The sequence below is a fragment of the Vigna umbellata genome, chromosome 6 (assembly GCF_029865625.1).
Source record: "Vigna umbellata cultivar VRB3 chromosome 6, Vumbellata_1.0, whole genome shotgun sequence".
Lineage (NCBI taxonomy): Eukaryota > Viridiplantae > Streptophyta > Magnoliopsida > Fabales > Fabaceae > Vigna > Vigna umbellata.
Window position 1 is genome coordinate 7,977,970 of NC_142170.1, and position 72,089 is coordinate 8,050,058.

At 32.6% G+C, this 72,089-nt stretch overlaps 4 protein-coding genes and 1 long non-coding RNA gene across 14 annotated transcripts; 4 read left to right on the forward strand and 1 right to left on the reverse strand.

Annotated features, from left to right (window-relative positions):
- The first annotated feature begins 4,142 nt into the window (after positions 1-4,142).
- Positions 4,143-7,184, forward strand: LOC148196710 (large ribosomal subunit protein uL18-like). Of its 2 annotated transcripts, XM_088093096.1 has the most exons (9): positions 4,143-4,287; positions 4,539-4,608; positions 4,700-4,791; positions 4,918-5,044; positions 5,129-5,208; positions 5,285-5,401; positions 5,479-5,613; positions 5,720-5,889; positions 6,842-7,184. In XM_088093096.1, the coding sequence occupies exons 1-9, from the start codon at positions 4,285-4,287 to the stop codon at positions 6,945-6,947; spliced, it is 900 nt and encodes a 299-aa protein (XP_087949222.1). In that variant the 5' UTR covers positions 4,143-4,284; the 3' UTR covers positions 6,948-7,184. The 2 variants fall into 2 exon arrangements, with proteins under 2 accessions (XP_087949222.1, XP_087949221.1); XM_088093095.1 differs by lacking the exons at positions 4,143-4,287; positions 4,539-4,608; positions 4,700-4,791; ... (2 more) ...; positions 5,285-5,401; positions 5,479-5,613 and having other exon boundaries at positions 5,699-5,889.
- Positions 7,185-13,457: 6,273 nt separating this feature from the next.
- On the reverse strand, positions 13,458-13,766 carry LOC148196711 (uncharacterized). The gene has a single exon (XM_088092598.1). The coding sequence runs from the start codon at positions 13,752-13,754 to the stop codon at positions 13,524-13,526; it is 231 nt and encodes a 76-aa protein (XP_087948724.1). The 5' UTR covers positions 13,755-13,766; the 3' UTR covers positions 13,458-13,523.
- A 7,878-nt stretch (positions 13,767-21,644) lies between these two features.
- LOC148196712 (uncharacterized) lies at positions 21,645-25,212 on the forward strand. Of its 9 annotated transcripts, none has more exons than XR_015780159.1 (7): positions 21,645-21,970; positions 22,115-22,202; positions 22,331-22,427; positions 23,213-23,309; positions 23,504-23,605; positions 24,472-24,671; positions 24,875-25,212. It is a non-coding gene; the product is annotated as an uncharacterized LOC148196712 (long non-coding RNA). The 9 variants fall into 9 exon arrangements; XR_015780156.1 differs by lacking the exon at positions 22,115-22,202 and adding an exon at positions 23,792-23,851; XR_015780161.1 differs by lacking the exon at positions 22,115-22,202 and adding an exon at positions 23,792-23,851 and having other exon boundaries at positions 24,475-24,671.
- A 3,363-nt stretch (positions 25,213-28,575) lies between these two features.
- LOC148196713 (uncharacterized) lies at positions 28,576-31,630 on the forward strand. Its single transcript, XM_088093497.1, has 3 exons — positions 28,576-28,781; positions 28,955-29,262; positions 31,482-31,630. Exons 1-3 carry the CDS (start codon positions 28,576-28,578, stop codon positions 31,628-31,630), a joined length of 663 nt encoding a protein of 220 aa, XP_087949623.1.
- A 23,019-nt stretch (positions 31,631-54,649) lies between these two features.
- On the forward strand, positions 54,650-55,445 carry LOC148196714 (large ribosomal subunit protein eL37x-like). Its single transcript, XM_088092347.1, has 4 exons — positions 54,650-54,764; positions 54,845-54,980; positions 55,050-55,151; positions 55,231-55,445. The coding sequence occupies exons 1-4, from the start codon at positions 54,762-54,764 to the stop codon at positions 55,275-55,277; spliced, it is 288 nt and encodes a 95-aa protein (XP_087948473.1). The 5' UTR covers positions 54,650-54,761; the 3' UTR covers positions 55,278-55,445.
- Positions 55,446-72,089: the final 16,644 nt, after the last annotated feature.

The window sequence follows — 72,089 nt, forward strand, 5'->3', positions numbered from 1 at the left end:
CAAGATTTGGTAGAGAGAAGGCAGAGAAAGTTAGGGTTGAAGTTTTAGAGAGAGGATATGGCTTTTTAGAGAGGGAAAGTGGTTTTTTTTAGAAAAAATGAGATTCTCTCTCTAGGTCCTTACAATATGGCTTACGAAAAATAAATATAGACATTTTAATATTCATATTTTAATTTCTTTAAAATATTAAAAAAATTTAATGTCGTTTGATCTGCAGTGAATCGGGGTTTGGTGTGCAATGCAGATGAATACCTGCAGTTGGAAGAAGCTGAAACGTTTTTATTATTATTCTCAACCTTTATTCATTTTTGGGAAGATGAAAAGTAGCTTTTGAAAGGTGTAAAAAGTTTCTTGAAAAAGCTAAGTTAAAACACTACCACAGTTAAGGAAAATGACAACTGTTATTTTCGTTCATAGGCAGCGGTTCCTAAACCGAGACATATACAGACGAGATAAAAAGTCAACCCCTTTTTGCCTTGGTTGTGAACCGAGGCAATATCTCAGACTCTACTGCCTCAATTAGGACTTGAACCGAGGCAGTAGAGTGTTTTCCAAAAGCACAACAATACCACCCAAAGCTGCAATAATGCCAATGTAAGCATGTTTCCAGTCATTGTAGTGATCCCCTGCGGAAACCTCCAATGCCTCGAACCCTTTAAATATGTTGATGATACTGATGATTATGGTGGCGTATCCGATGGCATAGTGGTAGAAGTTCCAGTAGATTTTGATTTTGTGATCCTTGTTGGGCCTCAAAAGCATAGCAAAAACCTGTATTCAACGAAAGAGGTAGTTTCTTTGAGCCCCATAACATTCAAAAGAAGAGAGTTCGGAAACAAACAAACGAAGAACATCTCATAAATCATACCTGAAGGGTTCCAAGGCAGAGGAGGGTGATTCCAAGTGCTCTATGGGTGTCGTATGCAAGTGAAACAAAAGCAACAATTTTCTTCTACCACCACAACAACATTACAAATTCAACCGCACTTCCACACCGACAAGCTTCAATATTTCAACATCACAATTCCACAGAGTATGTTATCACTTCATCACATTCTCCTCCAACAAAAGCCCCAAAATCTAAAACAATTATCCAACTTTCTTAGCACCTAGTTAATTTTCCAAACCAGAAGCAGGAACTAAAATAAAACCCTAATTGAATAATTTCTTAAAGGATGGACTTCTCCATTCAAAACTAAGAAAAACAAACCTAACCCTAAGAATTCCCAGGTCCGCCGGACAACGAAGCCAACAAATTCAGATGTCTCGGAAGGTGATTCCCCACCCTAGCCGCCGACGCTTCTCCAATGGCCTACTGCTGCTGACATTGGTGATGAGCAAAGAACGACGCCTACTGTTGCGACACCGACACGACGGCGGGCTGCACGACTATTTCTGGAGTGGTGGCGAAGCTCCAAATTTGTCCGACATTGGCGCGAGCAGGTAGGGCCCACAGTCCGGGCGGGGTAGAGGGGCCCACGGAAACAACGTCGTCCTTGGAAGTGTCATCGTTGGTGTGTATGCGCTTGCTGAGGATGAAGGGCGTGGGAGCGAGGAGCTGCGACTTGTGGTCGGAGGCAGAGGAAGGCGAGGAGAGAGGCGCAAAGTTGGCCAGAAAAATAGGTACTTACATTTATTCTTCTTCGAAATGAACCCCCTGCTTGACTCACACCAGATTGGTTTATATTTTAAAATAGGTTTAATAATTTAGAACATTCCTATTTCTCTAGGGTTTTCTCAATTAGGTCTTCATATTGTAAAATCTCTCAATTAGGTTCTTGAATGTGAAAAATTGGATCAATTTAGGGCTTGCCGTTAATTTGGATGGACGACGTTAAAAAATGTTGTGCGTGGCAGGGTGATATTACTAAGTTTTACTGACGTGACACACATTGGTCAATGAGTTGGCTTTCTTTTATTTACATATTTAAAAAACTTGAATGAAATCAAAACGCAACGTTGCAAAAAAACGCAACACCCGTGGCATGGCCGCACCCATCAGCGCCACTCGCACAACCATCATCAACCACCGCGGGAACCCAAAACAGTCATCCTCAACCACCACGGGAACCCAGAACAGCGAGAAAGGACCCTCAATGCCAAAAAAAAAAACAATGCAGAAAGGAAGAACCCAAAACGAAACATCAAGAACACAAGAAATTCTCATAACTCAAACTCAGATTCCAATTTGAAACCCCCAAAATCATAGAACAAACAAAACCCTAAATCGCAGGATCCAAAACCCCAAATTCACAATTTCAGAAACCCTAACCCCAATGTTGCAAAAGAAGAACTCCAATTCGCGTTCCAATCTATTGAAAAGAAAGCAAAAGCAACCCCCAGATCACGAGCCCAAACACGTTCTCCCTTCGCCGCGAAGACGCTGGAGGGCAAGATCATGCGTCGCGAAATGTCGTGCTTGAGCCCCTTGAAACTCGTTTCTCCTTCCATGTGAGAAAATCCTAAACAGAACCCAGGACGGGGAAAAGAGAAAGAAAGGAACGAATAACGCGCCATCACGGTCTACCCGGAGAATACGAAGACGCTGTCGGGTCGCGCTCTCTCTACGCTGTCATCGTCACCGCCATTTGTCCCAACACGAAACGTAGAAGCCCTCTTCTCCTTGCAGGACGAACTAGAGTAGAGGAGAGAAAAGAAAACATTGCCTCCCTCTGTAAGACGAACAGAACGCAATGAAATAAAAACGTTACGTTTTGATTTTCATTGAAGTTTTTTAAATATGTAAATAAAAGAAAGTCAGCTTAGCCACCAATGTGTGCCACGTCAATAAGACTTGGTAATGTCACTCTGCCACGCATAACATTTTTTAACGCCGTCCACCCAAATTAACGACAAGCCCTAAATTGATCCAATTTTTCACATTCAGAAACCTAATTGAGAGATTTTACAATACGAGGACCTAATTGAGAAAACCCTACAAAAATAGGGATGTTTTAAATGATTAAACCTTTAAAATAAAATAAAAACAACAAGGTTTGTATATTGTTAATTCTAAATTTAATTTTAATAATTAAGTGACATCAATTAAAAATTCAACGCAGATTAAAAATATATTTTATTCCCAATCAATGTCGACATTTTGATCAGCAATGTTAAGAAGGCTTTTACTTCATGCAACCCCACAATTTCTTTGTGAACCTTCTCCAATTTTGGCCATTTTATCATCACTAAAATAATTTTGGATAATATGTTCTAGAATATTTTTGGAATTTCAAGAACAATATTTTCAAAACAAGAATTTTGGGAAGTATAAATTTAAAATAAGTTTTTTTGCCGAATGTAATTTAAAAAATAAACTTTTTGAAAGGCTTAGAACACAATGCTTTCTACATGATTTATTTGAAATATTCTTATATAAAATGTGTTTGAAAAGGAGTTTCTCAGAATATATAAAATATGTTGTAGAATATTTTTTTGCTGTATTTTCTTTTTTCTTCGAATTTGCTCTGTTGTGTTTTCAAAACACACTTATAGTTACTGATTTTGATGTTTTAAAATTAAGATAATTTTTTTTATAATTAACATTTATACATTTTTAATGTTCAACATTGGGACAGTACAAAATAAGTCAGTAAAAAATCTGAACTCCTTTTCTTCTTCCTTTATGACAGTAATGATAATAAAAGCGATAATAACAGTGGTAATGCTGATGTGATGTAGTATTGAAGGATATTTAAGTCTTTTCTTATAGTGAGAGCTGCATATAACAATTCTGAGAATGCAGATACTAGAGCAATAACCCCAAAAACAATTTTTTTTTTCACTAATTTGAAGCGAGCTAACTTCACAACAAATTTTTAACTAATTTTAATAAAATACCAGGTTTAAATTTTTAACTAATGTTACTTAGTCAAAGCTACAATAAACACGTAATCGAATTAATTCTATTATAAGTTTAATTAATTAGTTCATCTTCATGATGATAATATTAAATAAATTAAAATATTAAAATGGTGTGAATTAAAAGTCTCTAGTAAATATTATTTATTAGTTTCAGTAACAAATAACATGTACTAATACCCTTCAGGGGTTGAGATAGTAATTTTAGGAGTGGATGAAACAATAGATAGTTAAAAATACCTAAAAGCTAAGAAAAAAAAAATCAACTGCCCAAAAAAAAAATTGGGCCAATAAAGCCCTAAACCCATGAGGACCAGACCCCTTATATAAGCAAACCCTTATTCTACTGATCCGGCGGCTTCCGTCAATTTCATCCCCTACTTTGGTAGCCACTTTCGTTTGAAGGGAGCTTGCCTCACAGCAATGGTGAGTATCGTGCTTCATTATTTTGCAAACTCTGAATTTCGATTATACTTGTTTCGTTTCTGGTATGTTCTCATGTTATGCATCTATAGTTTGAGTTTCGCGGCAAGGCGAAGTTTTGATCTTCGTTACCGACTATGGTTTCTGTGTTGAGATTTTACGTTTGGGAGCTTAGCTTAAAATGGATCAGGTTTCATGCTCTTATGTTTTTTTATTACATAATCTGTATCAACATTTTTGGGTGCATGTTAAAGGCCTTTGTTAAGGCTCAGAAATCAAGGGCTTACTTCAAGAGATATCAAGTGAAGTTCAAGAGAAGAAGAGGTATTTTATTTGGTTGTTTAGCTTCATTGTATTCAATGTACTTCTTGTTCGTTGCAAATTTCGTTTGTAATTGTGATTTTCTTTACTGCAGAGGGAAAAACTGATTACCGTGCCAGGATTCGGTTGATTAACCAGGACAAGAACAAGTATAACACACCAAAATATCGCTTTGTGGTTCGATTTGTATCCTAGTGTTATGTTATCAAGAATTCGTTATATATGCTTGAATTGGTGTGTTTTATCATGTGAATAAATGAATTTCTTCTGAGTTGAGGATTTTTGTCGGCATAAACCTTAACCTTTTATTAGACTAACAAGGACATCATTGCCCAAATAACATCTGCTACAATTGCTGGTGATAATGTTCTTGCTGCAGCATATTCACATGAGCTGCCACGCTACGGTCTCGAAGTAGGCCTTACAAACTATGCAGCAGGTACTTTTCTGAGCAAATCTAACTCCCAACCATTATGTCACCCACGGTTTGTTCTATCTTTTCACTCTTTTTTTCTGTCATCAGCTTATTGTACTGGACTCTTGTTGGCCCGTCGAGTTCTTAAGAAGCTTGAAATGGATGAAGAGTATGAAGGAAATGTTGAGGTATCTACGAGTTTGCTATGCTCTGTGTTTTTTTTTTGTCACATGTTTTTATGTTATTTGGCTGTTCCCTTTTCAGGCCACCGGAGAGGATTATTCAGTGGAACCAGCTGACACTAGGAGACCATTCCGTGCTCTCCTTGATGTTGGTCTTATTAAGACCACAACAGGCAATCGTGTCTTTGGTGCCCTTAAGGTAATCTATTTCCATACAGTGCTATATTTAGTGTGATTTTTGTTTATTAATATACAATTGAATAATTGTGTTTACAGGGAGCTCTCGATGGGGGTTTGGATATCCCTCATAGTGATAAAAGGTTTGCTGGCTTTGATAAGGATAAGAAGGAGCTTGATGCTGAGGTTCACCGCAAATATGTCTTTGGTGGACATGTTGGTGCTTATATAAAGGTACGGACATAGATTTATTTTTAGTACCAGTTTGTTGAAATGTTTAGTACAATATTAATACTATTTAAGAAATGAGTTCTGACAAACTATTTTATCTGTTATGCAGACATTGATTGAAGATGAGCCAGAGAAATACCAGTCACACTTTAGTGCCTATATCAAGCAGGGAATAGAGCCTGATGGTCTGGAAGATCTGTATAAGAAGGTTCATGCTGCCATCCGAGCTGACCCTACTTTCAAGAAATCCGAGAAACAGGCACCAAAGGAGCACAAGAGGTAAGTGGCTGATATTTTTTGAATGCAAATAGATTCTAGAATTAGGGAAATGCATATATCTATTGTCATTTGAATTCCGGCAATTTGAATTGGAGCTGTTGTTGGATTGGCTGTATATTTAACTAATCCTGTGCTATTTATCTAGTTTCTGTTATTTATCTAGATTTTGGTCATATTATTTTTGCTACTAGTTATGTATGACTTTTAATAATTGATTTGGAAGTATGCAATTTCATGGTATATAGTTGTCATTTAACAATTGATTTTGGAAGTATGCAGTTTCATAGATATATAGTATGCATTTTATGGTTTAGTTTATTTTATGAGGCACATGTTCTCTTTATGTTAAAAAATGTGTACAAAAACATATATATATATATATATATATATATATATATATATATATATATATATATATATATATATAGTAAGATGACTTTTTATGTTAAAAATATGAATAAGTATGTCTGTTATAAAAGTTTGGGATTGTGAAATAAGAATCTCATCAGTCCCCTGTAATTATTTATTGTTGTATGAAGTAGATTTAAGTTAATTGACTTGGTTTTGTATAAAAATGGTCATACCCAAGTATAACACTCATGAATGTGATTAATTTATTGTTGTATGAAGTAGATTTAAGTTAATTGACTTGGTTTTGTATAAAAATGGTCATACCCAAGTATAACACTCATGAATGTGATTAATTTATATCAGGTTGGACTTACCATTTTATAGTATTCAATAACTTCATTAAAAAAAGGCTTCCATTGTACTAGTTAAATTATGATTAGCTGTGTATTATTATTGTCAAAACTTCATAAAAATTACACAATAATAATAGTTTGTTTGTATTTCACCTATGTACTCTGGCATGGTTGACATTTTGAACATTCATAAAAATTTAAGTTTTAGTATGGAAGAGGTTTCTGAGTATATTTGCATATTTGTGCAGGTACAATCTGAAGAAACTCACTTACGAGGAGAGAAAGGCTAAATTGGTTGCACGCTTGCAGGCTCTCAACTCTGCTGCTGGTGACGATGAAGATGATGATGAGTGAAAAGTTCATGATTGATGCTGTAATAGGAGTTGTCTTAACTTAGTTGAGTTAGCCTTTCCTTTTTGTATCGGGATTGATTGATGTGTTATACTTGTATTCATGGTTTATTTTCATTGTTTACAGATATGTTGGTAAAATCACACTTTGTGGTTTCAGAAAATGACAACCTATTTAAGATTTTAAATTTAAATTTAATATCTTGGAAATCAAATTTTGTGATCCAAGCTTATCTGATTAGATTTGTTTTTGTTAATCCAAACTGATCATTGGAAAGGTTGGTATGAACTCACTAATAACTTTTAGGTGGTTATTTAGTTAATGTTAATTAAAATAAAACAATTCAAAATAAAAGGATTAAAATCATATAAAGCAGTAATAATTACTCCAAAGATAACCAATTTCAAAAAGGAAAGAAAAGGGACTCGAGGAATGCATCACAGTGACATCTATTTTCCTAGAGAAATAGACTTCAACTATGAAGAATCAAAGAGAAAAATGAGAAGCTTGTAAGATCAATGATTTTGAAGAGAGTGGTTGGGATGTGCTAGCTTTAGAGTGTTTGTCCTTGGTGAAGTGTGACGCCACTTTTCAGCCATTCACGTATAGCATCAGCTTCATAAGTAAAACCATCTGCAGCCACTTGTGGATCTTGCATCACTTCCTGCAAAATATCCAAGGATTTGGAAAAACCTTTTAATGTGTCTCATGGATAGTCCATTGACATTTTTGTAAATAATTTATCAATTTTTTCGTCGGACTTGGTCCCGTAATAAAAATCTCAACGCATTTTCAAGTTGCATTTGCAAATCATGTAGTTCATCCTTGTACTTTTGAGACACCTCATCAGCAGATATATTCCTCTGCTCCAACTCCTTTATAATAAGTCCAGAGGATGCAATTCGATTCTCTAGAGATAATTTCTGATCTAAGGCAAGTTGAAGTTCCTCATTAACTATGTTTATCTGGCTCTTGTTCTTTTGTTATTTTCCATGAAGCAAAGCCTAAAGAGGGGAATAAAATCAAACAGGAAGAGGTGAAGATTAAACTCCATAACTAAGAATGTTGAGAAATGGTAATTAAAATCTGTGAAAAGCTCCAAATTTCAAACAGATAATTTGGTTAAAATAATGTGTAGTAGCTTCTTGAGGGATTTTAGCAGCCTACTTACCTAGCATGGTACTTATCAGATGATGCTCCCATTACAAGCCTCTGTATGCCATACTGGTGGATGAGCTCTACAATCCCTTTTTCTACACAATCCATTTCAATGAGTAGTTTCCCTGCCCTCACCTATATCAGAAAATTATTAGCAAAGAAAAAAGAAGTTTTGAAAACAAGATTCTCTAGAAAAATTACCCCCACTTTTTGACAGATATAAAGTTCTTCCTTTCCCTCATGATAATCTTGAACTTCCTGTTTTCTCAGTGCACTTGCAGGAAATTTAGCACCCACTATAAAAATAACCAAAATAAATCCAGTTCTTGAAATCTATCACAGGAAACGATAAAACATACACCATAAATCATAAGTCATAGCATGGTTTCTTAAATATTCTCTATACACTAGAACTCGAATAAAAGCTATTGATTATAATTAGAATTTCTGTAGAAGGACTCGTTATCTTCTGGGCCAATTTTAGTTTTAGTTCAAATCTCCTGATAATTTCAAAAATAATGGTGAACAACGCAATATATACTCACACCAAACGAGTAATAATGTTCTTAGGCTCAATCAATCAAAAGCCTATAACATTTGTTAACAGTAATAATAAGATTTGCACTCAAATTATAATAAAGTTATTTTTAGCCTTTGATTGATTTGATCATCCAAGATTAGACAGCTTCAGTCTATGTAAAAATTAAAAAAAGGAAAAATGGTTTAAGTTATCTAAAACCCATACAACACAGATGGTATCATTAACCATGCTTGGACTAGGCTCACTTATAATTTCTCTCCTACTAGTAATGATTCCAGGAACCCCAATATGACGAAGCTTATTCGTAGGATTGATCTGTGGTGGAGTTGCAGGCATCATGCTCATAGATGAAGGATGGTTGAACCTTTAAAAAGACCTTTTCTTTAACTTCTGAAGAGAATCACGATATCTTGTAACCCAGAAGTGCCGATTCAACTTTCTAGCCAAAGGAACATATAAAATAATTCAACTACTGGGAATTTTCTCTCTATCTGCACAAAAACGTTATATCTAGAAAATTTGATAAACCCAATTAACCCAAACCGAAAAAAGGAATAAATTAATAAATCAAATCTCTCAAAACTAACAAAAAAACTCTCTAGAACTGAATAAATTACTTCTTTAATCTCCCCCCTGAAATGGAATTCCAACTCAACAAAAATATTGAAGAACGAAAATATTCACTTTTTTTCTCAACCTAGAAGTAGCAAAGACCCAACCTATGATCACACTTGCAAAGACACGCAACACGTTTGTTGTCTGTCATCATATGAACAAAGTTCATAGGATGATGAAAAATCAGCTGTAAGGGAACCACATAAAGGAAAATCACATGCAAATCTACCTGAGGATGTTATTAAACAAAAATATGGAAATCGATTGGGTTATTAACATCCTCGGCCCAGATGAAAAAATATAACACCTACTTTTTTGTACAACATGTGTTGTCACCTTAAATCGTAGTCTCGTGATTGTTCGACGAATCGGAGTTAGACTTTCAATAACACATACTCTTCCAATGTTTAAAATTTTGTGTAACTCCATAGTCCAAAATTATAGTTATTCTACATAAATCTCAAAGTTGGTGATAATGACCATATTTCTAGTGAGGTAAAACCGATAAAGATCAGAATCAAACTTGCATGTTGGATTATACTATATAATCTACCATATGAAGATCGAAAGCTATTGTTTCAAAACCCTACTTAAAGACCTACAGTGTAACGAATCTAAAGGTTTAAACTCCATTATTAGACCTATGGCCGGATGTTAGGAATGCAAAAAGTTTAAATATGAATGACAAACTCCTATATTAGTTGCTTGTTAATATGTTGTCACATCTGAATACAAATTTTGTTAAACTAATTTATCAGAATGTATTGGTGTTTGAAAATATCATTGTCATCAACCGGTCATATTACATTATGTAGCACATGGTTAAATGGAGAAACAACATGTCTCTTCCATATACAATGTTGATTAATAGAATATTTGTTTTCTTTGAGGTAGACCTAAATTATGAGAGTCTCGTTAGATTGGAATAAAATCATTACTTTGATTAAAAAAAAAATACACTGTCCAAATTGGACATTGCTAATGTCAATGACATTTGGCAACATGGAAGGGTAAAGCATGAGGTCTAAATGATTACTATGAACATTGGACTACAACCCTAAATGCAACAAGGGGATGCAAAGAAAAGATGAGAAAAATTGATAAAATCCAAGATAACCTTTTCAATTTGACGTTAATTGTGAGGTAAGGATTCCATACCAACTACACAAGATTTAGAAGATAGAATTGATGGAGTGTATTAAATCATTTTCCATCATTTTAAGTTTAAGTGATTGGGTTTGTATTAATGAATAGTACTTTTGTGTTCAAGACTTATTTCAATTTAATTTATTATGAATGTGAACAATTTTTATTTACTATGTCAAATTTAATATACTTTTGGTTAACAATAATTTAGATAATAATATACAAATTATTATTTAAGAAAATGTTTTTGAAATTTATTCCTTAGAAATTCCTTTTATAAATTTTCCTTTTATTTTTGTAATTTTTTTTATCATTAACAATTTCAATTTCATTTAATATAACTTTCACTACTTTAATTTAAAATTATCAATTTCCTACACAAGAAAAAATTGGTAACCATCTATTTTTATCAATTAAACATTTTTTTTAATCTATCACATACATCACATCATTCACAAATTCTCACAAGCTTTTTTTTCAAGTCTCTTCATTCATCTCTTCAAATTTCTTAATGGAAACAATACCAAAATCTTTTCTCCATCTCCTGAAATTCATTCACTCAATTTCTCTTACTTCCACTTTTTAATCTAAACACTACCTAAGTTTTTTTATACGATTCTTTACTTCTATTTATCATAGGTAACATCATGATTTTAATTTAATTAGATTCTTTTGGAAATTGAGATGACATAATATAATTAAACATTAAAAAGATTAAACCAATATAAGAGATCACTCATTTGCTAAACCAAATAAATATTTGTGATAAGAACATACACTCTAACACACAAAGAGGGAAAATTCAAAAGCTAGAGACAAAAACAAAGATAAACATTGGGAGCATACTTGAATCAAGGATTACTTCCTCAACCAAGTGCTCATTTAGGACTTAAATTTTTCAACCAGAATCTCCATGAATAGCCAACTATTTTAAGCTTTTAAAACTTTCACCCTTCAAAAGTACAAGAGAACAAAAATAAATGAGAACCAAGAGGATAAGTGTAATAAAATAGAATAAAATAACTCAATTTGTCGGGAAATTTTTTGCTCAATTCACCAAAAGATTTATTGATAGAATTGACAGTTAGATACATTATCTTTAATAGTAATATAAATTTAAATTTGTTCACGAATTTATTATCTATAAAAATATCTTTTGATAATTTAAATTCTAAATTTGGTTTGTTTTGATAAATTTCTTTTTTCAATCAATTTGAATTTATCGACAATGTTTTTATTAATAAAAATTTATGATAAAAATATTCATTAATAATTAAAAAAAAATTATAATGTATTTACTAAATAATACGACAGGACTAGTTGATGTGAATAGGAAAGTGGGTTGAAAATATTAACAAGTTCCGAAAAAAATACTCAGTGAATTAGTTATATAAATATATTTTAAGCTTTAATTAATTAATTAATATTTTACATAGATAAATTAAAACAATTATCATAAGTAATAATTGTAAAAATATTAATTATTTAAATTAAAATATTATTAATATTTACACTCTATAAATAATACATTATAAAAAATTAATCTTGTAAGCTATTTTTATTTAACTTTTCATTAAAAAGCTCAGGTGGTAGGTAACTCAATCCGATCCGTCACTTTAACAAGTTAGATAAGACGAAACAGAAAGAACTGACATATTAACATTATCAACCCAAGCAGCAATATTTGACAAAGTGATAAAATAATTTGTGGACCTAAATTCACTTTATTTAAGTGGGCAACATACTATACGATGATAAGATATAAGGTAACATAATATATATATAAATATATGATGATAAGTGTTACTATCGTGGGTAGGCAACCGACCGTGGCTTGTGGTATTATCGAGAGTAGGCGATCGACCACAGATTGTGTTATTATCGAGGGTAGACAACAGACTGTGTCTTGAGTTACTACCGAAGGAAGGCAACCGGTCGGGTGTTTCATAAAACAACCGATCGGGTGAGCGCAAGTAAAGGAGAGGGCAGACAGCCGTTAAATGTCCATGAATGCGTGGTTAATGAGGTAACGGTCCTTGTCGAGTATTTAAAGTGAGTATTGAAAGCCATTAAAAGGTAAATTAATGAATAATATTCCGTGTAATTGTATAAATAGAAGTCAAAGGGAAAGGTAAATTCTCTGTTCAATTTGACAACTATAGACTTGCGAGAGTCCATTCTGACTTGAGCGTCGGAGTGTTTGCTGCAGGTCAACCCATTTGTACTGACACCGAGCGCAGAGGAGACCAGAAGAGGAAAACCGATCAGAGGAGGAGTGTTTCCGGACGGAGGTAGCAGGAGTGTTCCCCGGTCCCGTTCAGCAGAAACAATAAGATATAAGTTTCTTATAATATCTTTGTATTGTTGATGGTTTTAATTAAAAGTGTGAGAGAGAAAAAATTAGAATAAAACATATTCGGTTATTTCATTATAGTGCAAAAGTTGTTTAAATTTAAACTCGTAGCTGCGCCCACACCATGTGCTACAACACAGAAACTATTCTGAGCACATTGTGTTATGATTAATCAATGTGTGATAATCAGTTATCAACGCACATTATATGCATAATGTTTTATACTAATTATCACCCATGCATTACGAATTATTGACACATCCATGATTTAATATACACAAAATAATATTTTGTATAATCTATGGAGTGGTCCATCTGTTTAAACGTTTATACCATTCACATAATGTGTAAATATTGCAACGTTAAAAGAAGATAAAAACTTAATATATTTTTATTTTTTTAATTATTGAGTTTTGATATTACAACTTGTAGGTAAAATTAGATATTAATGGATAATGCTATAATTCAATAGAAAGTGAAATATTATGTCAAATAGATATTAAATATCGTTTGGACGAGCTCTTATATCAAATTAAGGATTAGACTTTAACTTAGAAAAACAATTTTTAAGATTAAGTTTGTATCTATTTTTATACTTTAATCGATGTAAAACTTTTAAGGTATGTCAAAAGGATAAAGAGTGATAACTTTCGATACGAGAAAAATTAAAACAAAACAGAATTATGTAACTAAAATAAAAGCTGACTGATTTTACAAAAATTAAAAAGAGGCTGAAGCTTAAATGTAAGAAAAAAGAAAAAGGAAGTCAATGATGTTTGGGGTCAGGTCCTCCGGGGCTTAGTCGTTTGGAGACAGAAGGATTTGTAAAAAATGGGTTCATAAGTTGTGGTTTTGTAATGAATTTTTGTGAAAAAGCTTGGAGTGGGGTTTTCTTCTTCTTCTTCTCCATGAATGCCTCAAGTGAACGACTTTCAAACTGCCCAAATAAAAGCAGAAACAGAATTAGGAACACTAATACTTCCTTTGAGTTCCTCATTTTCTCCCACCCTTCAACCTTCCTTAATGGATTCCCAATCACTATATCTACATGTCTTTATATAGTCTCTATACTCCATTCCCTTTTTAATATTTTAATCAAAACTCAATTTAAATCTTATATTTCTCTTCTTTTAGTTAATATATTATATGCCTTTATTTTATCTCAAATCAAGCAGGAAAAATCGGATGGAGATGATTCTTAGGTATTAAAGGTTACATTTTACGAGGGGCCATACAAGATTCAACATAAACAATTATAATTTTTTATTTTTATATCTATATATCATTCATTTTTATTCAAAGTTAAATTTTTAACCATCTTCTTTTTAGTGTTTCTTAAATATAAGTTTCTTCACATAAAATATCTTCTTCTAGGACGAGTATTTTAATTATGATCGTTCTTTTATATTATTATTCTTAAATGTGATATACTTATTTAAAATAAAAGACTTTCAATAAAAATATGATTCTTTAACTACTTTATATCTCATTAATACAATTGTGTAAACATAAATTCTTTATCTTCAAACATTAAGTAATAAAAAAAACGGAAATTTTGGAAAGACGTCCTAAAAGAAACATTATACTTTTTTTTATAACATAAGTAAACTTTAAGATAAGTTGTCTCCTCTGACAATATTATCGATACCCATTCCTATAATTAATTAGTTAAATATATAAAAATCAAGTTTTATTTTTGGTATGCCACGCAAAATTCGTACGAGTTAATGGGAATCGAGACCTAGTTCAAGACATGATAGAAGAATGAGGCGTAAGCATTAACATGTACAAACACGAAAAAGCATTGGAATAAAATGACGTATTGATCCAATGTATATGCATTCAAACTTGTCTTCTAGTACTTAGGATTCTGACATCAATTTCTATAACCCAATCTCTTTTCAAAATAAATGAACAATACGATGTTAATTTAGATTTGAGAGGTCCACTGAGAGAGCAACCACCATAGGACCCTTCAAAGTCTAGAAGGTTATATATTCGGACCAAACTTTTTCCTTATAGAGGTTCCAAAGGCCATTCCCAAACCCTCAATTTTATTTTTCTAATTTCTCAATAGCATAAATTTGCAAATTAAAAGATGCATACTATAAATAAAAGTATAAAGTCGTAGTCTCTAACAACAAAAAATTTATCTATACATAAATAAAAAGCCTCAAATCAACTCACATAAAAAAATCTTACACCACCTTCAATTCAACATAATCGAGTTTTTTTTTTAAATTTATGAGTTTTTTATTATATATTAGTCAACATTCTTTTATTTGTATTTAATGTTATTTATACACTCAAATATTCAATTCTACAAAATTGATTTTTAAAGTGAGATATATACTTATATATTGTGAATTGGTTTTATTTTTAATCGAGGTGAGACTTCAAACACACTCTCTCACGTGAAAGTATTTATGTTTCATGTGTGAGATTAGATAAAATATGATTTTATTTTTAATCAAGATCGAACAACAATAAATCACTTTAGGATAAACTCAAATCCATAACTCTAATATCATGTTAAAAAATAGACTTTAAGTCTAATTCAACCTCACAAAATTGATTTATAAGATTAAATTTACACCTATTTATATATTTGAATTAATTTTATACGTAATCAATATAAAATTTCCAACACTAAACACTGTGTATGAACTTTTTCTATAAAAAAAGTTTTACTTATGTTATATGGTAATTATCTCCAACACTAAACACTGTACGAACTTTTTCTATTAATATATTGTATTTATCTGAGTCAATTATGAAAATAGAATTTATCAAAAGAATATATAAAAAATTCTATATCAATAAACCATGAATTAATCCACGTAAACAACAATAATACTTCAAACCTAAAACTTTAAAAATAAAGAGTTTATAATAACATTTTACCTTTAAATTACTTTCACTACAAAATTAACGTATTTTAGAAGGGGTTTATTAACGGGGGTTTTGAAAACCTCTCTAAATTCCTACGGTTTTGTCGAAAACCGCAGATAAATTGTAATTTTTTTTAATAAAATAAATTCCACGGTTTAATAAGAGACTGCCAGTAAGGTAAAAGTATTTTTTCGTTTTATGGCGCTCATAAATTAGATTTCGTCTTTCTCGAAAATAACTTTCATTCTCACACCGTGCCCATGCTTCATCTTCTTCTTGACCAGAATCACTGCGAGCATGGTGGCGACGGTACTGGTGCGGCCAGCTCCACTCTCCACTCCTTCTTCTTCTTCTGCACCTTCGTCAAACGGTTGAAGCTGTCGTCATTCAGATCTCCGTCATCGACGACAGTAGTTGCTTCTGGCCTCACCGGCACCGTTGTGAGCTCCCTCCCTTTCTTCATTCGATTTTTTCATCTGGTGGGAGGGGTTTTGCTCTTCCTTCTTCATTCTTCCCAAATCTGGTTCCCTATGGAGGATCTAGCGAGGCGTGTCACCGCATTCGGTATCAGTCAGAGTAATCGTCGTGCGATGCAATATAGGGTTTTCATCCTCCCTTTCTTCTGCTAGTAAATTTAAATTTGATTTGAGTATAATGTGATGGTGAAAAGGATATAGATTTGGTAATGGAGACAGAGAGAAAAGAAAACCGTGTTCCTTTTGTGATATCCTCTGTCATGGCTTCCTTGGTTTTCTTGTTCAACATTCTAATTTTTTTTTAACATTCTTCCATATATTTTAAAGTATGAATGAATTCATAAACTTGGTTTTGTTTTTTGCAGCTCAACATCAATCACGGTATTGAATAATAATTCTTATTAGATAAAAAGAGCTAAGGTATTGAATAATAATGCTTATCAGATAAAAAGAGCTAAGGTATACTAATTATTATTATGCAAGACATATTGACAAACTGGTTGTGTTCAAACTATGTGGTTAATCTCATTTTACAATGGTAGTTTAAAAAAAGACTGGGAGTTTCTCCTAATGCCAGTGGGAAAGTGAAGATAAAGATATCAAAGAAGGAGTTGGCATAATGTGACATCCCAAAAATACAGTAAAAACCATATAATTAGAAAATCACAGTTAATAATAAAACAGTACAGTTTTCCAACTAAAATAAAACCAAACGAACACTCAATGACGAACGTCCTTGAATATAGTCTTACAACAATAAATAACGAACGCGCAAAACCGCACGTCCATACAATAGTCACGAATTACAATCGAACGTAAAAAATTAAAACCTGACCGAACGGTTCACACCGGAAAACACCGAACGGTCATACATAATAGAATTAAAGGATTGGCCGAACGTCTCACTGCTCAGTCTTCACTTCAACTTCAACCAAATTTTCTTCGTTCAGAACATCCTCCAAACGCTCGTCTCCCTCTGCTCACATCCACACGGATGATCATTGCAATGACAGGACGGACGTACAAAACGAGACAACACAAGGAAAACGCAAGGGTAAGCTTACGTAATTTAACTCATGCATCAACATGCAATTTCAGGTAAACAATTCAACATACATGCATATCTCAACATACACATTCATTACATAACAACCCACTTTAACGTATTCACAAATTAAAACTCAACACGACTGACTGTCCGGACTGTATGAACTCTGTGTAGCTTCGGTGTTCGTGCACCCGGGTGATGTAGTAACTGGAACTCTCATCAGCTGCCACCCGAGGTTAATCCTATCTGTCCAAATAATCACCAGGACTAGGACCTCCTGCCGTTCCCACACATGACGTACCCCCTCTACGTGAGGACTAGTACTCACGGAACATCAGGATGAACAACCGGCTAAGCTTACCACATTCATACATTACAAATCTTAATAATTAAGTTCTGAGTCGTTCCTCCCCGGAACGCTCTTTCAAAAGTCACAACTTTCCATTCATCTCATATACTCTTCATCATTTACTATTCATTATTTACCATTCATCATTTACTGTTCATCAAGTACTATTCATTAATACATAATCCTTTTCCACTATTCATAAGAAAACCACCAAGACCGAACGTTCTGTCCCCAAAGACCGAGGACGAACGCTATAAATGAGACCCAAAAGGACGCTCGTTCGAATCAAAGAACGAACGGTTTAAGTTCAGAAATTTCCAAATCTGGTACTGTTCATTGGACGAACGTTATTTACCTGGAAAATCAATTGAATGAACGAACGCTCGTGAATCAATAACCGAATGTGGTAAATCTGAAGTTGGACGTACGCTTTTTCAATAAAAACCGAACACCATTTTGAGCGAGCGCTCAGTGTAAGACCGAGCCCCATTTTTGGACGAACGCTCCTTTCAAAACCGAGCACCATTAGGACGAACGCGCAATTCAAAACCGAGCGCCATTTTGGACGAACGCTCAGTTAAAACCGAGCCATTTGGGACAAACGCTCAGTTCAAAACCGAGCGCCATTTTGAACGAACGCTAGGAACACTGTTTGGACGAACGCTAACTTTAGAACCGGGCACTATTAGGACGAACACTCAGTTTGAGACCGAGCACCACTAGAGCGAACGCTCAGTTCAAAACTGAGCACCAGAACGAACGTTCAGAGTGAGACCGAACGCTAGTAGCCTTAAAATAATGGACTTTAATTTCGGAGAAGGGTTTACGAACGGTAAAATACACTATTATGTATATATGCATATAACTGAAGGGAATTTTTATCAAAGAATACCAAACACAGTACTTGACCGAACGCTCAAATGAATCATTTTAACATGAGGACGCTCGTCCTTGACTAGGGATCATTCCAAATGAACGAATCCCATTTCTTGACTGTTAAATAGGGAGACCGAACGGTCAAAGACCGTCCAGTACGAACGTAAAAATCATAGGGGAAGTTCTTATTCAATAATCAATTGCATTTCCGGTTCATTCTTCATTACACAAAATCTCTTATTTTCATACGTTCATATCAATCATCAATTTCCACATTTCATACAGACCATCTCATGTAAATTCACACATCTCATTTCACCAAGAAAACGAACGTTCATGCAGTTCAGTAAATCAAATATCATGCATTATACTCATACCATCAAATAACGAACGTTCATACCATTCACTCATCATTCATCATGCATTATTTTCATACGGCTAAATAACGAACGTTCACACAACATACATTAGTTAAATTAAATAAGCTTCCCTTACTTGGAAAATGAACGAACGTCCACAGATGCGCAAATTACAATTCTCCACTACAATTTCTCCTACTGCCAACACTTGTTATCCACACAGCTTCACTAACCGAACGTTCTTCTCTGGAAGTCCTTGACGCTGAGCGTCCTTCAATGGTGCAGGAAATGCTAAACGGAGGAGGATAACGGTGGTTCTTAGAGAGAAGGTGCAGAGAAAAAATGAAGAGAGAAGGAGGAGAGACTTGGATGCTTAGGAATGAAAAAATGGTGTGCGTGCAGAGGGTGGAGAATATTTCAGAAATTCTCAGATTCGTTTTCCACTCTCGTCCAGCGCACTTCTCCACTCAGCCAACGCACATTCCCACTCAGCCACACTGGACGCACGTTCTGCACTCCAGATTCCCAACAGTCCATGCTGGACGTCCATTCAGCGGTCGCCACGTGGTTTCCACTTCCGGTTCCTGACTCAGCTCCACGTGAAACAGCTGGCGCTCGTTAGTGGTTGTCGGGCGCTCCTGTCGTCAAGTGCGTCGCTGAGGTGGCGCGCTCACCAACTGCCACGTTTTTTTTTTTTTTTTTTTTTTTTTTTTTTTTTTTTTCAAGGCCTGACACATAACTTTATGAGAAGCAACACCAGAGAGCTTCTGCAGAACAAGTTCTGCTTCGCTTGATAAAAGCCAGAAATGATGTTAAAGTAAAGGTCTTGTATAACGAGCTTAATCTTAAGGTTTGAACTTCATCTACATCTACCCCATTAATAATTCCATAGCCTTCTTTTCTTTGCATCACTTGGTTTCTGTCTTCTCAAAAGTTTATGTTAAAGAATATTTTTTTTTAACATCAGTCAGTATTTTATTTTAAAATGTACATTAATTATATCAATAATATGAACCTAAGGAACTAATTATTGAAATGTTAAATGTGCTTATGCCTTATGTTGAATTAAAGGGGCAAATTCCAGGTTATAAATTATTTTATAAATAGTGGTATGGGTGTAGATTTTATATATACCTAAGTATGTTTCTAGGATGCAATAGTCTCTGTTTGCATGTCTCTGATAGAGTGCAGATTCAATATTTTGATAAAGAAAGTAACAAAGAATGTATTGAAATATGTAGCATTTCTCTTTTTTATTAGGAACCCTTAAGTGAATAGTTTTTTTATTGGCCGGTTTCTTATGTAGTTAATGAGTTTATATCAACTTATCTTTCTCAAGTTTTAACAGAGATTATTGAGAATGTTGTCTTATACAGAGATTGAGCAGTTGAAGGTTGATTTGCAGAAGCAAGAATTTGCTGTTTCTGAATACAGGGATGAGATCAAATAGATTGTCCAGTGATGTGGAAAGCATCCCAAAGGTTGAGGCTGATCTTTTGGAAATGAAAAGGGAAGGGAATCAGTTAGAACAATTCTTAACTGAGAGCAATAACATGTTACAAAAATTTACAGTACATAATAACAAGCAAGAGAGATCAGAATTGCATGAAAAATTTAAATAAATTTATGATAAAAATGTTAATGATTGTTTAATCTGTCATAAACTTGAACACGAGAATATAACATCAGATCAAAACTCAAATACAACATTGTATATGTTATTAATAGTTGTTTACCTTTAAATTACTTTACTTTTTATGATATTTTGCTTAATTTTTTTCATAAATTTTAATTTATATTAATGTAATACTTAAACTCATTATTAATTTTCTCTAAAAGTATATATATGCGTACGTATTACCTAATTTTTAACTTTTAATAAATTATACACGTTATATCATACAGTATTTTTTTCTTTAGAATTAATTGCTTTACAGTATCGTTGTCTGAATATGAGAGGGCGAAAGCAGCAGAACGTGAAGCTCATCATACCAAATGTGGCGAACCGAAAAAGAGTGTTTGGTTGGACAATATCAGTGTCAATTGGATTTCCACATATAAACAAGTTCAAGATCTGTTAGGTCAAAAGTAACGAAAATTTGGAGTATTGTAGGAGAAAATATATATTCTGCAATAATTTGTTTGGTAAGGTAAAAAGATTAAATAAAAAATTAAACCATAATGGTTCCACGACGAAAAGAAAAAACTATTAAAAAATATATAGACTCGAATATAATAATGTCATTGATTACTTAAGATTAGTGGAAAGTGAGGCTAATAAATTTAATAACTACGTAGCTCACAAAGACTGTATATTCGATTTTCGTATACAGTATTAGCGACGTGTTTAAATATAATTATTGACTTCAATTTAATATTAGAGCATTGTTGATTGAAGTGTATTCCATGTGAAAAAAGCTATAAGATTAGAAGATAGTCATCTGAGTCGCTCGTTGATAAGTCAACATTTATTAAAGATATTTTTACACTTAAGCATTACTAATTTGATAAAAAAAAATGAAGATATATTTATTTTCGTCATGATATTAATTATATTGATAATGGTTTCAAATTAATTAAATTTCTCATCAATACAAGAAATTGTCAAATTACTGATACGATTTTAATTATTAACGAAAATATAAGTTAATAATGAATTTTACGTGTAATATAAGTAAAACTTGTCAATAAATTAAAAAATTTACAATTGATAAAAATATTTGTTCATAATTTGAAATATTAATATATACAGATATCACTACAAAAATAAGTAATTTTAAGAGGGGTTTGTTTCCGGCGGTTTGGAAAACCCCGAATAAGTTCCGCGGTTTATGCTTATAACCGCAGGTGGCTTTTTATTTTGAATAATTTTTCGGCCATCCTTATTGTTCACCTTCTTTTCCCGCACCTTCATTTCTAATTCCCTAAATCTAAACCCTAATTCCCTCCCTCCCTCTCCGCTGCCTTCATCAAAATCTTCCCCTACTACGTGTTCGTGGAGCATCTCTCCCCGCTGTCTTCATCAAATTTTCTGCCAAACCCCTTTCCTACATCACAATATTTCCCCTCTGCTTCGTGTTCGTTTCTGCTTTGTGCCTTCCCCTGCTTAGGCTGAGCGTCGACGTCGATGCGGCAAGGTCGAGGCAGCGAGGACTCTGTTGAGGCGATTTTTATCACTCCCGTTTCCAACCCCTCCAACTCAAATCCTCTCTGGTATGTTCATCTTATCTCTTCAATCTTCATCTTATCTCTTCAATTAGATTATTGTTTGTGTTCTTTTCCTCTTGCTTGAGCCTCCGATTCCTAATACTTAGTTCCTCTCCTTCCTCTTTTACTTCCCATTTCAATTCACACTAGGTATGTATTCATCTGTCTCTCTATCTATATCTTCATTTTTCACTCTAACCTAATATTATTCATCGTTTCTAAAGATCATCTCCTTCAGGTTTGTGATTTCTATGTTTATGCTCTTTTATTTTTGCAATTCGTATTATATCAAAAGCAATTTCGCAAAGATATTTTATGTACTTGATCTTTTTGGATAACAGTTATTTACTCCTTTGAACTTTGCAGGTCTTGCACGCTGGTGGAAAATTTGGTGGTGCCAACAGTGGGTACTCTGTCTCAGGAGGTTTGCACGGTGTATATTATGTTTTTATATTTTGACAAGGTATGGTAAGAAAAAACATTAGTTTTAATTTATAAAATATGTAAGCAATGGTACAAATGAATGTCTGAAACTTTTTATATGGTTTTTCCAACCATCTAAATCATGCATAGCCTTAACTTTACGCAACACTCATTCATTAAGATTTTCAAACCTAGAATAGATAAACTGGATTTTTAAAATTCTTAAATTCAGCAAGGAATGGGAATTTGGCATTAAAATTAGTTCTCTTCATTCATTTTGATAGCTTTGTTTTGAAATTTTCCAGAATTCGAATCTTTTTGTTGTAAATTTGAATTTTTTCTTTTACATCAGAGCACTTATATCATGTTTTTGTTTCTTTTCTTCTTTTCTTCAATTACATAGCTTCACCAATTTTAATTGTGTTCTTTTTATTCTTTTAAGAAAACTAAATTACCTCTAAATGATAACTTCATAGTGAGCACTGCATCAAAATAAGGCCATTTTTCCAGGTTATAAACTTCTTTGTTAAGTATAAGGCATTGATACTCTAGTATAAACTGGTTGATGTCCTAGCACGAATCCTTTGTGAAAACACATGTAAAGTATACATTATGAGATGTGTGAATAAAAAAGATGTGCCATTAACTGATAAACAAAAACAAACTGTGAAAACATATATCAGTTAAATGTCATTCTAATAAAACATCTTCTTAGTAGCTCTCTTTTAATATGCTTCAACATGGAAGCTCTCTTTTAAGCTTATTATTATTATTATTATTATTATTATTATTATTTCACTTAATTATATAATGTTTTTGCTGTAGGAAATGAAAGCTTAGAGAGAAAGGGTACTTGTTTTCTAGGGCACTTTTGTGGTCATCACATGCATGTCTGCTTTTCTTCTTCACTGTTCCTTTGAAGGTACCAAATTCCAGTAATCTTTTAATTCAATTTTGGTTGTTTTTTTACTCGAAAACTGATTCACACTTTGAACGCTACTTAAACACTCTTTGATTTTGGGGAATCGTAAATACATTATGCAAAGACATGCATTTTTAATATGCCTAATTGTGTGAATGTTGGATGGGATGATTCTTGCTGGCGACCACTTCAAGCTCCAATTGAATGTGTTCGCTTCCGTTGTCGTTGAAAGGTTAGGCAACGCTAAACAGCCCATCAGTGACTTCACTAGACGCCTCTTGCTTACTCTCATAGAGGTAATTACCTTCAATTCTTGGAATTGTTATTTATGTATAAGGATGTTAGTGAATCGTGAATGCAAAACCTCGAAAAGAATAGAGTTTGGTAACTAAGGTTTTTGCAAAAGTAGAGAATCTCAAATCAATTATAACGAAAGTGAAAGAAACACATTTTAGTGGATTTTCTCATATATGCTTCTGAAGGAAATGAAGCCGCCTGCAAATGAGCATATAAAGGTTCTCGTGATGGTTCAGTGCTAGAAGGTAAGATAATAAGTATGTGAAGTGTAGGTTTCATTGAATTTTATAATTTATATATCATTTTAATGATTCTAGGTGATGTAGTGAATTAAATTTTTGAGAAACAACTAGCTTGAGAATAAAAGAATGCGATAACAGTGATAATAATAATATAAGTAGGGTGATGGCTGAAGAATCCTCCTTTTGAAGAGTTGGAATAATTTGATTGAGTGGTTGTGAATGTTGAGATTTCTCTGACCATAAAACCCTATGTTATTCACACATTGGTGCTCTCATAATTTATTCATAATTAATGAAAAGTGTTTGAGTTTTTTCCCACTTTGGTAACTGCAACAACTCAAGCCTGGGTATACTACACCTCCACTGCCTACTCTATTGCATTTCACTCTCATTTTAGTTATCATCATATAAGTTGATTTCTCCATTAGTTGAAGTCTTATTTCATGTAAAAAGTGTTTAGAATATTGAAAGTATGGCAGGATATTCAGTGGTGTGCTACTTTTTGTAGGTGTGAAAGTTCTTAGTAACTAATGCTAAGTGACAATTTGAATGATAACACTATACTATTGATTGTTATTGGATTTTTTTGTTCTTATTTTTATTTTTTATTTCTTGTCATCCAGAAGAAGGATAGACATAATGGGAAGAGAGACAGCATGGAGGGATCACATAAGGTGAAATGAAAGGGTTCTTACACATAGTGTCTGAGTTTGTAGGATGTTAGTTTGTGATTTAAGGTAGTGTGGTGGAGTTTGGTAGAGATGCAGAACTTTGCGTCCATCTCCATTGCATCCACCTTTACAAATCTCTTCTCTCTGTTTTGGTATGTGTTCCTCATTTCCATTTTTCTCTTTTATTTTTGGCTTTTGTCATTTTCTCTAATTTTCACAACCATGGAAATCTAATATCGCTTTTGCATTGCAATTTGATGTGATGAATTTATGAACTTGTAATTGTTTGGAGAGTTGTCTGTTGTGGTAATTGAAGGGCTGCTAATTAATGAGTGATGTCGTTGACTTGTCACAGAAACTTATATTTGATGAAGCTAACTAATGAGTCATTGCCTTGTCCCAAGTCACCTTACAACCAAGAGTGATGTGTATAGCTATGGAGTGGTGCTGTTGGAATTGCTCATGGGAAGACGAGTTTCAAATAAGTTGAATGAGAAGCAAGATGATGTTTTCTAGTGGCTTTGTTTAGGTCATCAACATTAGTCCATGTGTTTTTACTTGGTCTAGTTGTTTTCTATCGTGTTAGACTTTTAGTCAATTTTGAATGTTCCTTAAACATTATGTATCTTTTACATTGTAATTGTCAATTGATGTACTTTATCTTAAATTATCAATAAAATTATTTTTGATTAATTTTGGTGTACTTTATAATTTTATATATGTAAAATGGAAAATAAACCTCAACTAAATAACAGTTTTTTTGTAGTGATAGCTTTACTCTTTTTTGTCGTTGTCATTAATTTTCTACATTTTTGTGATTGTGTTTGTTAGTGATAAAACACCCCTCAAGTTAGGATTTTAACGATTTGATGTAAATTTACTGGTAAAGGAAGATAGTTGATTCTCGTATTGCTCTAATATTATTAAAAACCTTGATGACTTCAATATATAATTCCAGGCTGTTAATATGGCTGCAAGGAAGCTTACTATCAACCAACAATGTGTAAGAAAACTTGAACCCTCACCAGTACCGGCGGTTTTCGTAAAACCCCTGCTAGTACCGGCGGTTTTGACAAAACCCCCGCTAGTACCGGCGGTTTTGACAAAACCCCCGCTAGTACCGGCGGTTTTGACAAAACCCCCGCTAGTACCGGCGGTTTTGAGAAAACCGCCGGTAATTACTTAGCGACGCAGCTTTTTCCGGCACTTTTCCTAACCGCGGGTAACCTATTTTTCGGGGGTTAAAACCGCCGGAAATGGAAAAAATAACCCCCAGTAAAAATGTAGATTTTTGTAGTGTATGTTGTCACTAAATTGACATCAAAGTTCTTGTTTTAGATTTTGATTATTTTGGAATAAAGTACGTTAGTAAATGATTTTTTTTGAAAATTCAATGATAAGTATGTTAATAATTAAATTTTTAATATATTTATCAGAAATTAGAGATGGATAAAAGAACATAAGAAAATTAGAAAAAAAAAGAAAAAAAGAATTAAATTATGATATTTACTAACAAATAATTATCAATTATTACAATTATAATATGTTAATAATCATCCTCAAATATTTCATATCCAGTCATTTATAACAATAAGAATCTTTTACTAATGAAAATTTTACCTTTGATAATCAATCAATAATTTAATTTTCAAAAATAGACTTTTATAATTATTGACGAATTTTGAGTTTTAACAAATCCGTTTTTTTAATGCATTACAAGATGAAAATACTCACCAAAATGACATTATTATGATTTAATATAACTATTATTAAGTTGAAATTTTACGTGAACATGTCTGATATTTAAAAAACAAAATGCATATATAATTTTAATATGTTATATGCAACTAATGTAACAATACGTTTAATTAAATAAATCAATTTATTAAATTTTAAAGAATTTATATATATCTTTGTTTTTTTAAAATAGATATGGATAGGGTTGAATTTAAGTATGGAAGAATTATTGACTAACTAGGTTACTTTTAATTGATATTTTAATACAAAAGAAATGAATAATTATTTTAAAATATTTTTTAGAACTATACTTTGATAAATTAGTAAAGAAAATGACGTTACCCATTACTGTAGCTGACGAGTTGTATATGTGGAGGTCATATAAAATTTGAAATTTGAATTAGAGTCAATGGAAGGTGGCAGTGATGTCATATTAAGCACTATGGATAATATTATTATCATTGACGAAATCATGATGTTGCTGAGTGACTGATAGTTGAGAACTATGTCAGCATCATTATATTAGTTTATAGGAAGAGAAAACCATGATGAAAAAGATGACAGAACTACGAGTTTGCATCACTATATACGTTAAGCCGCCAACACTTTTGCAATGAAAAAGCATGGCTCATTTAATATTCAATTCCCATTTGCCCATGCAAAGCGCAACGAAAATTTGATATCGGATAATGAATATGCCGCACTGCCTTTTTGCTGACTCATAAAGCTTTTTCTCTGCTTCATGGTTTCTGTATTGCAGAACCATGAATGAATAACCACTAGACAGTGGACTGTGATAAAGAAGAGGAAATAAATATGGTTGGTCTTTTGTTGATGCTGCCAGCGATGTAACAGATCCTCCGAGACTTACCTTCAGTGTATAATCACGACGTTTATACTTTACGACTAATTTATAATATATAACTAAATATAAATTTTATTTTATAAATTAATTTTATAAAATTAAATTAAATTTAAAGTTATTTTTTAACATAATATCATAACTAACATATATTTTAACAAAAAAATTTATTATTTATTAGACATATTATTTTACTCACACAGAACATATTGTTTTACTTACATTAGATTGATTTTATGAAATTAAACTAATCTTAAAATTTAGTTTGTGATATTCTGAGTTTTATGTTAAATATTTTTCATTAAGTGTAATGGTATAAGTATTGATGTTAAATACAATTTGATGTCAATTATGTTCTTAATTTGCCCACTTCCTTGGTGCAGATAAAAGTGGTAGCTGAACCTATCAGTTTGAATCTTTTTGCACTTATATGGAATCTTTGTATCTGTCACACTGTACATAGCTTATGCGGCTGATATATATATATTACTTAAGCTGCGAAAGTCAATGCATAATTGAAGACATATATTTATATGATTATCTTAGAGTGGAAAATACAGAGTGTCCACATATTAAGTTAATTTGGTTCGTGAATAGGGATGCATAATGATTTTAAAACCATTGAAATCCAATGAGTGTGAAATTTTTCTATCGCTTAAGATAGCTTCCGGGTCAAAAATATATTTGGTTTAGCGTTAATGGAGTGTGGTTATTGTTTGATTAACTAATTATCAGTCTTAATCTGCTTAGAATGTTACCGTATGTATTATTCATTGGATAGGAATAGGTGAATTCAGTAGAGTCAATGCATCTAAATCAACCCCAAATAAAAATAATCTGACACATCTTCGACGTGTCCCGTCTCTAAAATCTAGATAAACACGAACCAGCCATTGTCTCATCGACTAATGATATCATTCGCAGAACCGGAAAAGGTCATATGGCGCATTTGCTATTAAGGTGCAGAGTATAACAAGTAGCCACAACAAGGATTTGTTTTACGTGAACGGGGCAGCCTTAGTATTTTGAAGTTGGGAAAGAAATAGTTGATGGATAGAAAAAATGTAAAGATAGTTGAATGTAGAAGTAGTAGTTGGAAGAAGTGTTGTAGTTGTCTTTAGTTGTAGTAGATGTTCGTTCATACAAATGATAGATATTGGCTTCATACATCAAATGCTAGAGTTCATGTGTTAGAATCATTAAAAACGTACTCAAAAACCCTTTGAACGGATGCCAGGTGTCAAGCGGAGGTGATCCGGAAATCAGATAGTGGAATGCAGGTGTCAGCAGATGAGCGGACATTCGTTTTAAGCAAAACTGAGTTTTTTGAAAGTTTACGTCACACTCTCTGTATGCATCTTCTTCTCCAAAACTCTGATATTTCTCATTTCTCCTCCTTCTCACTAAAAGCTTTCCCTTCTCTCTACGAAATCTTACATTTTCTCTTCTCCGATCACATGGGCGTATGGGATGAAGTCTTACCTTTGGTTGAATTCACCTACAACAACAGTTTCCAGTCCAGCATCGGAATGGCTCCTTTTGAAGCTCTTTACGGGAGGAAGTGTCGAACGCCACTATGTTGGTTCCAGGAAGGAGAGAAGGTGTTGACTGGACCTGAACTTATTCAGCAGACAACTGAGAAGGTGAAGTTAATCCAAGAGAGGTTGAAAACGTCACGGAGCAGGCAGAAGTCCTATGCTGACAAGAGAAGAAGGCCTTTGGAGTTCGCTGCAGGAGATCATGTCTTTCTTAGACTGAATTCAACTACTGGAGTAGGCAGAGTCGTTTGTCCTAAGAAGCTGCTCCCAAATTCGTTGGGCCTTATCAAATCCTAAGGAGAATTGGACCAGTGGCGTATGAGTTGTCCTTGCCTCCTCAACTGTCCAATCTTCATCCAGTCTTCCACGTTTCTCAACTTCGGAAGTACATAGCCGATCCTTCTCATGTACTGGAGTTAGAAGACGTTCGTCTTCGTCAAGATCGAACGCTAGAGATGCAACCAGTTCGTGTTGAAGATAGCCGCACCAAGTACTACAAGAGAAAAGCCATCATATTGGTGAGAGTGGTCTGGGACGAGAAGACTGGCGACACTAAATGGGAAGTGGAGGATTCCATAAGAGACTTGTATCCCCATCTATTTTCGGGTAAGTCTTAATTTTCGAGGACGAAAATTTTTGTAGTTAGGGGAAATGTCAGAACCATTAAAAACGCACCCAAAAACCCTCTGAACGGACGCCAGGTGTCAAGTGGAGGTGATCCGGAAATCAGATAGTGGAATGCAGGTGTTAGTAGATGAGCGGACATTCGTTTTAAGCAAAAATGAGTTTTTTGAAAGTTTACGACACACTCTCTGCATGCATCTTCTTCTCCAAAACTCTGATATTTCTCATTTCTTCTCCTTCTCACTAAAAGCTCTCCCTTCTCTCTACGAAATCTTACTTTTTCTCTTCTCCGATCATCGTTCAGGCACCGTAGAAGCACTTACGGCGTCAAGAGCTTCAGATTGAACCGAACGGTTTCGAGTTCTGAACTGGTACGTTCTTCTTGTCCTTAGCCGTTCGTTCTCTGGTACATGCAAACCAAGTTCTGGTTGCATGATGTCGTCTTGTCTGAGCCATTGTTGGTTTTCTGTTGTTTGGTTTAGTTTAAAGAATTTTTGAACGTGAGGATAGAAGAAATTGTAGTCAGGCGAGCCTTAATTCTGCCTTTAGGACGTTCGTTCACGCTCAGAGGTAAGGGAAGCTTATCTAATTTAATTGTATGTTCGTTTGTACGTTCGTTGATAATGAATGCATGTTGCTGAGTGGTTGAATGTATATAAAGTATGAATGTTGATATGCTTGTTTATATGGAATATGATTATTTACTATGATATGGATTGTATGAAGTATGAAAATTGATTATGATATGAATTTATAAAGTTATGAAATTATGTCTTAAGACATGAGTTGAAGATAAATGAGTCCTCGATATGAAATTTCCTATGATAGTGTATGTTCGTCATTGAACGGTCATTGATCGTTCGGTAATACTAGTAACCTTGGTTAAAATTGGATCCTTTCATTTGGAAAGAATCCTAGTTGAGGACGAGCGTCTTCGTGTGGTAATACTATGCTTGCGCGTTCAGCCAAGCGTAGTTGTATCTGAATATTCTGTGATAAACTTAAATTTTGTAAATATATGTATTTGTATATTTTAGTTATTCTTAAACACTATTCGAATAGTATCTTATTATATTTATTAATCTTTCTATTATAAGTTTAGTAGTGCTTGGTCTCACACCAAGCGCTCGTACTGAGTATTGCTCGGTCTTACACCAAGCGCTCGTACTATTTTCTTTTATAATATATTTCGATGAAAATAACGTTCCTCCAACTTTCATAGATTTTTCTATCTACCGTGCTCAGTCATTGACTGTCATTTAGTTTTCGTGATGCTAAACTTAAATAAGCTAATTTTCCATAAGCGTTCGGGTCTTTAAGGTGAATCCTTCTAAGTATTATTCTCTGAATGTCTTGAAGTGTCTACACCCATTGATTCCCGCTTAGAGCCTTAGTACTTGACATGGTCCTTTTCGGTGTTCGGTTGGAACTCTCAAGAGTCAGTTCATCTAATTGGCTCACTTTGTATATAACGTTCGTTCTAGTCGTTCTTGTGATATATAGTTGTAGTCGGTTTCTTTCTCAAACCGACAGTGACCTCTTGGTCTTATCCTATTCTGGAACTAGAGACTTCACTGTCTCGTTCCCAGTGTTCGTCCTCGTTCTGAGTGAGGATTGAACGTTCAGTATCTGGTGTCCTTGAAAATCTTTAAACAAAGATGAAATTGAAATGATCGATAATGAAAGATGAAATTGAGATGATGGATAATGAAAGATGAAACTAAGATGATTGATAATGAAAGATGAAGGGAATATGATATGAATGAAATGTGTTGGATTATGAACGAGCGTTCCGGGGAGGAACGACTCATGAATGAATATTGGAATTTGTAAAGTATGAATGTGGTTATGCTAAGCTGGCGGTTCATCTTGATGTTCCGTGAGTACTCGTCCTCAGATAGAAATTGCATTATACTTGTGCGCAGTAGTTCAAATCTTGGTTGTGGTAATGCCTTCGTAAATATATATGCAGTTTGGTCTTCGTAAATATATATGCAGTCATATTTGTTTAGTTGTCTCTTCATCTCGAATGAAGTGATATTTAATGGCTATGTGTTTTGTTCTTAGACGATGGACTGGATTTTTTGCTATTGTTATTGCCGATTTGTTGTCGCAATAGATAATAGTTGGTCCAGCTTGTGGTTCACCCATTTCTTCAAGTATTCTTCGTAGCCATATTGCTTGACTTGTGGTTTCAACAGCTGCTACATACTCTGCTTCTGTTGTTGATTGTGCCACGGTTGCTTGCTTCTTTGATGCCCAAAATAAAATACTCGATCCTAATGAGAAAGCATATCCTGACGTACTTTTCATGTCGTCCATTGATCCTGCCCAATCACTATATGTGTAGCCAATCATCCTTGAGTTAGTCATGGTTTTGTACCATATATCAAACTCCTTTGTGCCTTGTAGATATCTTAAAATTATTTTTCCTACTCCATAATGAATCTGACTTGGCTTTTGCATGAATCTTGATAGAAGACTTGTAGCATACATAATATCTAGTCATGTGGCTGTGAGATACAAGAGACTTCCAATTAAACTCCTGTAGCGCGATGCATCTGCCTCTTGTGCTCCATCATCTTTTTGTAGTTTCTCGTTTACCACCAGCGGAGTAGTGACAGGTTTACAACCATTCATCTTGAACTTCTTTAATAGAGCTTCAATATATTTCTTTTGAGAGATAAATATACCTTCCTTTTCTTATTTCCCCTCTATACCGAGGAAATAATTCATCAAGCCAAGGTCGGTCATTTCAAATGTCTTCATCATGTCTTCTTTAAATTTTTCATCATCTCTATATTGTTTCCTGTATAGATAAAATCGTCGACATATATAGAGACAATGAGATGGTACTGACCTTGTGCCTTAATATATAGTGTTGGCTCACTCTTGCTCCTCCTGAATCCTTGATCGATGAAGTATTTATGAATCTTGATATACCATGCTCGAGGAGCTTGCTTCAGGCCATATAATGCTTTTTTAAGTCTTAGTACTTTGCCTTCATTGCCTTCGTTGATGAAGCCCTGTGGTTGTTCAACATAAATCTCTTCTTCGAGCACCCCATTTAGAAAGGCTGGCTTGACATCCAGTTGATAGGTGTTCCATCCGTTTTGTGCTGCAAGAGCTATTAAAACTCTAGTTGTATCTAAGCGAGCAACTGGAGCAAATGTCTCATTGTAGTCTATTCCTGGTTGCTGTGAATAGCCTTTGGCAACCAATCTTGCTTTATGCTTTTGTATAGTTCCATCAGGATTGAGCTTTGTTTTATATATCCATTTCACTCCTATGATGTCTTTTCCATGAGGGCAATTTACGAGTTCCCAAGTGTTATTCTTCTCAATCATTTTAATTTCCTCTTCCATAGCATTGACCCATACTTCTTGCTTTGATGCTTCTTCATAACAATTAGGCTCAATCATGGCCATATTGCAAGTTTCATATATGTCTACCAAAGATCTTACTCTTCTTGGTCTAGATTTAGGTGAAGAATCTTGTTGTGGAGGTGGAGAAAGCGTACCTAAATTTTCTGCCTCTTCTTGAGTTTCTTCTTGAGATTGTTGCACTGGAAGTAGAATGTTGCTTTTGACAACTTTTTCTTCTTCCCAATTCCAAGAAGCATTTTCATCAACTTCAACATCTCGACTAATGATGAGCTTTTTTGTTTGTAGGTTGTAAACTCGATAGCCTTTTGACTGTGTGCTATATCCCAAAAATACTCCTCGTATAGTCTTGTCTTCAAGCTTGTGCCTCTTTTGATCAGGAACATGTATGTAGCAGATAAATCCAAATACTCGTAGGTGTTTAGTTGATGGCTTTCTTCCACTCCAGGCTTCAATAGGAGTCTTGTCTTAGACTACCTTAGTTGGACATCTGTTTAGAATGTAAACTACAGTGTAGACTGCTTCAGCCCAAAAAATGTTAGGCATACTTTTCTCTTTTAGCATTGATCTTGCCATCTCCATAATTGTGCGATTCTTTCTCTCTGACACGCCATTTTGTTGTGAAGTATATGCGACTATAAGTTGTCGCTCTATGCCTTCATGTTCACAGAATTTGTCAAACTTGCGAGATGTGTACTCCTTGCCACGATCACTTCGAAGTACTTTTATCTGTTTTCCACTTTGCTTCTCAACAAGGGCCTTAAATTTCTTGAATACTCCAAAAACTTCTGACTTTGCCTTTAAGAAATAGACCCATGTCATTCTAGAGAAGTTATCAATGAAGAGGATGAAATACCTATTGTTATGATGTGAAAGTGTTCTCATCGGTCCGCAAACATCAGTATGAATCAACTCTAATAAGTCTTTTGCTCTCCATGCTTTGTTTGTCGAGAATGGTAATCGGTGTTGTTTTCCGAGGAGACATCCTTCGCATGATTCATTATTCTCTTTCAAGCATGGAAGATCTCTCATCATGTTTTTCTGATATAAAAGCTTTAAGGCATGTGTTTTGAAGTGGCCAAATCTTCTATGCCAAAGCCATGAGTCATCAACTTCTACCTTCATGGCAATATTAGTCCCAGGTTTGAAGCTTATAGGAAAGCTTCTATTTCTCTTCTCCATTTTTACTTGGCCAATTTCTATCATTTTACTATCATAAATTTTGCATGTATCTTTCTCAAAATGAAGAGAATATCCATTCTCCATCATTTGGCCAATACTTAAAAGATTCTCTTTAAGATTTGGAACTAGTAAAAATCCTTGATAAATTTCGTACCTTTTTTTGTCTCCACCATGACAGTTCCTTTACCTCGAGACTCCACTGTGGTGCCATTTCCTAGCCGAACTTTGACATTGACAGATTTATCAATGTCTTTGAAGATGCTTTGATCTTTCGTCATGTGATTGCTGCATCCACTATCCAAGTACCAACTTCCTTCTCTACCAGGAGATTCTTGATTGGCGTAGAATAAGAGTTTCTCCTGATTATTTTCTTCCGCAAAGTTTGCTTGATGCTTATTTTTATTACGAATATACTTTTCTACGTGACCAAATTTCTTGCAATAATGGCATTGAGGTTTTCCATGATGCCAATAATCTTTTTCCAAGTGACTTGTCTTTTTACATATGTCACATGGAGGATATTTTTCTTGACGAGTCATAGAGAAGCTTCTAGGATTTTCTTTATTTCTAGAAATTTCTTCTTTACTTTTATTTCCTTCATATTCTTTATTCTGATACCGTAATTTTAGTTTTGATTGAAAGACATTTTCAACCGAGTCTTCTTCATGCCTTTTCAATCTTTGTTCATAAGCTTCAAGAGAGCCCATTAGTTGTGTTACTGACAATGTAGTCAAATCTTTTGTTTGTTCAATCGCGGTTGCGATTGCATATATTTTTAGGGAATAGAAATTACAATTTTTTCAACGATCTTTTTGTCAAGAATATTTTCCCAATAGGCTCTCATTTGACTAACTATTTCTTTTATTCTAGAATAGTAGTCTTTAATGGTCTCAGATTCTTTCATTCTTAATAATTCAAACTCTCGTCTTAGAGAATGAAGTTTAACATTGCGTACCTCGTCACTTCCTTGAAACTCCTCTTGTATTGTGTTCCAAGCTTGTTTTGCACTTGTGGCACCAATTATCCTTGGAAAAATTGTGTCATCAACTGCTTGTTGAAGAACAAATAAAGCCCTTGAATCCTTTTGCTTGTTTTCTTTCAACTCCTTCTTTTGAGCTACAGTAAGAGTAGAGGTGTCTTCTGGAATAGTAATCCCTCTTCTATGATATCCCATAAATCTTGAGAGCAGAAGAATGTATTCATTTTGACACTCCAAAAATCATAATTTTCTCCTTTGAAAATAGGTACTGGAATTGATGATGTTTGATTAGTAGTAGCCATGTGTTGAGAATATATTTGGAAGTAGTAGAATGAGTTATAGTTTTGTTTAAGGTAGTTGAAAATTTTATCTACACCCAATAGATGATCAACCAGGCTCTGATACCACTTTTAGTATTTTGAGGTTGTGAAAGGAATAGTGGATGGGATAGAGAAAATGTAGAGATTGTTGAATGTAGAAGTAGTAGTTGGAAGAAGTGTTGTAGTTGTCTTTAGTTGTAGTAGATGTTGGTTCATACAAATAGTAGATATTGGCTTCATACATCAAATAGTAGAGTTCATGGGTATTTATAGACCCATAGATTATTCTAGAACACATTAGCCACAACTTATGTGGAACGTTCTAGATTTTTACCTATGTAGAATATTCTTGATTTTTCTTCCTATCTTAGGTTTTTCTAGAATATTCTAGAACTTCTATTACATTTCAATTCTTCTATCTAAGGAACTTCTATATTCTTCTAGAAATTGCATTATACTTTAATAGCCTTGCCCCTTAATTACCCAAATGGGTAGTTAACTAGAAAATTACGGAAATGGATAATTGGAAAATAACATGGGTCTGTGTGCATTCCAACTTTGGGCAGTGTTGTGGAATAAAGTTCCCACCAACATTCACTAAGGCGTATTTAAATTGGTTGTCTTCAGTCAAAATTCATGTTGTCCAGCTGCCTATTACGTACACCAATGCATCTGAAACCACAACTGTTAGGGTGCAGAGGAGGAATGTGAATTATTGTGTAGGAGCAAGTCTGAATAACAGTATTGCTCTCACTACTTCAATCATCAACGTGCATGTGAACATGATATTGTCCAGCTTTTGGCAGGAACGCGGTTGAAGCAAACTTGGCGCTTGTTAAACTTAGCGCTAAAGGACAAGTTCTTATGAGTCAGACAGGTTTACAATTGATACTCATGACAAATTCACTTCAATTTTGTTTTTAAGGAAATCGTTAGCGTAAGTAGGACTTTACCTCTTTCTAACTTCATGATGAGTGTATATTTATGCCCACATTTATGCTTTAAAATTAAATTTTTGATGAAATTCATGTGCTTGAATGATTGATTTAAAGAAGATTTGTGATGATTTGATATATTGTGTTTGGAATTAAAAGGGACTTAAAAAGTGATTTTAATTGCATAAGTTATTCTTAGAAATTCTTACGTTTATTTGTGCAGCCCAGACTTTACCCTTGCACCTCCTAAAATCCCTACATATACTCCTATTTCTGAAACATGCCAACAAACAAGCCCAAACACTAAGCTTTTTCTACTACACCTCCCTAAGTTTCCTGTTCCTATCTCTCCTAAGCCAAACTCCACCAGATTCTGCCACGTCATTAATCCTCTGCACACCAAATAGACCAACCACATGCTGCCACATCACCCCCCTCTGCCACATCATCATCTTCTCCCCCAGAAACCCTAATTCCCAAATCCAACCCTAGGCGCCGTCAGCCACCAGCAACCACCCTAGTCGACGCGGACGCGCCGTCAACTACCACCTTCGCCGCTTCACCCAGCACCATCCACAACCGCCGCTTCACCCAGCACCATCCACAACCGCCGCCGGTCACCATCGCGCAACCACCTTCGTCACTACCGTGTCGAATCAGCCGCGAGCTCCTTCACATTCCTCGCATACCATCCTTGCCAAAATCGCGAGGCCGCGACACCAACATCACGAGAGCCTCCTCCATGGCAGCCATCGCATGTTGCGCACCACCTTGTCGCGCCACCGTCCATCACACACGACCACCATCATCATCCTCACGCACAGCGCCGTCGCAAAGCAGTCGTGCTCATCTTCGCGTATCATCCGCGCCGCCACCATCTTCAACCTCCGCCACGACGCAGAATGCACCAGTGCCGCCACCGTGGAACCACGCCGCAGATCCAAACAACCACCAAAGCACGACCTTCTTGTCACCGTGAAACTCCATCCCGCGCCAACAATGTCATTGCTGCTTTAACCCAGCAACCTCCATAGCCACCATCAACACGCACCTGCATTCAGAAAACCCAGAAATAGAACGCAATCGCGACTTCTCCATCAACCAAGCCTTGTCGCCAACACTGAAATCCCCACCGCGCGAGCCAGATGCGTCGCCATGGCTGTCCACGCGAGTCCAGAGTCACCAGGAACAACCTTTAGGGCGCAGGAACAATGTTTTCCCTTTTCCCCAATTTACTGAAATCCTAATTTTGGGTGGAGAAGGAGATTGACACGTGGCGAGCATTCATTGGGCACAACTTTCTCTGGTCAAAGCTGGTCAACAAGGGTTCTGGTGTAATTTTAGAAAATTCAAAAGGGACTAAAGTGCAGATAGAAGAAATTTTAGGACATTTATGCAATTTTGGAAAGTCAGAAAAGCTAAAAGATAAAATTCAGTTGTTCAATTAATTTAATTTGGGAATATCAACAGAAAATATCTTCCAAATAATGTTATAATTATCTAAATCTTTTAGTTATTTGGAAGATATAAGATAAAAGATTCTGTCAATTGAATATTCAGAGTCCAAGCCCAATCAAGCCTTATATAAAGAGACCCAGGGGGGACTTCACTTCATTCATTCATTCACCACCTCTCTCTTATTTCATCTTGTTTTCAACTCCATTCATGGAGAGCTAAGTGTAACACCCGAATATTTTAAAGGGTATTACTGATAGTAGAGACTAAATTAATTTGATATCTCATATAAACAATCAAACTTTATTTCAATTACTTCAAAGTACAATACCAAACTTACAAACTTTAAACAATATAGTCTTCACCATTGAAATTTCAACTTATAAATTTTACACAACATAATCTTCCCAATACAAATTTATTCTTTTTACAAAAATCCCTGAAAGTTTTTCCCCGCATCTCTCTCATCTCTAAGCTTTTTCAACCGCATCTGCAACATTATCTAATCACATATAACATGAGTTATATGATCATAGTACAAACAAATAAGGGTAAGCCAACCATATCATAAAATCATTAAACTTGTAACAAAAATATTAAAATCAGGTATTTCTGCAATTGATAAAATATCATTATTCCGATGTCATTAATTCATCATTATCAAAATCATCTTTCTCATTTCCATAAATCTTACAAGTGTACCATGCTTACTCATGAAGCCTTATGGTCAGACCGCTCTCTGCCTGCTTCCTTAAGCCTCACTTACATACTATGTCTTACTTTATGAAGCCTTATGGTCAGACCCCTCTCTGCCTGCTTCCAAAAATCTCAGGTGTTACTTTGCTCATACCAAACTCTCATGGTATAACTCGAACATACTACTCCCGGTAGTAAACATCATTTCATAAGTAATGATTTCTCATATCCACTCCAACATTTCATAAAAACCAACAATTCATACCCTCTTATCCACCTAACTCAATCATGTTCATTCTTTAATCATGAATTCATAATAACCCGTTTTGGTATCGATAAATTAAACACATTGCCAGATATCATGCTTCATATTATAAACTCATTTTGCCCATAACGAGTATAACTCAACATATTTTCACCGAACAAAGATCATGGATCAACCAAAATACATCAACATATCTTAGGAACTACATATTAAAGTCTGGGCTCAATGTAATGATAAATAAAATATATATGAAATTTTTACCATGATAATATTATGCATCTACAATCAACTTGTTTTATTTTATTTTCATCCTAGTAGAGATTTTTCTTTACCCCAATTGGTCACCGGAGAGGACCCAGATGTCTGAACGCATCAAACTCACCTTCGACGCCAGCACATATGACTAGTCACAACTGACTGGACCAGGCCAGGGCTGCTCTATGATCAGGGATGTGCCAACTCAGGTTTTTAAGGTTCCTCTATCCTACCAACAAAGGGAGGCCTTCAATAATTAACAATTTATTTATTTAATTTATCTACCTTGTTTTCTTATGCTCTAAATCTTAAAATGCCTAATTTTACTTCCTCTCACAACAACCTCAAACACTGTATATATATTTAATACCAATATACAAGCTATTACAGAACCCTTATTCCAAACCTTCCAACAAGATTAATTTCAGCCAACAAACTCATTCAATAAAATCATTACAATAAACATCCATAATAGAATTCATACAAGATAATTATAAACAATTAACAATAATAAAACATTACTATAAATGGTCATAGAAGAATACAATATTTGACTATCATAACAATAATCTTAATATAAAAATTCATGGGGAAACAAGAAGTTGAATCTGGCAGAGCCGGTTAGACAACTTCTAATCCATCCATCAATACAATATAATTAAATAACAAGAACAATACATGTCTGGGGAAATAAGAAGTTGAATCTGGCAGAGCCGGTTAGACAACTTCTAATCCTTCCAAAAATGCAATAAAATAAATAAGTAAAGAAATAAATAGTTTGGGGAAACAAGAAGTTGAATCTGGCAGAGCCGGTTAGACAACTTCTAATCCTTCCAAAAATGTAATAAAATAAATACGGAAGGAAATAAAAAAATTTGGGGAATCAAGAAATTGAATCTGGCAGAGCCGGTTAGACAATTTCTAATCCTTCCAAAATACAATAAAAATAAATAAGGAAAACAATAAAATGTTTGGGGAAACAAGAAATTGAATCTGGCAGAGCCGGTTAGACAATTTCTAATCCTTCCAAAATAAAAAAATAAACCACTAATAACATACAATTGACATAACATAATCAATATCACATTTTAAAATTTTCACACTTGGATATTAACACACAAAAAAAACATATTCTCATTTAAAATTCAAAATCATACAGAAACAAAATACTCCATATTTAAGATTTAAAATCAGACAAAAGAAAAATATAGCATATTCAAGACTCAAGATAATACAAAAAGAAATACTCAAAGTTAGCTTCCCTTACCTCTATTCCAGACTTAGTTTCCTCTTCTCAAACCGTTCTCCGGAAACTTCCAGAATTTCCCCTCTTTAACTAGAATTTCCTCTAACTCTCTTCTCTCACAATTTCTCTAGAATTTTGGTGTAAATCTTCAGCCTCCCCCCCTTGGCTATTTATAGCCAAAAATTTTACTATTCATTTTTACTATTCATTTTTACTATTCACTTTTACTATTCATTTTTACTATTCAAAAATTATTTTTTTATTCACCATTCTTATCTCTAAATGATTACTTCTACGTGGAGTGTTCTCTTCCATAATTTATTTTAATATTTTTTTTTAACTATTCACTATTCACTATTCACTATTTACTATTTACTATTTACTATTCACTATTCACATTTCTAAAAAAAAAAAATCCTAAATAAGTTATCAAAAATTTGAAGCTCTCCCTCTAAAATTACTATAACTTTATATCCAAAAATTTACATTTTTCTATCCATTAAAATTATTATTACTAATAAAATGTTAAAATTTACTATTATAAATATTTTTTTTTTTCATGGATCTTACATTTTAACATACAAATATTTTCAAGGATCTTACACTAAGCAGCTAAGGTTATTATGCTGTAATTCCATTATGGATTCTGAGGTTAGATTGAGTTAATGCAATTGTTTTTTTGATTATTGATTTAAGTTGTTCTCTCTCTATGTCTTTCATCTCTCTATCAAATTAAAAGCAAAGATTTTTGCATCATAATGTGTTTGAATCTACATGCATATTGATTATATGAGTTTTAGGGTTTCTAGGTTTAATTGAGTATTTACTTTGATTTAATTTAGGAACTTTCATATGATTAAATGGTTTTTACTATCAATTGAGAATGTACTTTGATTGATAGTAATAATTTCAACTATAATCAATTGAGAATTTACTTTGATTGATTAGTTTTTAATTTGGTTAGGCGATTTAAGAATAGACATGATTAAACACAATAGGATTTGATTGAGAATGTACTTTGGTTGAATTCATTGTGAATAATCTAGAAAGGTTTTGCATTTGATTGAGAATTTACTTTGGTTAAATGCATGATCGCCCTCAAATTAATTAAGAATGTACTTTAATTATTTGAAAGTTAAATAATAATCAATTGAACAATTATCAGTGAATAACCGATGATGAATCTATCTTGGAAAAACAGTGAAATTAGCCTATTTCATCATAACTGTTTTTAAGTTTCTTATTTGTTCTTTAAACATTCTCCGAACATTACTTTTATTCTTGAGCATTGCATTGCATTCATAAGATTGAAATATTGAAAGGCAATTCCGTATTCATTGGGAGACGACTTAGGGTTACTTTAACCCTATATACTTTCTTGAATACTACTTGGAATTACTAAAGTTGCCTTGAAAAGTAGTATTAATTTGAGAGCTTCAACGACAGCCTATCACTTCATTACCATGATGGCATGGTCAAATAACTTTTATGGTTTATTTATCAAATTAGGCAAATTTGAGGTAAAAATTATGGATGTAAGTAAAAAGTTTCCAAAATAAGAAAATAGACAAGTCGTGGAGTCCAAACGACTTCAAATGAAGAAGTTGTGCTCTCATGCACGACTTCACTCGGTAGCTCTGATCAGGGGTGGGTAAAGTCGTGTATCCAAAAACGACTTTAGGTCGTTGTAATCGATTACCAAACATTGTAATCGATTAGAACTTGTTCAAGTTGTACCCCTACACGACTTCACTCTGAGTAGGAAAAAATGGCTCTGGTAATCGATTACATCATGTTTGTAATCGACTACCAGAGGCATTTTGGTGTTTGAATGAAATATATTTTTTGTTTTTTAACATTTTTGTTTTGTTGATTGTGTTACAGAAAAAAGAAATTGACATTATAATTTATTGAAAGGGAAACAAAATAAATAGGTAAAACAAAATTCATAAGATAATTAATACTAATTTATTAATTAGTGAAGGGATTACAAAATGGTAAGATTAATAAATAATTATTGACAAAATGGACATGCCCCCTATGATGATCTTCGTTGCGGGAATAAGAGCAGTTTTTCGACTGATCTGAAGTGGATTGATCCATCTCATTACGAATTCTATTTTGGTCTTTCAGATGCCTTGCGTCGCATTTGAGGATCTGGTATGAAGTTTGAACCAGTATACACAGACCAATAATCTTCATTTTGGATTTGGTGAAATTGTACTTTGTATGCCTTATAAATATTGTTAAGGCTGTAGACTGGATCGATATATTGGGTCAGTGGTATATAGGAATATGCACAAACGGCAATGCCATGATGACATGGGAGACAAGTATCTTGGAAGTGACCACAATCACACCACCATTCATATAGCCTGACCTTATAGGAAATTGGATGTGGACGATATTGGTGAGGTGTTGAAATTTCTTGAACATCAAATTCAGAATTTTCACGATTGTGGCGATGAATATGAAAAAATACGGATTGTTGTTGATTTTTCATAATATTGTCTGTGATTTCTTCAGGAAATTGGTGGCCTACTTATAGCATGTAGTATGCTTTTAATCCTCGTTCAACAAACCATTTTTGTGTCTTCTCAAATGTTGTTTTGATGAGAGCACAAATTGGTAATGAACGTGCTCCCTTTAAAACAGAGTTCATGCACTCAGCAAGATTAGTGGTCATATGTTCATATCTTCTCCCTCCATCAAAAGCTTGAGACCATTTTTTTAATAGAATTTTATCTATCCAAGCAACTTGTTGGGGGTATTGTTCTCTCAGTGCAGTAAGCTTTGTAGTCACAGCCGGTTGCTTGACCTCGTAAGCTGTAAGCACTTAATAAATTAAAATTTCAAAGAATTTTGTTAACAAAATATAAACTGTAAATTGGTAGTAAAAGTTTTTGTAGTAGTACCTAAATTGATGAATTGTTTTTTGAGTTCTTGACTTTTGAATTTGTTGTTGAAGTTGATGCTAGATGACGTATGCAATAAATAGAGTTCAAACCATCTTCTTCCCAACCAACCTCTTCTGATCTTAACGTAGATAGGATATCTTTCCCCTGTCAGTGATGATGCAAATATTTTGTTGAGGACTAACATGTTCTCGAAGTAGTTGAAAGAACCATATCATGGCCTCCTTTGAAAAAAGATTTATATTGTCATCCTAAGCGATTGTGGTGAGCAAAATTCCATGATATTTCCCCATTAGAAAGGTTCCATCCATTTGTAGAATAAATTTACAATATTTGAATCCTTATATACAAGGACCAAAAGATCAGAAAACTTTTTCCATAAGGTAACAATTAATGTCAGTTCGTCCATTAATCTCCACTGAAAAACCAGTGCATTACAAAATTGTACTAAGATTTTCATCGTTCATCATTGTAACCATCTGGGAGGTGAAATTATATTATTATAATATAAAAAAACTAATAACTTTTATTCATTTCGTTAAAAATATGTAACGAAATTATTATATTTTTCATATCATCAACTATAACAATAAAAAAAATCATTACTATTACGATTGATATAGTTGATAAAAACAGTACATTCTTATTCAACACTTTTTTAAAGGAAGCTAAAAATTGTCATCTTATATTTAACTACGACATCTATTTAAATTATAAAATCTCATATATTTTCCATACTTAAAACCATGTAAAGAGATGACAATCACGTCATCCAACTAAAAAAATTAAACAATATAAACTCAATGAAAAATTGTGTTTATGAGTGACTGAAAATTTAATTAAAATTTTAAATATATCCATCACATCAATTTTTTTTAAAAGAAAAATGTATTAAAAAATATCTAACTTCGTGAGTAACTGAAAATTTAATTAAAGTTTTAAAATTAGATTTTAAAGCTCTGAAAAATTAAAAATAAAATTATATTGAAAATAAAATTTGTTCCTTATTTGAAAGCGCAATTAATTCATATTTCCTAATGTTTGAAAAAAATATATCCTCCCTTTTTTATTATAGATTACCCTTGAAAAGTAAAAAAAAAAAAAAAAAAAAAAAAAAAAAAAAAAAAACTTGACTACGTTTTGGGTTGGGTGGAGGCTATTTTGAGATGGACTGTTTCATCTGCACCTCCATTATTTTCCTGACCATAAAATGATCCTAAACTCTAAATTATTCTTTAATAAAATTGTAATAAAAATCTAAAAGTTATTCCTACACCACTTTCGTTCTAATAAATTTTGAATTATGTAATTGAAAAAATATTTTCAAATTTGAAAATATATTTCAAAATATTTGTTCTAAAATATGTTCAAATATATTTATAGATTCTGGATTTAATCATGTTTTAGATTATATAATTTAAAATATATTTAAAATAAAATTATTTTTTAAATTATACATTATAAAGTACATTTTTAAATTTAGAAATATTTTTGAAATATGAAATATTTAAATTCATCCTTTTAAATATTAAAAAACAATTTTTTAAAATAGAATAAACTGACTCGGACAGACTCGGAGATGAGATGAGATGCTACGATGCATTCAGCAGCTATTGCCAAAATTTTGTATACTCTTCTGATGGAATCAAATAAGGTCATTTTCCAATTGAATTTTATTTATTAATAAAAAATTGAGACCATATGCTGAAATCATAAGTGGGATTTAATTCATTAATAAAAAAAAGTATTATAAAGTTTAAATTAATCAAAGTAATTAACCCATCACAAATTTGAATAAAGTCTTAGACAACAATAATTATAATAGAATTCCTAAAATTAATTTATGATAATTTGAATTGAAACCATGAAAAATCAACTATTTTAACAGTTTTAATCAGAAAAGTTTTTATAAAATAAAATCTGATACCCTAACTAACAAGATTCTTTGTCCTCTATCACAGTTATAATTAGAAACACTAATTCCAACCAGAACAAACAAACATGTTATAAGCATAAATGCTAAAAGTAACAATTAGTAAAAGGAAACAGCATAATGAAACAAATAAGGCAACATAATTTTACTCATGGCCTTTCTAATCTCTTTAATTAAAAAAGAAAATTGTTTGGCTACAGTTGTGTGGACTATTATCAATGAAGAACAAGAACACAAATCTGCAATTTCATTATGCAGTTTCTGAATCCAATCGCAGCAATCATGTTCCTGATGTAAACTATGTAACAAAAGGGGAAAATAATAACATTATCTGAACCCTAATCTGAGAGTTTTGGAGCCACGAAGCAGAAACACTGTTTTCCTTCGAGAAGTGGGTGGAAGTAAAGTTGAATCAGAGGGAGGAGGAGAATCAGAGGCAGCAACCCCAATTTGGTTAATTTGTTCCTGAGCAGAGTTATTGAAAAGATGGGTAATATCAGCAAGCGGAACCCTCTTCATCTTCCTCTTAGTGTTCCTCTTGAATGAAGGGGCCATGGGAGGAATTGGGTTTTTCTTCTTTTCGGAAACTGTGTTGATTGGAGGAACATTCTCTTTGTCGCTCTGATCGTGTGAGACAGAGGTCTCCATTGTTAACAGGTTGAGGTTCTGGTGAGAAGGGAAGAGGGTGAGTTGGATGGTGAAGTGAAAGTGGCAGTGAAAGAAGAGATTTAAACATTGTTATTTGGTTGAAAATGGAGGGAGAATGAAAGAGAAGGAGGGGATGGAAAAAGAATTCACAATTTCATTCTTCTTTCGTTTTTCAATTTTCTTCTCAAATGTTCAAATTTTATGTTTTTTCGTGTTTTATGATTTTTCGGGATGGCGCTAAATGTAGATTCACACCATTATGTTTTCATTTTTGTTTTTTCAGGTCAAACTTCAAATTATGTCACGTGACAATTGAAAATTTGGCGCTTGGCGCGCTATTAGCAATTTTATTTTCCGTTAAAATGAGAAATTCATGAGATTTTTTCGCTGAAAGAACAAAAACTGGTTTGGTTTTGCGCCAGTTTTTTTCAAACTTGACAGAAAATAAAGTTTAAGATTTATGCTTCTGAAATGAAGATGATATATAAATAATATTTTTTTAATCTATCTTTTAAAATATATCTTTTACTTTATTTACTTTTTATTATTTTTATTTTTCAGACAAGTTAGTTATTAAATTTCCAAACATATTTTGTCGGAGAAAAAAACAAAGATATATCGAAGTAGAATATATAAATATATATATATATATATATATATATATATATTTATTATAGTAGAAATATATGCACATAAATATTTATATTTTTTATAAAATAAAATAAAACTATCAGATAATTTTAATAGTTAGTTGTGTTAAAACATATTTACAGAAACTTTAAAAAAGTAAAATAATAAAATTAAATCTAATAATAAAAAGTAGAATTGATAAATAATAGTGTAAATTAAAAAATATCATAAAAATTTATAATAATAAATTAAGAAAGTATTTACAACCATTTAAAAAATAAAATTATATAAATGATTAAAATTGTTCAAAAAAATGTGAACAATAGAATATTAAATCCCTTTTATTTATTTATATATATATATATATATTATAAATTTATATCATCTTGGTGTTGATGAATAAAAATCTACTACATTAAAAATTTATATTTTTGGAATTTTTTTTAACACATTTTAATTTATAAAAATTTATTAGTAATAAAAATATAAAAATATCAATAAACTATTAATCTCTAATTTAAAATATTTAACTGGAATACGTTAGAATAAATTATTATAAGAATAATAATTTTTAAAGATTTATTAGAATTAAAGTAAAATCCTGAAGTCTATTTATAAAACAGTAAATTTGAAAAATTGATTAGAATAAAATTAAAATTCAAGTTGCTTATTTGTAAAACAAAAAATACAATGTGAGGATCAATTGAAATAAAATTAAGATGCTTATGTGTACAAAGACTGATGTTTAAGAGGTGGTGAAGTATTATTTTTCTAAAAGAAAATAAAAAATAGAATGAACATAAAAAAAAAACAATGAATTTACGAAATGCATTAATTTTCTCAAAACGTATAATGATTCATATGAATGAAGTTTTCTAAAAACATAATACAAAAAATAACAACAAAAATTAAAATTATATCTTGTTTAAGTTTTCAAATTTAATTACTTTATCTTCAAATGTTTATTTATAAATTTATTTTAAAGAGTCTCTAGTCTATTCTAAAGAGTTTTTCATTCATTTAAACTGCTTCAATGGTATTTGTAAAAGGTATTCTAATGTTAAAGTGAGATAGACTTAGACAAAAAACAATGAATGTTGTCATTAATGTTTAACCTACCTTCTTACTTTAAACCATTGATGTTGGCCTAATTACGACTCAAATATGACTAGTCATACTTTAACCTTAAGTAAAATGGTTTTGGATTTGATCTATTATGATTTTGTTTAGACTGTCTAGTTTGGTGTTTAGACGTTCAATCTATTGTCTAGTCATCCAGTATGGTGTCTAGCCGTCCAGTTTGAAGATTGTTAGCTTAGTAGTTGAACATCTAACTTCTGATTGATTAGGTAGTTATACGGTACATAAGTCCCTAAAGTATAAACATTAAATATTTTGTGAAAGTGTTTGAACTCGACCGTTCTGTTTATATGTCACTTGTCCTTGTTGATCGCTTGGTGTATATGTCGTTTACTCTTGTTGGGTGCTTTGTACACCATCTTATAAAAGGGGCTTAACACCAACTACTTTAAGGTCAGGATAAAAGAGGTCAATTTCCATACTTGTTATGTTAATGATCAGCCCAAATTCTCGTTTTATTGGACTCAAAATCCTAAGAAAATAATCTTTTGGTCGCGATAAAGGATGACATCTTAAGAAATATCAGCTTTAGCCATTATCAATCAACTCTCCCACCGTATCTCGGCTCAAGGACTTCTTAAATGTTATGGATCTTTGATCCTTTATGACGATATTTTTGGTACGTTGATTTTTTTATTTATTTTTGCTAGTCACTTGACGTTAACTTGCTAAATTTTTTAGTCGTTTTCAAATTTCAAGGCTTCCAATAATCTAAAGAAGGTTTATTAGTTTCGAAAATTGGCCACCTAACGATCAACACAAGGTGGCAGGAAAACCGAGACTAGGCAGCCTACATGATGCAGGATGGCCAAGGCTGGTTCTTCCAACCCAGCTTGTGTAGCTTGTGCCTGCGCGACTCCTTCTACTTTTGATCCCGAGGTAGTCAAACAAGATCCTGAGGCAATTGGATGAACCATCCAACCAACTCCCATAAACACTATGTTTCCTTCTAAGAGTCAGATAGAGAATGAGGCAAAATAAGAGAAGGGAAAGATCAAATCCCACCCGTAGGGAGAAAAATCCTCTTCCTCACATCAAAATAGTCATTAAATTGAAGGTGGGAGCTCGAAGCCTCTAGCTCGAGGTATCTTTGGCACTAAGCTCAAATTAGGTGCCAATGAGTCCTTCAATTTGGATGGAGCTGAAAAGGAAATTCTAAAAGGTGTTGACGAGCTGGAAACTTTAAATGCTATTACCAATCTTTACACTTGAGTAGCATTACTAAGCTTGTCGATTGTAATGCCAAGTGAACGATGTGCTCCTTGATTGCGAAGGAAGCAAGAAGGTTATTAAGGATTTGACCAAGCAGAATATCGTCATTGAGTAGTATGAAGTTGGCTTCAAGAAGGCTTGTGCTCATGTGGTCAATTTTTACAACATTTCATTGAATGAGGGCAATTTTGACTTGATAAAACACTTCTACAATGGAAAATTGATGTTCCTTCATGAAATGCTAGTTGAAGATGATGTTGGGCATGATATGACCATCATGTTGACAATAAGACACTCGTAGCTCTTAAAAATTTGAACACTTTAGGTTTTCCTTTTTTTGTTTAAGCATCAACTTTTATGTCGGCCTTTTATAAAGTCCATACTTATTTTTACATCAATGGAATTGACCTTTCATTAATTCATTTTCCTTTCCTTTATAATTGATTATTTCACATATTATAATGAATCGTTCGAGTAACATGTCGCAGGAGTTCTGTAGTACTTTCCCTTGACCAATTATTTAATAATTAATCATTTGGTTTGTGTTTAGGAGGGGTTCTTTGGAATTTGTCCTTAACCAAGTTAATAGATGTGTGTGACAAGGGTTCTTTGGAATTCACCCTCAAATGTTCATGCTTAGATTGTGCGACATGAGTTCTCTGGAGCTCTTCCTTGATCGCTTATGTTTAGACCATATGGTAGGAGTTCTTTGCAGAATTATTTCTTCACCACTTACGTTTACATTGTGCGTTAGGGATTCTTTATAGAACTTTTTCTTGATCGCTTACGTTTAGACTGTGTGTTAAGGATTATTTATAGATCTCTTTCTTGACCGCTTACGTATAACCATGCGGTAGGGGTTCTTTGCAGAACTCTTCCTTGATTGTTTGGAATTATAGTGATGGGTGCACATGAAATGACTTGAAATATGATTTTATTCCTTCCTTCATATGCCTCATTAAATCCTCATTTGCCAAAATCCTCCCTAGGGATTAATTTTTGTTGGAAGGAAAGAGTACGTCGGTCAAATATTACAATGGTTTAATTGAAATAAAACTGTAAATGTGAAACATTATAAGTGTTGGGGACACTTTTTTGGTTTGGGTACTTAAGGCGATATGCTTAATTCTTCATATCTTTTATAGTCTTGAATAGTCCTACATGTTGTCAATGATGAACTTCTGATTTTGTAATAGATTTTGATTAAGGTTAAGCAAAACATTACTAATCATGGTTTAACTTTAAGTAATATAGTTTTGAAATTGATCTACTTCGGTCATGTTTAGACCGTTTGTTTTGGTGATTTGTCATCTGATTTGTTGTTTGATCGTTCAACATATTGTCTGACCGTCCAGTATGGTTATTTGCCACTGGCCTGGTAGTTAACTATCCGACTTGTGTGTGGTTGACCTGAAGATCATACGATACACCTTCTTTAGTTGAAATTATTTTTTGTCCAAGATTTTTTTTTTGTAGTTTTTAAAAGTTTTTATTTTAAATGTAAGTATAAGTTAGCTTATTTTATAGAAAAAATGAATTATATATTTCTTTTAAAGGTGTTTATAGTTGGAAAGGCACATGAGTAAATAATCATCCGAGTAACCACTTAAATTCACGAAACTGAGTTCTGGCACAATTCTGGATCAAAACTCTGTCGGGCCATGTAAATCTGCAGTGAAAATTGGTCCAACTCAATTTGTTTTTTTTGGTGAACAAGGGTATAAATTGATGGGAGTCGAAAATTAACAAGTTCAATTGTTAAAAATATGACTTTTAAAATCAAAAGTAATTTTAAATTTTTTTAATATGATTGGATGAACTTTTAACAGAAACCCATAACTTAGTGTATATATTATAATAGATTTTTTTATGATAACAAAAAGTAATAAAATAATAATAATAATAATAACTAAATAATTTTTTTATTAAATTGTTTTTTTCTTCTTAAAAATAATTATAAATATAAATATAAATAATTTTTTTAAAATTTTTATTATATATAGTTTTATTTATATTGTAAATAAAGTTTTAATTTTAAATAACTATTTTAGTGTAAAAATATGGTTACTCAAAATATAAAATGATAAAATCATCTATACTCTAAAAGAAGAATCTAGGTTTGTATTCTTTTGATTTCCTAAAATAACTTCTTTAATAAGATAATTTTAAGGAAAAAACTGAAGAAGATTAAATATTGGAACATATTATCGCTCCTATTAATTCATATTAAAATTAAAGATCACATTTTTCTTTATTCTTGATGAAAAATATATTTTGAAATTTGTAGAGCAACGAAAACGGGGCTTAGATGAACTGATTTTGATATTTTGAAAACTTTTCCTTTAGTATTTTTTTTTATATTTATGAATTATTTAAAATGAATATCACCTTAGCTCTGAACAAACACTAAAAAGAGAAAAAAAAAACCCTTAAAATAAGGCATAGTATGTTATAAATCAGATTTTGGATTTGAAAATCAATTATGTGTAAAGAAGGTATTAGTCTCGAAGCAACACATAATTTGTTTTTTTTTACCATAAATCCTAAATTGTATAATTTTTTCTTTTAAAACTAATAGGATTAACCTTACTCTTATCCATAATGAAAAATCAGATTTAAGTAGTTTTTTTTTAAAAGACTTATTTTTATTTTTTGGAAGTTAACCCAACAAAAACTTATTCTCTAGTATCCCCATTCTTGATAAAAAATTATGTAAGGCCTTATAAAATATAACAAAAAAGTGTGTATACGTGGCAGCATAGGCAAAATTAGTAAAGTAAAAAGACTTAATCTCATAAAAAAAAAACCACATCTAAATTGTGCTTTAGAAGAATGTTCCTTCTTTTCTTTCAAGCACTCTCTCTTTTCTTCCTTGCCTTGTCACTCTCTCTATTCCAACTCCAAAACAACTCATTTCGTTTTCTTCCATAATCTAGCTTCTATTTGGTTCTAAGATTCGTTTTCCATCATCAATTGATGATTTATAGGTGATTCTAACATTTTGGGAGTGCAAGCAAGTGGTCTAGGATTCCTACTTGAGCTTGGTTGTCTACACTAAAGGTAAGGGAAGCTGGGGTTTTTGTGCTGTTCTGTGAAATCCTTGAATTTGCATGAGTTAGATTTAGTAGATATAGTGATAGAGTGCATGTAAAGTTTATGGGTTGGATTTTAATTAAGGATAATCTGAAAACTTGTGATTTTGCCTATTTGATCGTGTACTGTTGGTTGACGTTGATATGAACTGTGAATTGGATGATTAGGAACTGGTATTGATACAATGCTGTGATAATTTTGAATGCTTAGAAGAAATGAATTCTGTTAAATAATTTATTAGGAAATAACCATGTGAATCATTGAAGTTTATAACCTATGAAGAGAACTAAGGTAGTCAAAATCTGAATTTTGTATTCCAGGCTGTTAGGATCAATTTAGATAACTTGGGTAAGTTAATTGTGACTCATTAGGAGTGTTAAAAGTGTTAAAAATAATTTATAAATGGTAGATTCATAATTGAGTACCTAAGTTCATGAAATTGAGGGTTTAGAGTTTAAATCAACATTAAATCACTAGATAATAAGATTAGGAAGTATTAGAATCAGTTATACAAGTTTTTGTCGTCATATAGATCAAGTTTGGAGTGTTAGAAACTCATTAAAGTGTCTAAGATGCACCAAAACCAGAAAAATCACGTTGCTGTCAAAAACTGATAAGAATAATCGATTATCTCACTTGATAACCGATTATTTTAGTCACAGAGTTGTATCATCTTCAAAACTCTCGCAAATAATCGATTATCACATATGATACTCGATTATTGTCGCCGGAAAATCATTCAGGACAGTTTTGGGTGGTTTTCGGGGTTTCGGATGTCCGTTTTGGACGTTCTTTAGGTCGTTCTTTAGGTCGTTCTAGGGGGTTTTGATCCTTCCGGAGCTATTGGTGAGGGTCTCCAAGCTGTTTGAATTACTTAAGTATTGAAAATTAAAAGTCCTAAAGAAATTTGTGTTAATAAGTGATGGTTTTGTGAAAGTATGTAATGTATGAGTTGTTTTTATGACATGGTTGATGTTGTATGATGGTGTATGGGTTTGGTATGAGACCATATAGTAAGAATGCACTTGAATGACTATGAAAGTTTATGTTTGATGAATCAAAGTGGTTTATGAGGTACATTATTGATCCAAGAGGAATATCATGTGATTTAAAGTGGTCGGATTGAATATGAAATTAAGATCTCTCGGTGGGATCAGTTAGTGTATTGAATGAATGTGAGAGGCTTCCATATGGGGGTTATCCCTAACACTCCAACGGTCTTTCATTCTCACTTAGAGAGGATTGACGCGTGTGGTGGGAGGTCCTAGGGTATGCGCTACCACTGAAGGTCTATTCCGCAGTAACGGACTAGCCTTGTGTATGGTCGGATGGAACCCCTCGGCAATGGCTTTGCAAAGCAGTAGGGGCCATCACAAGTGCACAAGCCGCCCCAGCTCTACATACATTCTATGTCCGGACGTGTCTAGGAGTCTTAACATGATGGGATGCTTGCTTTAATGAGGTTTGTGAAATAAATATTTATGTTTATGATGACTTACATGTTTATGTGTGTATGGATGTTCTTGGAAATGCTAGGTTGAATTGAAATTATCTGTATGTTTGTTTGAGACCTAGCTCACCCTTGCATTGTATGTGTTTGTCTTCTCCCTTGCGATGATCATCCAATCCTTTGGATGTAAGCAGTAGGTAATGATGTACCATTGGAGCAAACTTTGGAGGTTGAAGAAGACCCAGTCCCTAATACTTAGGCCCTCTACTAGTTCTTAGTTGATTAACGTATTATTTTGAAAAACTCCTAGCTTTTATTTTATATAGTTCAACACTTTTAGAAAACTTTTTAGGTCTCTTTAAAATTTCAATAGCCTTGTATTTTAGAGAACTTTGAAAACTTGTACTCAAGTTTGATTTTCGTTTTAATTCTCTATATCTTTTGGATGACTGTATACATATTTAAATACTATTATCTCTATCTCTGCTTTTACATATTATAATAGCTAAATCCTATTATATTATATGTGTATATGATATTTTGGGATGTCACAAATTATACATCACATTGTTTTTTATGAAAAGTAAATTTTTATGATAAATATATTTTGAAATGATTGGATCAAGGAAAATTCGACTAAGATAAGGGAATTTTGGTATTTTAAAAATTATAATTCTATTTTCTTTTCTATAAAAATATTAAGTGTAAAAAAGTGGAGCGCAATTAGAAGCAGGGGAAAAAGTGGAAAATAAAAATATAGGGGGTGAAATCATGTAAGAGTGGGGTGCAGGGCAAAACGTTGGGTCATCTTCAAAATTGAAACCCACGAGGATTTCTTTCTTCATCATCTCCATCCCCACGAGCCAGCCATCGCCGCACGTCCCACTTCCGGTCGGCGCCGTCGGCGGAAACGCCGGCAACCATCAGAGGCGTCGCCGGCGCAGTGGCTCTTTCTTATCTTCGCGGGCATTGCGGCGTCAGCCCCAATATTAGAGGCTCCTCCCTAGCAAGAGCCAACACCGGCAGCGGTGATCGCCACCGGTGTCGTCGCCGATGACGGGCGACACTTGTCCTCTCTTTCTCCTTCGTCGATTCCTTTTCTTTTAAGATGCATCGCAAAACCTAAATCAGAATCAGGCAACCCCTACGACTCCACACTAGCCCGCCAGAAGCCCAGCCACAGCCGCGACCCTGCCGCCAGAAAATGGAGATTGGTGTTGAGTGGTTGAAGATGATGGTGGACGGTACAGTGGTGAGTTTTCGTTTTGGTTCAGTGTAGGTAGAATATGAGCTTGTGTGTGGGTGCTGGAAATTGGTCTTTGTTCTTGGTGATTGGTTCTTATTTCTGTGGCTTTGTGCAGTGCAGGTTGAGGATGATGGTGTCATGCTTGAGTTGGGATGGAGGTTCTAATGGATGAATGGAGTGATTCTGTTGGTGAAGATGAAGATACTGGTTCTGTAGTTTTTCCTTTCTGTTGTGTTTTTCTGGTGAGTATTAAAGAAAGTTGATGTGTTGTCATTGAATTTAATAATAGCTTATAACTTAAATTTCTTATATTTTCTATTTCTACTTCACGTTTTTTATTTTTTTTGCGTTTGCTACATAATTGGGCCGAAGGCCCAAACAAAAAAATACCCTAACCCACACTGTGCCATACATAAATTCTCTCCAGTGCAGCAATTAGGTTTCATATATATTCTCTCCTTTCGCAGCAGTTGGGTTTCTGCTCTGCGTCTACCATCAATGGTATCGTCTTTTTTCTTCTACTCTGTGTAGGTGTGATATGAATCTGATTCTGATGGTGTTTGGATTTTGCATGAGTGCAGGGGAAGGGAACAGGGAGTTTCGGTAAGAGGAGGAACAAGACCCACACCCTCTGTGTCAGATGCGGCCGTCGCAGCTTCCACCTCCAGAAGAGTCGCTGTGCTGCGTGTGCTTTCCCAGCAGCACGCACTAGAAAATGTAACTCTTTTACTTTTTAAATTTAGGGTTTGTGTTAAAGATTTGGTCTTAATTGGTCGATGGTTTCAGATAACTGGAGCGTCAAGGCCATTAGGAGAAAGACCACTGGAACTGGAAGAATGAGGTATCTGCGTCACGTGCCTCGCAGATTCAAGAGCGGCTTCAGAGAGGGTATAATCGGTTAATTATTTGAGTGTTTAATTTTGGGTGTTGTTTTAGGGATTTTGCTAACGTTGTGATTTTGAATCAGGTACCGAAGCTGCACCCAGGAAGAGAGGAGCGGCTACCACTGCCTAAGCTGTCGAAGGTAGCAATTTTTCTGGATCAGTGAATTGTAGGAGTTTTTAGGCTTCCATGTTGTTCGAAACCCTGAGAAACAATATTTCTGTCGTTTTGATCTCATTTCATATATATGGATTTGTATTTCAACTTGATTATGGTAAGGAGATTTTGATTTGATAGTTATTTTACGTCTATACTTTAGTTTTCAATTCAGGCCTTAATTTTGAATTTGTTGTTGGCAAAATTAATTATTTTATGCTAACAAGGCTAATAAGATAGTTTGCATTACAGCACTGACTTATATTTTGCATACTACAGGAGAATTTTAGAATTTTAGAGTAGAATATACATTATTAGTTTATTGGTTTGGGGTTTTATGTTATTTGAATAGGCTTGCCATCCAAGCCAGCTAGAATAATTTCAACAATGAAGAAATGCAAGACATGTCGCACCTGATAATTCGGGTGGGAAATGACAAAACCATGAATGTTCAAAATTCTTTGCAACTTTCTGTCCTGGTAATGTTTCCTTCATAGAAGAAGAGTATGAGAATATTCAATTTTGCGATATATATAATGTAATGATAAGTGATAGTCAAGATGACTCAAAAAAAGAAATATTTGCCTTAGTTATAGGGATATTTGTTATTTTTGCTTCTCTATTGAAAAGTTTACTCTTGACAAGTCTTGTTGGACACAATTAAGGAAAATGCATTATTACTAAATTTTATGGGTTGCTTGACTTGATAATTATGGCATCATGTCCACCATAACCAACAAGCATTATTTTCTTTTTAAATTCGTCTCTCTATCCTTTTCTTGAAATATTTGTACTCAACTTTTTTAATATTCATTGTTTGACATTCTCTTTCCTATAAAATTGTAGTTTTCATTCATAATTTCCTGAAATAAAGATGATAAACGTCTAAAGATGGGATTACCTCATGTCTTTTCTGTATTTCCTTACCAAACTACGCTTACCGTATAAGGGATTATTAGGTTTTTTACGACCATCGTCAATATTGATGTTAAATAGGTCGTTTTACTCTAATATTGTGATGATTTTTTTTTTCGTTTCCTATTTTATATTATTTTTTGATGATAAAAATTGAAAGAAAGTACGGCAATTTTTTCTTTTAAATTAAAGAAAGTATAAAAATAACAGTGTTAAGGGATCCGAGTTTTGCCTTCCTAAAGTTATGCCTAGACAATTGTACTTATTTAAACATTCAAGTTATGTGAGCATATCATATCTGAATTGTTCGAATTTCGAATTATCATGCTTTTACAAATATTACAAATATCTCCAATTTTTCCTATATCCTTGCACATTAAATTTTTAGTGACATGCTACAGAAGTGGCAATATATAGATTCTGTAGCTTTATAAATTTAATGAAGTTTAGAAGAAAATATTCGCGGTTTGTTATGACTAATTAATCAGCTGTCACGACTTTTATATTTTATCCAAGGCTATGTAAATGGTTGCTAACATAGCATTCTAACGAGCCACGCAAATGATACTGTGCATTGAAAGAAATTTCAGTTAGTTTTTCTGCGTCTCCACACATTTCTTCCTACATTTTCACATTCCAAAAGTAATTTCAAAACTATTAGGATGATGTTTTCATTTTCGTTTTCCAATTTAAAATTTTTCACTTTTGTCTCATTTTTCAAATTCATTTTAACGGTGTTGTAATAGCTCATGTCCCAAATAAATAATTATGAAATTTGAATTTATCCCCTTCTTGACGTTAAGCCCAAGTGCCCAACACCTCCCTATATTTCTCCCTACATTCCTATATTAAATAAAATCCCCATTTTGAAAAACTCCGATTTTGTAAAATCCGTACGCCATTTTATTTTTGCTTAAAGAAATTTTTGAAATCTAAAAGCCAAAAGTTGTCCAAAATAACTTCCGAAATGTTTAATTTGTAATTTAATTTTTTCTTAATAAAGTTTTGCTTTTGAATTGCATCAATTCAGAAGTTATTTATTCTTTGAGATTCACCATTTCGAAAGCCATTTTTTTGAGAAAAAAACTATTTGCATGTCGTACACTCTAGAAGCCATTTTCAAAAGTTATTCTTCACTTTCAAATTAAAAACACTGAGAAGGAAAAAGTGGGATGTCTTTCTATATGGGGTGCAGAAAGAAATAGATGAACGAAGAAAGTGTCATCTATATGCGTGTACATTATATTTCGAGGGTTACTCTCTACACCACCTCACATTGCTCCCTGCACTACCACATCTTTTTAAAATTTCAAAATTATCTTTTATATTTTAAAATATCCTACACTCCCACCATTTTTCTTAAATGGATGTCATCCGTTGAAGAAAATTCTTCAACGGATGTGCCATATCCGTTGAGGTTTTTGTTTTTTTTTTAGTTTTTAGTTTTTCAATATATTATATTTTAAATTAATATATAATATTATTTAATTTTTTTAAAATTATTACTTAATTATTTATAAATTAATTTTATTTTATTTAATAAAATAATAATTATTAATTTAATTTATGTATTATTATTTAAATAATAATTAAAATATTTTTTACAAATCTATTAAAACGGATGTGGTGACATCTTTTAAGTTTTTTTTGTAGCTTTTAGTTTTTTAATTTATTGTATTTTAAATTAATATATAAATATTATTTAATTTTTTTGAAAATTATTATTTAATTATTTATAAATTAATTTTATTTTATTTTATAAAATAATAATTATTAATTTAATTTATGTATTATTATTTAAATAATAATTAAAATATTTTTTAAAAATTTATTAAAACGGTTGTGCTACATCGAATGTTGCCGTTGAAGTTTTTTTTTCTTTTTAGTTTTTAGTTTTTTTTTATTGTATTTTAAATTAATATATAAATATTATTTAATTTTTTTAAAATTATTACTTAATTATTTTTAAATTAATATTATTTTATTTAATAAAATAATTATTATTAATTTAATTTATGTATTATTATTTAACTAATAATTATTTTTTAAAAAAAACTATTAAACGGATGTGTCACATCGGTTGAAGTTTTCTTTTTTTTTTTAAATAAAAAAATAAAATAAAATATAAAATATGTAAACGGATGTCTACATGCGTTGAAGGCGAAACGGATGTTGACATCCGTTTTATAAGAACAAATTAGATATGAAGTGGTGCCGAGAACATTTGATGGTAGTGGAGGGAGCAACACTCTTATATTTGACATTTGGTATTTTCTTTTGTTTTCTTCAGTCCAATTATATAGCGATTCCATTAATAAATCGACTTTTACCTGGTGCACCTTTACAAATTTATCCGTGCATCCCTTTTATTTTTCAATGTAATCACTTTGTCATTTGTAAAAGTAACTAATACATATTTTGAAATTAATTTTTTAAAATTGAATTTTCAGAGCAAACTTTCTAAACCGTATTTACTGTTATTGGGGATTAATTTTTGGAAACATCCCCACACGAATTAAATATTCTAGAATAACTCTATAGATGAAGTTCTATAACCAAAATTTTCATGAATTTTAGCTAATAAAAATTATGATATAAAGGAATATACTATATAGTACAATGTTAATGTTATATTATTTGGGTGTTGCTCCCTCCACCACCACAGCCTTCTCCCTCTACCTCTCCTTTACTATTTTGCCCCTCAGTAAAATTTTATTTTTAGAATTATTGTTTTTTAATTTTACTCATTTATAACATATTTCACTGATAACCTACATAGTTCCTTGTATGAGTAAAATATTTTTCTGCAAAGCTCAGTGATCGTGAAAAGAATTATCAAGCAATCTTCCTCTTGCTTTCGGTGCAGTACGTGGTGCAGTGCGTTTGTGGTGTAATGTGCTTGTCGTGGTTCCTCTCCAGGTACGTAGTCATAATCCTTCCAATAATTCTAAACCCTAAACCCTAAACCCTTCCAATAATCCTTCCAATAATCTTTCCAATAATCCTTTAACCCTAAAACGTAAAATGAAAACGAAGCCTAAACGGATGACATCCTTCAACGGATGTCAACATCCGTTTAAGGCAAAACGGATGTCGACATCCGTTTCGCCTTAAACGGATGTTGACATCCGTTGAAGGATGTCATCCGTTTAAGCTTTGTTTTAATTTTATGTTTCTGTTATTATTTTATTAGATATTTTAATATTTTGATTTATTATTTTTGAATATCTTTTTAATGTATTTTAATAATGTATATTTATATTAGTTTATATTTAAATATTAAAATATTAAAATAATAAAAATAAAAAATTTTAACTTTAAGGATATAATTGGAATTAAAGATAATTAGGGAGGTGGAGGGAGAAGGCTGTGGAGGTAGAGGGAGCAACACCCATATTATTTTCTATGGATTAATTATGCACATGTTCGGCCTCAAGGCCCAATGTAGTTGCTTGTTAAAGTTATCCATCCAGACAACTAACAGCCCATAAACAAGAGATCTTAGGGTGTTGCTCCCTTCACCACCACCCCTTCTTTCTCCACCACCCCATTTCTGTTTTACTCCTCTCTTTATTTTTTCATTCCTATTTTATCCTTAGTAAAATTTTAGGATTAATATTTTTTAACCTTTACTCACTCCAATCCTCTACATGTATGCAGCGGCAACTCTTCTTCCTCTTTATCGTTCGTCCCCTCATTGTTTCATTGTGCTCTTTTTCACGTTTCACTTCTTCCTCTCATTCTTTAATTGTGATAGAATTGTGGTATCAGAGTGTGGTGAACTTTCATTAGCTGGTGTGCTTAGTGAGAGATTGCAAGTGGTGGTGGAAGCAATTGATTAGCCGTGCCAACATCAGTGTGTGGTGGTGCTTGAAGGATTCGTCGTGAATGTGCGTAATAAATCCTAAAAAAATAAGCGTATAATCTTTAAACGAATGTAAACATCCCTCAGCGGATGTCAACATCCGTTTAAGGAAAAACGAATGTCGATATCCGCTTTGCCTTAAACGGATGTTGACATCCGTTGACGGATACTCACATCCGTTTAAAGTTACATGTTTATTTTCCAGTTTATTTTTATTAGTTTATTTTTTATATTAATTTTGGAGATATTTTAGTAGTGTAATTTATATGTTTTGACGTATTATTTTTGAATATATTTTTGATGTATTTTAATAATGTATGTTTGAAGATCTTTATTGTTATTAGTTTATATTTACATTTTTCTTTGTATTTTGCAGTTATATATAATTAGATTTTTGTTTTAATGTTTTTGTATAATAATATTTTTTATATATGATTTTTGTATTCTTTAACAATTTTATAATTATATAAAAAATTATTTATTAGTTTAATTATATGAAATATATAATTTGCGGGGGGGGGGGGGGGGGGGGGGGGGGGGGGGGGGGGGGGGGGGGGGGGGGGGGGGGGGGGGGGGGGGGGGGGGGGGGGGGGGGGGGGGGGGGGGGGGGGGGGGGGGGGGGGGGGGGGGGGGGGGGGGGGGGGGGGGGGGGGGGGGGGGGGGGGGGGGGGGGGGGGGGGGGGGGGGGGGGGGGGGGGGGGTGAGAACTGAAAAGAGAAAGAAGGAGAGTTGGGAGGTGGGGCTGAGTGAAAAGTAAAAATGGATAAAAAGATAGGGTTTGAGTTTAAAGTAAATAAATAGGGTTAAAAGTAAAAAAGATTATTTTTGTAATTAAAATTTTTTTGCAAAAGGTTGGGGAGGTGGAAGGAGAAGTGGTGGTGGTGGAGGGAGCAACACCCGATACCTTAAAGGATCCAATCTTATGAAGGAATGCAAATTAGGAAATTTCATTCTGCACCTCCCACGTTTTCTTCCTTCATCCCTAGTCTTAATGAAATGATTTAGTTACTCCTTATTTAAAAAAATTGTACTCCGTGTTGTCTTAAAATTTGTATTACAGATTATGTGATCCGGAATATAAACTTGAATTACATATTATATAATTCATAATGTAAATTTATTTAGATTATACCATCTTTGTATTTTGAATCTTGAATTATCTTTTTAATTTATATTACTAACTATATAATTCGAAATATAAATTTGTATAAATTTGCATTACGAACTATACAATTCATAATGTATTTGCATTCTGAATTGTTTTTCAAATTTATAGATTGTACAATTCAAAATCTAAACTTATATTACATGACATTTCTATAAATTTGCTTTACAAGTTAGATAATTCAGAATGTACTTTTCATTTCAGATTATTTTTCAAACTTGAGTTATGAATTGTTGAATCTCAAATGTAAATTTATATTACAAATTCTACAATTCAAAAATGTAATTTAAATTCTAAATTGATTTCAAAATTTGTATTATTGATTATGCAATACCAAATATAAATTTGTATTACAGATTGTGTAATCTGAAATATCTAAGAACTATACAATTTAAAATTATAATTTCAATAAGGATATAATTGGATTTAAAAAATATGAGAGTGCAGGAAAAAAAACACGGGGTAGAGTAAGAAATTACCTGCAAGTTATTTATTGATAAAGATTTTTATGTGATGGTGGAAAATAAGAAAGAAAGAGGATTTTCTTCAAGGTGCATTTGTGATCGTGATTTAAAACTTATCCTTCCATTATTAATTATTAATAGCAAACTTAATACTTAGTTTTTAAAAACTTTATATTATGTTGTTTGCGTTTTAACTATTCTTTTGTTGCATGTTAATTATTTATCTCTCCGTTTAGTTTCAGTTTAGTAATTTTTTGTCAAATAATCGGTTCAAATGACTAAAGATGTTACAATTTGTGGCACTGTCTGCTATTGAATAAAAATTATTAATTAAATTGAAAACTAAAATGCAAATAAAATACTAAAATGAAATTAAAAAAATATAGAATATGCTTTCGTGAAAATGTAAAATTAAATGACCAAACTATCGATTTTACTTTTTCACATTGTGATTGCGAAATTGAACCAACAACTCATTTGTATGTATGTTATAAAAGTGTAGTTTAACAAAAGTAATATATCCAAATCAGTGTTGTCCTAAAGTAAATAGTTCATCATGGTTTCATATGTAATTGAATTACTAATAATTATACTTTTGTTAACTTTACTTTTATCTTAAACGAAAAGACTAAGTTATTAGTTGGATAACTTCAAATTAATTTAATTATGGCCACTTTGCCAATCAAATTCTGAGTAAATAGACTATGAAATGAATTTATTGGGCAAAGAAAGTGGTGGAAAAACAAGAACACAGATAGAAGATATGTACATGAAAGGAAGAAAGAGAGAGGCATCTTAACTTTATACTTGCTTCTACAGTTGCCAAAACTTTTTCGTGGTCCTTAAAGTATAACTCCCTTTTCCAACTATTGGCAACTTGTATGTATAATTTCCTTTAGGGTAAACCATAACCAATTACAACTCCCACTTACTACACTGTCGTTTTCTCTCTCACACTCACACACACCCAAAATATGCATTATTCCATCATCTGCTTTCATGCCAACTAGGTGCAGTGCCACACATTGATTTTACTATCAGATTCTAAGTTTTTATATGTAAATTTGCTTTCTCAATCTGTTTTGAATTGATCAATTAGTTAATATACATATAATTAATCTGTATTTGTTAGTTTTCAACAAGAGGGAGTTCAAAAATCAGAACTGTATAGAACTGTATAGACAGACATGTTGAGCCTTGCTGTAAATTTTAAATCAACTAATAATAGAGTAAATTTGGATGAGTATGTTTTCTATGAGTGAGATTGTTTGTCTGATGTGGTTGTTATTAATTATACATACAGCTCCATGGATGTTGACAGATAGAGATGGAAGATGAGTGGGGATCCATTTTCATTTATCACATACTCTCACAATCACTGGAAATAAAAATCAGAGTAAGTGGATGCCTTGATGGTCTAAGCAGTGACCTCACACACAAAAATGGGACAAAATAATCAATCAAATGTATGTACCTGGAAGACCAAAATTGACAGGCCTTGCTTTGCTCACACAACACATTGTGTATAGAAATCTACAAAACATATAAGAAATAATGGAAAGAACAATCTACAAACAAAAGTTCAGGCAAATTTTGTACCAAAAAAGGTCGAGGCAAATTCCAGTTGACACATAATGATAAGCTGCTGATTCTTTCCCTCCATCACTAGCTAGGCATTATTTTAACTTGTAATTGGTGCCTTTTTCCGAAAGTTTTGCTACCCTTAAAAAAATTAAATAAAGGTCTCAAAAGGGTCTGTGTTTATACCTTTATTTTTTTATTTTTTTGAAAAGGAACTGATTAAAAAGAATGTTGGAAAAGTATAGTTCCTCCCAAACAGATAAAGTACCAAACCAATTTCATGGTTGAGATTCTTGACAGTGACACCCTCCTTTGCTCAACTTGCCAAAGTCATAATCACGAGTTTAAAGAAAAGATGTTACTGGACCCACCTTTGGAATGATTGGGAGCTTCAGGAAAACATAGAAAAAAGCCTCTTCTATTGAACTTAACCATCTAGGGTTTCAGAATTACAACCATTATTCACTGCAATTTTGTCTCCTCCTTCTCAGTGCTTTAACTTTTTCCCTTTTTCCTTTCTCTCCTCATTCTTTACCTCTGACCTAATGCTAACAGTATATCGTACATCCCATTTTGGACCTGTATATTTGAAACAAATCTCAATTCTTTATTAGGGTTTAGGATACTGCTATGTACTTATGTTTTGACTGATTTTTATAATTACATGTAGCATAAAAATTATTGTGAGACTAACCATGTAAAATTCCTATCACTTTATGCAGAGGTTTTGTAAGAAGGAGTCATGGTAAAAAATTAAAAAGAAATACGAAAGTCTATCCAAAATGAAGTACAAAGAGAAAAAAAAAAAACATATACAGTGTAATTTACAGAACAGAGCTTTCTGCCCCTTTCCTTCGTAAAGCAATGTTACTATCCTTGTCTCGGTTATATTTAACGTTGTCAGATCTGCTACCTTCCTTTGTGAACTGCTGCTGTTCTTTTTCCCATGAAAAGACAAGAGCGGTTTTATCTTGATGTTAAAGGAAACGGTGGACCATGTTGTACGATTCATATTTAAAATTTAGGTTAGCTTTCGAAGAATAGAAATTGGTTTCGAAATGCAGCTATATATAGTATGTAGAAAATGGCGAGTGATGGAATTTATTGGTGAATGTTGGGCTGAACTGAAGGTCAAGTTGCAATCTTGCTTCCCACTCCAAAAGATGGGAACCGTTTTAATATTGCGAAAGATTTTACAATGCTACTAGTTTTACATTTTTTGAATTTGAAACAAAATGCAAAAGTTTAACATGTGAACAGTTTGGGGGGCCGTGGTCACATTTACAAGTGGGACACACCCTTTGATTGTCCTCTGAGCCATGCGCAATCAATCCATTAGGGTACACCAACACGTTGCATTGGGATGTAGATTGTTATAACACATGTGCAGATGTTCTTGCATCAGTGAGTATTGCGAAGACCAATGATTTTTCTCATTGGATTTTTGTTCTGCCCTTGTTGGATTTTTCCTTTCCTTTTGCTAGGCTGTGCTTCATTTTCATGTGATGCTGGTAAAAGGGATCGATTTGGTCACCATCAATTGTCAGCCATGCAATTGTGATACTGGTAAAAGCCCTTATATAAATGTAAAAATAACAGAAGAGGAGCATCTTGTGATGTGAAGAAATGAGAGGATATTGTATTATTTAATTTATTTATGTGAGTGCATTTGATGCTTGATAGATACATGTCAGTGGAGCAATAAATAAGAGGAAGATGTGATGGAAAGTTTATATAGAGAAGAAGCATGGCGTTATCATAAATTGCATTGAAGCAGTGGTGTATTTGTCTGCATGTATGGATCCATGGTTGATATGAAGAGTGGTGGAATGAATGAGTGAATGATAATAATGATGGTATCTTGGATCACGAGCCTGCGTAGGTGGATTTGATTGTTTTTGAGAGAGCAGAGAGAGATTGTTCATATTTAGTTAGACTCAGAATATGTGTGGAGAGGTTGAAGCTCAGGCTCACCCTCTATCTATCTATCTATCACTGCCATTGTCCTTTTCTAGGACTGCACATTGTTCTGTACTTTTGTCTCTTCCACCATGCATGCACCATCACCTCACACCACCCAATGTCTTATGTGAAATACCTTTCCAGTGATTCTTCCTACACTTCACTGCCTTCATTCTGTACCCCCAATTTTACCATTTTACCCTTTATTAACAAAAAGTTAAAAATTAATACCGCACTTCGAAGTGCGTTTTAATTAATTTTTTTCTAACCGCACTTCGAAGTGGGTTTTTTATAATTAATTGTTTCTTTGCTAACCGCACTTCGAAGTGCGTTTCCTATTTTAATTAATTGTTTCTTTCCTAACCGCACTTCGAAGTGCGTTTCCTATTTTAATTAATTGTTTCCTAACCGCACTTCGAAGTGCGTTTTAATTAATTGTTGCACTTTAAATCCAAAATAATATTTAACATTACATATAATAATTATTATTTAATTCAATAAACAATTTAATAATTATTTCAATTTCATAAAAAATTAAAAAACTTAAATAAAATTAAATACATAATAAATAATATATTAAGAAAAAAATAATATGTTGAAAAATAACAAATTCAACAAAATTTAACAAACAAATAAAATAATTCAAAATATATTAAAACAAAACATTTTATTTAACAACTAACATAAAAAATTAAATTTATTATACTAACCTAATAAAAATAAAACCTAATAAAATAAATATATACTAACCTAATAAAAAAATTAAAAAACTAAACCCTAAAAATCTAACGCACTTCGAAGTGCGGTTTGTCTCAGCCGCAGATCGAAATGCGGTGGGTTTGTGCTTTTCGCTTTTGGAGGTGCAGGAGGAAGTTGCCGCAGTTCGAAATGCGGTGTGCAGGAGGAAATTGTCGCAGTTCGAAATGCGGTTTCTCTGTGAAGGGTATCATTGGAATTAAAATATGTTTTGGAGGTGCAGGAAGAAGACCGTGAGGTGCAGGGAGAATCACTCATACCTTTCACAACCCCATCAAAACGAATGCATGCAGCTTCATTACTTACTCAGATACCTTCCACTTTCTCACTTACTTTTATTATCTTCTATATTTTTTAACAAATTCATACTTTCTTTTTTTCCCTCTTAAATTTTTTCTATAATATTTGGATTAATGAGTTTTATTTGTATGTATAACTATTTAAAAAAAATAATCAGTTTGGTTTGAGGGTAAATAAAACTTGTAACCATGCTTATTATAAAACAATAACCATCGATTGAGATATATATATGAATTAAAGCAATTAAAATTATTCAAAATACAATAAAGAATGCATTGTATTCGATTAAAATACAATTTAAATATAACTTTTTATACTCTTTCTTATTATATAACAGTAGTTTAAGATTTTTTTTATCAAAATCATGAAAACAAAATAACATAAAAGATTAGTCTCTAGAGAAAAAAATAATAATCTAGTTGGTGATTAAAAAAAAAAAGAAAACAAAAAGTGCGTAAATGTTTGAAAAGTGGCGTCACCGGCATGGCAAGTTGCGAACTTGATTGTAAACTTGCCTGTTGCATGCGTGGTGTGACTGGGCTATGGACAAAGAAGAAAAAAGAAATCATTAATTAAATATTATTATTGTTATACATGTTTTAAAATTATTGAAAATATTATATGTGAAACCTCATAAAATAGTATTTTAGAGGTGATGGTAGTCTAAAAATAGTGAGACTCGATTATTTTAATATTAAATAATTTTATTATAAATAGTTTTGTTATAAACAAGTTTCATTATTTTAAAACGTACCATTCTCTAAAAGCTACTTTTCTAGAGTTCTTTACCATTTTTCTAACCTTTCTCACTCTTGGATCATCTGTTCGACGATCAGGAACTGCCTAGACGATCCTTGCGTCAAGGGCAACAATCTCTACCGATCAATTTCTTGTTTTGAGCCAGTAAGTTGTTTCCTCTTTTTCCTCCATACGTTCTTGAACTATGATCATGCGACGAATTTTGTTTGCATGTATCTATTAGCTTTTCTCTTCAATTCTTAGCTAAAATTAGGTTCTAAGGTTGATTTTCTATCACCAATTGGTGATTTGTAGGGTTTTCTAGAGTTGCCTTGCGGTGCAAGCATATGTTGGAGTTGCGTTGAGCTGTGTTGTTGACCAGAGGTAAGGGAAGCTAGAGTTTCTTTAATTTATGTTAATTGTGCATGTTAGAGAATGTATGAATATTGAAATATTTGAGTAAAATTATGTTCTATGATTTGGAAGTATAGAAATCAATTATGTGGTGGATGTTTTGTGTGATGATGATATATGTATGCTATGTGGAATCCGTTATATGTGTTTTGATGTTGGATTGTGTATTGATAAAGTGAAGTTTAATGATGGAATTATTTGGAAGCAAGTGTTAATCTTGGTTATAGGTTTTTGGTTAAAAATGAGGTCTTAGGAAGTGAAAATTGTGAGAGAAGTCTTGTGAACTGGTTTGAAGTATGTGAAGTCTGTTTTGAGTGTGTGGTGAGTGGTTAAGATGTTTAAAATGGATGAATTTGTGGGGAAAAGGTGTAATGATAGATAAGGTAGAGTTATACTTGGTTTAGATTTCATTTTGAGGAAATGGAGTACTGAAAATGAGAATTAGGGGATAGAGGTTCAAATGGTCAGTTGTAATAGTTTAATTAAGTCAATTGTGACTTGTTTGAAGTCTTACCTTGCTGAAAAATGTGTCAAAAGTGATAAATCATGAATTGAGTCCTTAGGTTGTTGAATTGTAAGTTTTGGGGTAGAAATTGGTTCATAAACACTTTAGATTGATGTTATGAAGGTTTAGAATCACTTAGTCAAGTCTAATTAGGTATATAAAATAATCTAGAGGTGTTAGAAGTTGGGAAAATAGATAGAATTGGTAATTGGGGTTTGAGTTGTATAATTCTGCAGATGCTCTCTGCCAGGGCATTCGCACAGCAAATAGACGCGTTGTGAGAATGGTTTGAGAGGGTTGTTCTTTGTTTGATGATCCACATGGCGAATTGGGGCGCTATGCGAGAAATTTAGGGTCTGATTCAATTAGGAGTTTATTAGCATAACGAGTTTAATTGTTGTGCGAATGATTATGAGGAGTGGGTCTCTGTTTGAGGATTCACACAACAAGTTGGGTCGCTGTGCAAGAAACTTTTAGATTCGCTCTGCGAATGTGTGCGCTGTGCGAATGATCCAGGTTTAGTTCACTCTTTTCTTTTAGTCTTAAGTTGTTTTAAATGAATTGTTGAGTGCAATATGAAATATGTTTAAGTTTGTCTTACATTACATAATTGGTTATTGTCACGAGTTATGTTGTAAAGTGAAAGTATGTGATTTCAAAGTATGGTTGATGGACGTAATTCCATGATCCTCACGGAGAGATTATATGGTGGTGCCCTATGTTGTGATCCAAAGTGAATTCTCTTATTGAGATTCAAGTATGTTTAGAATGAATGCAGGAGCTCAGTCTTGGGGGTTACCTTGAAACTCCAATGGTCTTTCATTCTCAAGTAGAGAGGATTGATCCATGTCGTGAGGAGTAGCAGGAGGTCCTAGTCTTGGGTGCTTCCAGTATGATCCAAGGTGAGTGATAACGGACTAACCTCGTGAGTGTGGTAGGGTGAAACCCATTGACAATGGCTTTGCAAAGCAGTAGAAGTCACTACGAGTGCACGACCCGCCATAGCTCGACAATCATTCTAAGTCCAGACAATCCATTCATAATAAGTGTTTTGCATAAAGGGTTTGATGATTGTGTAGTGATATGTGGTTGTATATAACATGTTTTAAATGAGTTTATATATATATATATATATATATATATATATATATATATATATATATATATATATATATATATATTGTTTCTCAATTGTAAACTAGCTTACCCTTGTATTTTCTGTGGTCTGTCTTTGTTTGTGATTTTTCTATTGCGATGATCACCTTAATGGTATGAGCTTAGGGATACAATCTTTCAGTTGACTTAGCGGGAGGTTGAGAGTGAAGCTTGCAGAGTAGGTTCTACTCTTATTCTTCAGGTGAAAAATTTTATTCTTTGAAAGATATGTAGTTTTGTTATATCATTGTTAATATAAGGTTTATTTTAGTAGTTTATATTACTAAATTGGATGTTACATTATAAATACAAATACTTCGAGTTAGAGATGCGTTATCGATTGATGCATAGTTTATCAAATTTAAATCTACTCCATTCCAATAATGCAACTATTTTATTATTATTATTATTATTTTTTATTATTATTATTTTAGTTGTCCATTCTTGCCAATCTAGACAATGTTGAATTTATTGCAGGCTTTTATAATGAGTGTACCTTGGTTTGGCAGTGGCAGTCCAAAATGTGCAAATTGCTTTCCGTCCACATTAGTGAACATTCAAAATGATATTTGAAATTGTTGATAGCGATTTTTTTGTTAATTAATTATATAGTATCACTTAGATTTTAGTCAACAAATAAGAATTTTAATACAAAAAGTCATCCGAGAGCTATCTAATCGAACCAATAGTTGATTAGTTTTCTATTAAAAGTTACTAAGTTATATTTCAATGTTAATGAAATTCTAAAACTTGAAATAAATGTTTGGCATTATTATTTTCTACATTGAATTCAAATTTAAAAAAAAATAATTTTATTCAAGCAACAGAAATAGATGTTAATTACCATTAAAAAAGCAATGTAATTAATAATTAGCAGAGTAGCCTAAATTGAAAGTTTCGAAGTGAACGTGACATTTATAGAATTCGTAGAAATTGAGTTGCTGTTCTTACATTACATTAATTTGGTACGATTTTAGGGTCCTTTGTAAAGTATAAAGAAGATATTTTTACATAGTAGCTATACTATTTGAGTTTGGGTCAATGGATTTGAGTAACGTGCAAGTGAGGCTAAATCTTTAATGTAGCAATAACTCAGAAGAAGGCCAAAATACTGTAGAATCACAAATTCTACTGTAGTGTAAACGAGCAACAATTAATACTGAGTTACAACCTTAATTAACTTACAAGGTTTTTACCTTTAAGGTTACATAATCAAGGTATGCTTTCTTAAACTTTTTTTTTTCTTTGCAATAATCACTGTGATGGTAATTAATTGTAAGGCACACTTCCCTATCATCGTATGTCATAAATTCATCTTATATCATAAAAAATTAAATCATTTGAAAAATCATTCTATTTCAAAACAAAGATTTTTTAAATTTTAGGTTTGGCTAATTTTCTTTTGGGTATTTCTATTTGAGATGTTAACGTTGATATTCTTGTTGTCGTCGTCTTCTTTATCAAGGAATGAGTATGCTTACAATAACATTTTGAAGCTCATATAAACAAAAGTTGATTTTTTTATGTTTTTTTATTATATCTTTAAAATACATTAATTTTTTTAATATATCTGATACAACAAATAGAAAAAAAAAAACAGCAAAGTCTCAACTTACAAAAGTTGTAAATAAAATAATAAATTTGGATATCAATATATATATATATATATATATATATATATATATATATATATATATATATATATTACAATTTTTGGTTATTTATAATATTTAAAAAAATTTCTCTTGATTAAATACGTATTCTTCTTAATTTGATATGAGTATACATTGATCCAAATCTTGAAAATCCTTAGTGTAAAGTTTTATATATGACAGATTTTTGTAATGAACAAACAGTTAATTTTAAAATATTTTTCATTGATTGATTGGGAAATTATACGTTTGTTTTCCTCCCATTAATATACCTAATTTCTATATTACGGATTCTTCCTAAATTTTCAAACAACTTGTGAATTTTTTTATAGGATAAATAGTCGATTAGTTTTTAAATAGATGAAACACTTTTAATTTAGTCCATAAATGTATAATGTTTTTGCAATTATGTCCAATGATTAAGTTTACTAATATTATTTTGTCATTAAAATATATTTTTAAAGGTCAATTCGATAATAAAATTAAAATTAATTATTAATAAATTATAATACTATAAACCATTTTTTTTACAAATTGAACAAATTAAATTAATTTTTGTTATTCTTTCAAGAACTAAATTATTAGAATCTCACACACTTAATAACTAGATTAATGTTTTACCTTTGTTTATAACCAGTAGAATCTCATCAGCCTAAAATTAAGTCTTTTAAGTTTTAGGAGTAAAAGTTGAGATCGGACCAGAAAATAAAGAGAAAAAGAATATTTAAAGCGAAAAGGAAGTAAAGTGTTTGATATCATCTTTGCCTTCCAATTGCTTGCAAAAGATGAAGTTTACATTCTGTTGCTTTCATGTTCTTTAGCAGATGCCTTACATTACTTTTTCTTTTTCTTCGTTTTAATGAGCCTTGTTTCACTTTAAGTACAAGATACGAGATTCTTATCACACCTTCAATTAACATTTCCGATTAATAAAATTTGTTCTAATAAACATTGAATTTGTATATTTCTTTTACAAAAAATAAAATTTTAAACTTAGTTTAATCTTATAAAATTAGTTTATAAAAAAAATTATATACTATAAAATTATTTTATTTTTAATTTTGACCAAACAAATAATTCGACAATTAATAATACAATAACAAACAATAAATTTTATTAAAATAGACTTTAATTCGTAATTTTGATATCATGATAAAATATAAATTTTAAATTTAAACTAGCTTTATATAATAATTTAAAAAATAAAATTTACACTCGTTTACCTATCAAAAAATCTTCTTATTTATTGCTTGTTGATTTACCTCTTTTTCTACCATAAAATATTAGTTTGTAATGAATTATCACAATTCCATCCA

Bases quoted from the DNA above. Each gene is read 5' to 3' on its own strand.
- LOC148196710 (XM_088093096.1), top strand. The intron at 5,614-5,719 runs GTACGGACATAG...TCTGTTATGCAG, and splicing joins ATGTTGGTGCTTATATAAAG to ACATTGATTGAAGATGAGCC. The intron at 5,890-6,841 runs GTAAGTGGCTGA...ATATTTGTGCAG, and splicing joins GCACCAAAGGAGCACAAGAG to GTACAATCTGAAGAAACTCA.
- LOC148196711 (XM_088092598.1), bottom strand. From the start codon at position 13,754: ATGAGGAACTCAAAGGAAGTATTAGTGTTCCTAATTCTGTTTCTGCTT.
- LOC148196713 (XM_088093497.1), top strand. From the start codon at position 28,576: ATGGGCGTATGGGATGAAGTCTTACCTTTGGTTGAATTCACCTACAAC. The intron at 28,782-28,954 runs GTTGAAAACGTC...TCAAATCCTAAG, and splicing joins GTGAAGTTAATCCAAGAGAG to GAGAATTGGACCAGTGGCGT. The intron at 29,263-31,481 runs GTAAGTCTTAAT...TGGTTTCAACAG, and splicing joins GTATCCCCATCTATTTTCGG to CTGCTACATACTCTGCTTCT.
- LOC148196714 (XM_088092347.1), top strand. The intron at 54,981-55,049 runs GTAACTCTTTTA...CGATGGTTTCAG, and splicing joins AGCAGCACGCACTAGAAAAT to ATAACTGGAGCGTCAAGGCC. The intron at 55,152-55,230 runs GTATAATCGGTT...ATTTTGAATCAG, and splicing joins CAAGAGCGGCTTCAGAGAGG to GTACCGAAGCTGCACCCAGG.